The 72,089-nt window shown below is 42.2% G+C and overlaps 1 protein-coding gene and 1 long non-coding RNA gene across 3 annotated transcripts in view; both read left to right on the top strand.

Moving 5' to 3' along the window:
- Positions 1-8,394, top strand: part of OAT (ornithine aminotransferase) — a 14,788-nt gene extending 6,394 nt beyond the window's left edge. The window contains exons 5-10 of the mRNA XM_074875496.1: positions 991-1,118; positions 2,739-2,861; positions 4,426-4,554; positions 5,538-5,651; positions 6,452-6,596; positions 7,483-8,394. Coding sequence (XP_074731597.1) covers positions 991-1,118; positions 2,739-2,861; positions 4,426-4,554; positions 5,538-5,651; positions 6,452-6,596; positions 7,483-7,643 — 800 coding nt within the window. The 3' untranslated portion in view covers positions 7,644-8,394. The remainder of the gene's footprint in view (positions 1-990; positions 1,119-2,738; positions 2,862-4,425; positions 4,555-5,537; positions 5,652-6,451; positions 6,597-7,482) is intronic.
- Positions 8,395-22,902: 14,508 nt separating this feature from the next.
- Positions 22,903-44,567, top strand: LOC141946153 (uncharacterized). 2 transcript variants are annotated; one of them, XR_012629738.1, is made up of 4 exons: positions 22,903-23,417; positions 35,930-36,081; positions 40,186-40,385; positions 43,309-44,567. It is a non-coding gene; the product is annotated as an uncharacterized LOC141946153 (long non-coding RNA). The 2 variants fall into 2 exon arrangements; XR_012629739.1 differs by lacking the exon at positions 43,309-44,567 and adding an exon at positions 41,162-42,820.
- Positions 44,568-72,089: the final 27,522 nt, after the last annotated feature.

The raw sequence follows: 72,089 nt of genomic DNA, 5'->3' as shown, positions 1-72,089 counted from the left end.
TGGGGGGTGGAGTGCTAAGGTGGAGACAGCCTGCCGTCAGCAGATGAACTGCTCTGCTACATGTAATTCAGTCTTCGGGGCTTGGTTTCAGGATACTGAGGACTGCAGGAACGTAACCTTGAGGTGATAAGCATGTGACTCAGCAAAGCATGGCAGGGACTGTTCTGGTAGGAGACATTGCTGTGGTGAAGGGTGTAAAGTTATTTACATTGGCGATTAGAAAGCAGGGGTGCCTACAGCTGGCGGCGTCACTAATAATGGACTTCAGGATTTCCTGCAGACTGAAAATATGCTCTGCCCCCAGGATCGCAGTTACACAAAGAAATTGGTGGGGGAAGGAAAAGGCTTATAATTATGTGAAGGCGTTGAACCCTTCATCTTCCTTAGTCTTATTAAACCCATTATTATTGATTAGCTGAGAGTATGTTGATTTAACTGAAATATTACAATGATATGTCATAGTCTTGGTGGTAGCTGGTTCCTAGACATTTTAACTGATGTTTCTATATGAAATAGTGCAATGTCACAGTATTTTTTACAAATATAAATGGGTTCTCCTGGAACTTTTGAAATGCAGAGAAATATATTTTTTGATTTAGGCTTACTGGCCTAAACTCTGGGTGGTGTTTACTTTTTTTTTTTCTGCATTTAATGAGTGATATGTACGTAAAAGCTGTACATCTTCCCTAAAAAGATGTTATATTCCTGAATAATTTTCAATTTTTCAGACTACTAACAAAGCTTATGGAAATAATTTTGTATACTTGCCAGGTCTTAGAGTATAATTTTCTTTTGGTTTTGATTTGTGCTTTTGATATAGCAGCACAATGTATTTATGGCATCAATGTAAAATGCTAACAATTAGCAGAAGGATGCTAATATGTTAATGTTAGACAACTCTTAAAATGCATTACCAAATAGAAAGTGTGATATCCTGTAAACTGTTCTGGCTCTTAGTCGGTTTTGCAAAAATTTTTTTTTTTTTATTAGCTGGCAACTTCTGGGGCAGAACCATGTCTGCTATCTCTAGTTCTACTGACCCTTCCAGCTATGATGGATTTGGACCCTTTATGCCAGGTTTTGAAGTGATCCCATACAATGACCTACCAGCTCTTGAGGTATTTGACAATTTTTGTTCTCTTCTAAGAAATCAATTTACAGGGTCTCTTTGGTAAATAGCAAGGCAGGAAAATCAGTTGTTTATCCTTCGAAACATGTGCTTTGACATAAAGATATATGTATCTAGACACATATAAGAAATATATATGTTAGAATTACATATAGGAAATGTGTGTAAATTCTGCTTCCGTTTTGATTTTCAGTTTTGCTTTAGGATATAAAAGGAAAACCACGCAATCTGTTTCATTTCCCACATCACTAAGATGTTCAAAGGTACAAATGAAGATAAACTGTAAGGGAATTCAGATCAGTAGCACACATTTCAAAGTCAGGACTTGGATTCTGAAAGTAATATCTTTGCCTGCTTTTCTCAGAAATGCTGTGTATTCTTCAATAACCAGATGACCAGGATTCACTGCAGTCACAAACAAGTCTTTCCAGTTTCACAGCATCCTTAAAACCATGCTAGGCTGGTGTTTCACTTAAGCTACTGAAACACTAGTGATTCTGCATTTCCCTGGGTTTTATGAGATCCATCCTGTCAAGCTGATGAGGAGCGTTGACCTTGATTAGTCTAAAATTTCCCACCCTCATAATATGGGCTTAGGTATTAAAGGGTAGATGGTGCTTGATGGCAGCCATAAGGTGCTGGACTTGGGACCTGGGAGGCAAGAGGGTTCCAGGCAAACACAGATAGTCCTGAAGCGTTAGGGATGTTGGCGTTGTCACTTTTCCATCATCTGGGTGCATTGTCTCCATGAGTGACAAGTTGGTTAGCCCTCTGTGCCTTTTGGGTCTGCTGAGTACAAATGAATCCTCTGTGGAAAGTGGAGGGTTTATAGAACAGAGATGGTTGTCTCCTAGGAGTTTGGTTAGGGGAAACAAAGCTCTCAGTGTATTATAACTGCAGTGTGGAAAAGCTTACTCACGTTTGAACCTACATAAGGCTGCCCACTGTGAAAGGTCTGTAAGTATTTAGTGGCTTTCAGCCAACTTTATCGAGGCTTTGAACGCGCTCTGGAGACCTGAAACTTAGATCCACATCCATCAGACTGATAACTGAATTCGTTCTGTTTATGGGGCAATACTGAGAAAAGCTGTAGTAAATCCATACTGGAAATCATTACATCTCTTGAGTCTCCTGGACTTCTAAACCTTGTAGAACTTGATGGGGAAAGAATGTAGCCATGGACTTTGCTTTAAGGTGACAAAATTGTTCTGGAGAGGCTCCATTCTTTTTTGTTTGAGGTGTACTGGGGAAGTGTTGAGCAATTGTTTGTCTTGTATGGGGTAATGCAAAACTGAGTGTATTTCTGAGGTAATCTATGAACTGATCCGATAAAAATTGCAAACCCAGACAAACAGATTAAGGTTTGTAATTTCCCAGCAAGCACACCAGCTGATTTTTCAAGGCAAATAACGACATAGGCTTCTGTGTTGGAACTGAAGTGGCACTCAGGGATAGCTGCCTGACATGAATACTGTTATCATCATTTGAGGGAGAACACCAGGGTTTGACCTAGGTTCTGCTACATGTATTCATCTCTGTATTTTCTAAATTTGATCTGAGTAAAACCTTTTTCTTTTTGTCTTTCCTATCCATATGTCCATTTTTCCAGCGGGCCCTTCAAGATCCCAACGTAGCAGCTTTCATGGTTGAACCAATTCAGGGTGAAGCAGGTGTGGTTATTCCTGACAAAGGTTATCTCAAAGGAGTGCGGGACCTCTGCACAAAACACAATGTAAGGAATTTGCTATAACAAGGTGGCTTAAGCATTACACTGTGTTTACTGACGTATCTTGTACGGTCATCCTTGTATGCAAGGTACAGGACTTCATATACTATTTAATAATTTCCTTTTCTTTCAGTGGAATAGGGTAGAGATACTTCTTATTTCCTGGCAATACTTACTAGGAAGTACTTCTTAGCAGTGCACATTTTTCACTGTCTCTTACTGCTGTCACTACTTTAAGTTTCTAGTTAATGTTCTTGAAACTGCATTTATTTTAAATTAATTTAACTTTTAATTTCTTTTTCACGTAAGTTTCTTGGGCCAGGAGCCAATTACTGCAGTGGTTCTACCATGTCTATCAAGGGACCCTGTTGCTGGAGTGCATAAGTGCTACTGAGAGTTAGTAACAGTAATGGCTCACGGAATGAAACACTGAAGATGGTCATATGCTTGTGTATGTTCTTTTAAGATCTCTGAAGAGCAGCATTTATAGTTTTGTTCTTTTGTTGACATTTTCTCAGATTCTCTTTCGTACTGCATTCCTGACTCCTATTCTGATTATTATGTCCTGCCTGAATTCTACTATGAAATGTGTAGTTCCGAAAATAGAGTATTAGATCCATAATTTCTTTCTTTGCTAGTGAAGCCACACTGAATTGGGCTTGGATTCAGTGTCTCTGGAAGGGCGGGAAGATGTTTGTACATATTTCCATGTCCTTCAGTTGTCTTTGGGTACTGATACTTCTCACAAGCAGGCTGCCATGCCTTCATATTCCAGGACCAATTTGGTCAGCCTCTCCCACAGGCCCAGGCCATGTCCTTTGTTAGTGTAAGGAAAACAATAAAGAAAGGGCTGCTGATTTACACTTTTTGTTCCCTTGGTGTTGCCTGTCTGATTTTAAAAATCAGTGGTCTCTGTTCCAGTAGAACTGTGATTCTTAATTTGCAAGTGCTACCCGTAATTCCTTCTATACCTTCAGAGGAAGGTGTTGACATACAATGAATAAAGTTGTCTTTATTATCACTGGGATACTTCAAAAGATAAAGAGCTACTTCACAAATAGTGGTACGTGACAATAGTGCAGCTTAAGAAAACAAGATCAAAAACTTGGATTTAGGCTCTGAGAGTTATTTAGACAATTAGACATCAGACAACAAGACTTGCAGAGTTGCTAAAATGACATTTTTCAGTCACAATGCCCTAGGAGTAAAGATAGATGAATGCTAACTTTTTGGAAATCCCACTCATTGTTATATCGCAAATAGATTTTGTTTGGACAGTGTCCAACCCTGTGTGGGCTGTGCCTTACATAGAAAAGAATATGCTAAAGATGTCAGAGAGAGAGGACAGTTATGTTCACTTGTTAGTATTTTGACATTTGTTAGAGTATGCAAGTCTCCAGGAGGTTGGGAGGAGGTAAAGGAAGTACCTTCATGTACTTAGCGCAATGCAGCTGGAAGGTCTTTCACATACTGTGTGCAATTATGTTGCATTGTTTGAACTGAGTTGGGAATGGGAGTGAAAGTCATTCTCTGCTATGTGTGGATTTTTCTTCTTTTTGTCTCTATAAAGGTTCTATTTATTGCTGATGAAGTACAGACTGGTTTAGGCAGAACAGGGAAAATGCTAGCTGTTGACCATGAAAATGTGAGACCCGATCTGGTTCTGCTTGGAAAGGCCCTTTCTGGTGGCTTATATCCTGTGAGTAACAAAGAAAGTTAAGTCATGATTTTTAAGTAATTGACACTGAAAGACTACTAGTTGGAAGAGCAATAAATCTGATGTTTGTTGTACTTGGATATTGGCGTTTACAAGATTAACTATGATTTATAACCCAGACAGTCCAACCTGTGAGAGATACATAAGAAAATAATGTATTACATAATATTACCTTTATAGCTGAAATGGCTATATAGTATCCTGAACTTTTTGTGCTGATGCTTGACTTGTTTGGGTGGTGAGTTATTAGATGCCATTTTCTTAGGCTGGTGATTTTTAGGTGTTTTGGCCCTTGTCAATTGAATACATTTGGTATATCTCTGTTTTCTTCAGTTTGATATTATCCTGTCAGGGAAGTAAGTGTCCAGTGGTCAGCTTTTCATCCTGAAATGGCTGGTTAGTAGTTTGTACTCTCTCTGGAGAGTAGTTTATCACAGTCTTGCTGTGATTAATTTCTAGGTGAATTCTGTAAAGGAAAAAAAATGCTAATGTGTGTTAAAACATATATTATAAAGCTATTTCTGAACAACTGGCTTTACTTCACTTGTTCAGCATGCCCGCATGACTGATTTTATCCTCTTGGAGTGACTTAAATTCCTGCTGATTAGGCTGGAAATTGCAACGTGCCTTGAACTATCTTGGCCAGTTGAAGGTATTTCTGAGTTGTTAAACAGAGTATTGAAGTTTAAACTCTTAAAATAATATTCAGTTTGTAGAAATGCCCCTCAGCTATAGCTAGATGCTATATGTTACCTCTATAGCTAAGCGCATTTAAGGGATTAAGCTGTTATATGATTGTCAGATATGTTCTCCTCTACACAGAGCTGGGAATGTAAATGTAATTTCTCACCATAGGCTGAAAATTACCCTTTCCTGAGCCCTGAGGAAAAGCTTGCTTCAGAGATAGTTATGTTTTACTGTTCTAAATATATATGTAAATGAATTGGCTGACCGTCCCATTTTAGGTCTCAGCAGTACTATGTGATGATGAAGTTATGCTGACCATTAAGCCTGGTGAACATGGATCTACATATGGAGGAAATCCATTAGCTTGCCGTGTTGCAATGGCAGCCCTGGAGGTTTGTGTGTTGAAATAGAGATTTGGATCCCAAAGAAAAAGGGGTGTCACACTGATGTGATCTTTGCTTAAGTAAATGATAATATTTGTTATGCTACGAGTAGAAATTGAGCTTTAAGTAGGAATGGAAAATTGGTGGTGGTTAACTGTTCGCATAGATCACAAAACAAATTCTAAAGTCTTTGCTGGAAACATGTCCTAATTTCTGTGTTCTTGTGATCTTAATATCTTAAATGACAAAATAAAATTTATCTAGGGGCAGTTTCAAGGCACTTACGTAAATTTGGTAAAATAGTTTCACTAATTTCACAGAGACGTTTTTAAATTGGCTTATTTTACTATACCATATTGCAGAGGCTGCTGCTCTGTGAGCTTGATAACACATATATGCTACTGGAGCTCAGACAGAAACTAGTAAAATGCCTTGTCCAGAGTCCATATTTTAATTATTCTGTGACTGCATAATTGACTGCATGTAATGCAAGTCACTCAGAAAGCCTCATCACTATCCAGTATGTGGACCTGCACCCATTAAGAGTTTTCAGAGGTTTACCATTCACTTGTAAATAATGGCAAATGAAAAGCAGTTCATTTAGAATAAAATTTCAAAGAGATTATTGTTTCTTGTAAACATGAATGAGTAAAGGCTTAATACTAATCTGCTTGGATATGCAGCCTCTGCAGTGACACTTCGGATGCAGCAGCTTTTGTACCTCAGTAATCGTAATGTCACTAGTCATCCATGGTACATAAAACAAATGCAGTGCCCTTCAGCTGACTGCAGATCTGACTTCCCTTTAGGTAATTGAAGAAGAAGACTTGGTTAAAAATGCAGAAATAATGGGTAACTTACTAAGAAACGAGCTCATGAAGACACCATCTGATATTGTAGCTTCTGTAAGAGGAAAAGGACTATTAAATGCAATTGTAATTCGGGAAACCAAAGGTAAGGAAATGTAATCAACTGTACAACTGCAGCATGAAAAACTATTTTTCAACTTAAATTGAAAGTATCTTAACAGAGTAGGGGGATGGCTTAATAGGCATCATGTTTGGGTTCAGATCTCGTCTATGGTAGTACCTACTGAAAACTTATTCAAGTGACTGTGTGCTATTAAAAATAGAGGGTTTTTTACTAAGTAAGTCTGAACAATTTTTTTAAAAATTATTTGAATTTTTTAATGATTTGATAATGTTCAAACCTGATGGTGAATCTAGCTCCCAACAATTACCCTTTTGTCTCCTCATTGGAAGAAAACTAGCCATATCTGGAACACTAGTTTCTGTCAGATTATGGAAGGATTGGCTGAGGTTGGTTTGTTTTCAGGATAGTTAGAAGAGTACAATAAATACAGGAGGGTACAAGAAAGGAAGAAGCTGGTGACTGAGAACAAGTTTCTAGGAATTAATACTTTGAATTATATCAGAAAACTGCTTAGAAGCCAGAGCAGGTGATTATTTTTGTCATGAATGTGCTAAGTGCTGCAGGGAGGTGGTATGATTTCCTAAGACCTGCATGTGATGCACTGAAATCCCGGCCTAAATATAACCTTGTCTGAAACCCTACCCAGATGTTCTCTTACCTCCCCTTTGCATGGTTTCCTGTTTTAAATTTATTAAGCACTAATTTAGACAAGCAGTTAGCAGTGAAGGAGCAAAACTCGGTGTGCTGGAAGCAAACTTGTGAGTCCCTTCAGACCAACTGCAGTTTTGCAGCAGTCTTGCTTTTCACTGCCAGCTGGCAACCAGTTTGCAATCAGGCCCCACATAGCATGTGCTGCAATTGTGCCACTTTTTCTGCTGTAATTTAAGTGTCTTTCCTTTAATTGTAGACTATGATGCCTGGAAGGTGTGTTTGAGGCTTCGTGATAATGGACTTCTTGCCAAACCTACGCATGGTGATATCATTCGGCTGGCACCACCGCTTGTGATTAAGGAGGATGAAATCAGAGAGTGCATCGAAATAATTCATAAGACCATTCTGTCTTTCTGAACACATGGCTTTTAAGGTGTATCTGCCGACTGACCCAAGGTGGTGTGTTGAAATATGTGTGATGAAGGCCTGCTCTTGAAGCAAGCATCTCTCATTCCTTTTACCTAAGAGGACTTGACTCTTAAAACGTAGCTATATCTTTAAATTATAATGGCTCTGAAGAAAATAAAGAATGATTTTAAAGAGTTTCCAATCTTGGAATACTTGGAAATAAAGTGGTGAGGTTCTGTTCATCTAGTCGTGTACATACTGAACAATTAAGTCGGAATGTTTGAGGGGAGGTATCTGTAGAAAACTGTTTAATTGTTGAAAGTCTTGGCCAAAGTTTAAAGCATAATTTATATATATTTTAGTAAGGGTGGTCTTACACTCTCATGTCACTTTCCAAAGCATCACATTTGGCATTTTTGCCCCTTGGTGAGAAGTCTGTAGGGTGGGAGCACTTGCCATTATCGATGAATTTCTATTGCTCATTTGTAGCTAGAAGAAACTTCTAATGCTGAAGGTTTGACAAACTGGTTGTTATGCTGGTGAACTTGAGAAGCATCGAGCTGTGTTCTGTGTGTACAGTATTTAGATTGTATGACAAGAGATGCTGTTTTCAAGCCTGGTCTCAGTGTTTGGCTTTGCATACTTGTAAAATAGATCTGACCATATAGATCTGTTTTTACTGTTAGAAAGCTTTCTGTAATCTGGATGTTTATATTAAAACATGCCTTGCATTAAAATAAATGTTAATGTGCAACTAAAATGTGTATTCAGAAAGAGCAAGCCTCACAGAAACTTGCAGTTGCCTCTGTCCAGAGCCCCAGCAAGTACTGCCTTTGCTGTTTTATGTATTTCTGTCAGTCTCTGTGGAAGTTTTTGCTGTGCTTTTTTACAGGTGTGTGCTTCTGCACTTTGGTGCCTTAAGAGTATTCTGTATGGAGCTGTGGACCTGGCTGCTATTCTTGCACTAGGTTGTTTTTTCATATTTCTTTGAACTGTTTTACCTGAGACGAAACCCTGATTAATCACTGTTAATACAAAATGTTCCCTTTGCCAGGCATAGAGGTTAAATGCAGTCACATGGTCATAATTGGAAGTGGTAAATAATCCCTTGGTATTTTAAAGGCAACTTAGTTTATGGAAATGAACCGATCTGATGGTTAGGGTCACAACCAGTTACCCTACCCTGTTCTGGGTGAGACAAAATGAGTAGTCATCTGCTGTGGATGAAGTAAGACTGATTTCAATTTGGAAAGGCCTCATTGTTGCAAGGGGTGGTGTGTCACTGTGACTGTTAGTCGCAGCAATAAGAAAAAAATGCAGAAAGGTGTTGCCTAGGAAGTTTGGCATTTCTGAAAGCTGTGCTTATGTAATCTGTTTGGAAAGGAGTGAAATAACTGAAAGAAACCGCCTTTTACATACCTAAACATACCTAACAGCCTTTTACATACCTAAAGTTTGTTGTCATTCCTGTTGCAGTCATTGCTCCTTCTCTAGTTAAAATTCTAATTCTTTTCTGAGAGGTAACATTTTCTAGAGCCCTTGCTGTTCCCCTTCAGTGATTCACTGCTCTGTGCCCTCACTGATGCTGCGTGGAGCTAGACGAGTTCACGGGACTCGTGTGCTGTGCTGCAGTTTATGCCCTGGTATTGTGGTTTGGGTTTTCCTGCAGTAGCATATTTTTCTCTCTCCGCCTGTGCTCCCAGACTCCCTTTTGTGCAAACTGTTTTGAAGAACAGCTTTGAAGCTGTTTCCCCCTTTTTTATTTGAGTAACAAGCAAGAATTACACATGTAAAATTCTGTAGTCTGGTCTACTGCCTTTCATCCTCTATTGCTGAGACTATTTCTCTGGCTTCTGGTGATCACTTTGAGCTCTAATCTTGTCCAACCTACTTTCTGGTTGCAGATTTACTAGGCCAAGACTGCTCAGAACTTGAGAAATTTTTCTCTCTCTACAGCAGACCATTGCTGACTGATTTCTGGGCTTTTTAATCATCTTACGGTTGCTTCATGAATCCCAATTTCTTTGCAGGCTTTTGAAAAATCAAAGTATGTATGGCCTTTCTGAAGACAAGATAAAAACTGTCATCCTAAATTGCCCTTATTTAATGACGGGGTAATTGGGGAATTTTCTGTTTTAACCTGAAAGTTATCTGACTTGCGTTGTTCCCATAGCCACAGCTATCTGTGTGAGGAAGGTAGGTGTATAATACCTGCCTAAGCAGCTCAGAAATTCAGGAACAGGATTAAGGATGACAAAGTCCCCAGAGCTCGTAGGCATGTTCGGAGCCTAAACACATGTTCTGGGTGGCCAGGGCCCTTGCAAGGTGCAGCGGCAAGTGGTTCTCACCTTTTGCATTGGTGTGGAGGTGGCTCTGAGCGAGTCCCCTGTCCTACACGCATGTCTTTGTCACTGTCTGTCCTTCTGGGGTGGGACAAACTGCTCATGCTTGTGAAACAGCACTGTTGTGTGCAAACCAGTGAAAAACTAATGGGGTGGGAGGCAGAAAAAGGACAAGGGTATATGACTGCAGCCTGGGAGCTAAAGCAGACAAGGGCTTTTTTGAATGTTTGGTTTAATTACAGTTCAATGCCAGAACAAGTTCAGAATTACATATATTATTTTGGGAGTGAAGACAGGAACCCAGGACTTCTTTTCCCAGACACAGCCTGCCACCAGTTAACCTCCGCTTCAACAACAATAAAAAAACATCTTGGCATTTGTCAGTGAGAGAGCGGGAAGAGCTGGAATGGCCACAGGAGATGTCAGATCTCCTCCTCTTCTAGTGTGCAAAGCGGCAAAATTATAGGCTATCGGAAAGATCATCTGCCTTTGATATGTTGTGTCTGTTTTGAGAAAGAGGGGGCAAAAGAAGGGTTTGCTTTATTACGGAAAGAGGTTTTTGTCTGTCTTCTAGCAAGCATAAACTGGGATTTGGCCAGTTGTCAGTGACACTGCTTAAACCTCTCAGACTCAAATATAGCTGCTTGTATAGTTAATGTGCTTGTAAATCAGCCTCTGGTTTTGTTGTCTGGGATGTTAATTAGCCTTAGAAATTTTCTTCAGGCTTTTATTACCAAAAAAATGTAGACAACTAAAGTGCCCTTACCCGCTTAGTGCCAGAAATTCAGCGCTTTCGGGTTTGTACTTGTTCCACTTATTGCTCAACTATGTATAGCTCAGCCAAATGCTGGTCCTGAGCAAAGCTGAATTTGAAGGAGGCCAAGCTGAAAATAATTTAAATATTAGTGTAATATATACACTGAAATGTGCAAAGAAAATATCTAAGACATTTCATAAAATACTATGAGTTTGCTTTTGGCATCATAACTTTATAGGAGGTGAGAAAAGCAAGCTCAGAGAATGCCCTTTCTGTGCCTTCCCAGTATTTTTCAAGTGCTTTTCTTACTTTGTATTAGTTAGAGATGAGAGTGTGGAAGTGGCATTTCTTTGGTGATACTTTTTGCTGGTGTAATTGAAATTTATGTTTAAAATGGTACTTGAAAGAGATCTGTATTGCCTATCTACAGGGTTCAGGTTTCTTTAACAAGAGCTATACAGCAATAAAAATTTCCAAAGATATATGTTTGTACCTCCAGAATGTTGCTTTAAGTATTTGGCTGGAAAGGCTTAATCTGTCTCCATCATATCGCCAGCACATATTTTTGTGAAGAAGCTTCTGATGTTTCTTTGCATCACGTATATGAAATGCTTTTCTAAATGAATAGTGACTCTGCATTCAGTGCTGTGCAAACATGGGGAGGTAATCTAAGCACCCAAGAGCCAAACCAGCATTCCTCGGGCACCCAGGGCAGCCCTTGGCTTCACTGGAACATTTGTTTGCAGAAATAATGCCCAATTGTGCTGGGCACTTTGGCACAAGAAGTGTGCGTGGTTTTTTGGCATGAAATCATGGAATATATATACTGGCATTAAAAAAAAAATTATTTATGGATAAATGTAAACCAAGATTTAAAGGCACCATGTGAAACACCGAAAGGCAAGAGCAACACAGTGAACGGTGGGGAGATAGGAAAGCATGTAATGCAGGTTTTCCTTTTTTTTTTTTTTTTTTTCCGTTTCCTGCTGGCAATCTTGGGAACCATGCTTATGACACTGTCCTTTATCTGGGCTTCTTTTCAGCTGCAAAAACATGAATTTATGTCATCAAATGGTATTTTCTAAAGTTAAAAATTACCAAAATAGATTACTTACTTAATAGGACCCAAATGCCTATTGGTCATGACCTGGTAAAGAGCCGCACATCTTGAACCTGTTAGAAGTTTCCATGATGAAGCAATCTCTGTTGTTTGTCTCTTAACAGCAACGTTAGTGGATTAGTTAGAAAACCAGGTCTTAGTTGTATCTTTCATTTTTTAAAAATTTTAAAATTTTTTTTAGCTATGGCTGCTTTTTGTTCCTTTCTCATCTTTTCCATCTTTCTGGCAGCAGATGGAGCCAGAAGCTCAGCTTTAAGCTAAGACCTTACTGCTGGGTGTAGAGTTTTTACAGTTTGTGACTCCCGGGGACTTGCTTTTGGTCTTTACTAATACAAAAATGTGACACAAACTTCAGTCTCATCTCTGGGTGCTATCTCAGTGCGTAACTTGTGCTGTGCACTCTTGTGGCTAATCTTGTGTGAAGGGGATTGTAAAAAGAATTCCTCTATCTCTTGCATAGCAAACGTACACTAATTCATAGCTGTCAGCATATGACTGATAGGGATGGACAGCTGAGAAGACAAAAAAAAAAAGACAAAACACCCAAAAAAACCCAGGCTTTCCTTCTCACAGCACTGAAGTAGAGCAAATCAGAAGGTGAAGGTTTGAGACAAAATTTTAAATATTTCTTTAAACTGGGGAACTACTTTCTCTGGGCCTCCCCGTGATGCTTCAATCCAGAGTGAGAGGCTTAACCAGTTGGAGTTGCTGTATTTGTGCAGTAAAAAGATGTGTTTTGCTGAATGTTCACTCAGCCCTCGGCAGGAAAAGAAGACAAGAAAGAAAATGGTACCGGCACTATTAAACAATTAAAAATCCCTATTACTACCCTGGTAAAAAGCTCACAAAACTACTGTGTTGACTATCCCTTGGAAGGGGTCTTGGCATCTGCACCGAACGCTTGAGAGTGGTAACTTTCCATATTGCTTCATCTGTAAAACATGGGGGGGCTGGAGGGAGTTATCTGAGCCCCATGCCGTCAGATTGCTCAGGGGGTTAAGGAAGAGCTGCTGACTTTGCTTTTTCTTTCCAGTGTAAGTTATTGTGCTTTTATTTTATCTGTGAGGCAGCCTGTTTTCACCCTGCGGCCCAGCGCGGTGAATGCTAATGTGGCACAGATAAGAGGTGACCGTAACGAATCCTGTTTGGTTGTTGTTTCCCTCCTTGATGCTCTCTGTCCTTCTGCTCAGGCTTGTTTGGAGAAATCTGAGCAGAGACTGTGCTGTCTGGAAAATCCCCGGGCTCTTTATTGGCACTAGCCCAAATAAATAAGGGTATAAAGCAACTCCTACTCATTCCTGTATAAAATCCTATTAATCTGCGATGATTTAGGCTGTGTAGAAAGTCCCCCAAGAGTATTGACCCTTTGCATAACGTGTAAACCAAACAAAGGCCTGGACCTTGGATGAACTCCCAGCACTTCCCTGGGGTCTGACACATGGGAGACCTAATCCTCAAGCTAATACAGTCATTTGGAATAGCTGTGAAATGAGAAAGAGGAAAAGCTGGCCCAAATATTCACCTTAACTTGAAATAACAGAAGGAACGATAGGTAAGAGGGGGTGACTTACCCTCTAAACACTCAGTTCCCTGTCTGCCATAGTTATTTCCAGCAGGCACTGAGGCTGCCTTGCCCTAGTTGAGTTGTGCCAGAGCCTAGTTTTATGTAAGAAATAAAACTGTGGCTCAATGGACTGTCCAGGTAGGACTGGCAGTGGCGTATCATTCCCTTCAGCTCTCCTTGTTTCCTGGCAGTAGGTCATTATATGTTAAGGTATTTGGCAATTAGGGCAGTGCTGGAGGAGCTATCAGCCTCACAAGGATGCTGTGGGAGCTTCCTCAACATTTGGAAATTGTCCTGAGACTGCTGAGTGAGAAGATGCCCAGGAGTGCTTGCCTTTCCACTGCTACTGACTGCTCCTGTAGGTCTCTGTGTGACAAGAGCGTCTATTTTCCAGTATTCCTCTATAGTTTTTCATCTTTTACCCTTAACAACAATCAGATGTCGTTAAATAGGAATTACTTTCTGTTTTAGAAGCATTTTTGAATACTGTGTGAATAGCACAGCTTGTCCAAAAAGGACCTTTATTCATTTCCACCCCGATGGAGGCAGGAGAACTGAGGAAATCACAAAGCACATGAAAGCTTTGGCTATTATCCTGTGCTCCAGCAAACCACACCTTCTTCCACCAGTTCTGTGGCAGATCCTGCCTTCTCTGATGATAAATGCTCATCCTTTTGAATAACTGTGGTTATGTGGGTGACTCCCACAGGGACCAGCCAGCTCTGTCATCACAGGTGGGAGCAGGAGAAACTACAGATGCAGGAAACCCCCCCCCCCACTTTTGGATACTGTATTTCAGTAGTTTAACACACAAGCCTTGGTCAGGACTAAACATCTAGCAGAAAATTACTAGTTGTATTGCATTTCAGCTGCATAACTGCATACAGACTGTCGTGGTGGGTGGGTGAAGCCTTGATGGTTGTGAGAAGCATCCTTTAATTGAGGTTATGTTGTTCACACGGACAGGAAGCCACTGGAGGAGTACCCAGCTCTGTTCACATTTTCTCCAGAAATGCCCCCCTCAAAGACTGAATTTTGGCTGCTCACTCTGGCCTAAGGAATGGGACAGTGTTAACCATTCAGTGGTCAGTTCCTCTCGGGGTATCCATTGTGGTTAATGCTTCATTAGCTACTCTGGTGAGGAAGGGGGTGATGGACAGTCCCAGGTCACGGCGGGGGAGCTGGTGCCCGATTAACTGCAGTGACCTGCGGATGGTCGCCCAGCTCTGTGCAGGATAGGTGCCACAGCCCTGCTGCCGAGCACAGCACCTTTCCCCTCCACAGGACAAATATAATGTACGTGCTTTCCTTCTGCCACAGCGTTTGAGTGACTACAAGCTCTTGAGACATCAGTGAGCATCTCTGAAGGTGCCCTGTGCCTGGCGTGGCAGGGTGGTGGTTTCTCCTCTGGCATCTAAGCAATACCATCATGTGAGTAGTCCCCACGTAAATGATGCTGATACGCACGCAGGGTTGCAAACTCGCATTGTACAAAGCAGAATATTATAAAGGGAAAAGAAAAAAGGACAGGGAAAAAAAAATGATGCTGTTGTATGAAAAGCATTACACCGTTTTGTGTCCCTGCACCAGGCTGGCTCTGTCCCTGGGGAAGGCTGTGCGTGCCCATGGACCAGAGCCATGCAATCAGGACATTTTGTATTGTCTAGACTGCAATAAATGTCAGGCAGTAGGAGTACAAACACAGAGCCATGGCCTTGCTGATATGCTCCTTGATCTCTCTCTCTCTCATCTGCAGTAACGGTTCCTTCACATCAAGGTTAAAGGCAGTGTGAGAAAAGGACGGGTATTTGCATGCGGTACGGGCTCTGAGCAGAAGAGCTTGGGTTTGAGCTCCCAGCTCTGAAGTTAACCTTCAAGAGCACAAGAATGAAAACAAGATTAAAGCCAAATCGGGCAGGCGTTCCTGTGCAGCCACTGCATTTGTAGCAGACGATACCTGCATCATTAAAGACATTAGGTGGGTGCAGAGTGGCCTCTTCAAGTGGAGCTGCTTCTTGCTAGCAAAGTTGCTAATGAAAGAATGTAGTTTTGAAAGGCCCTGCTCTTTGTGGCACTGTGGAGATGAACTGGGATCACGTAACGGGGCTTTTTAAGCTCTGATACCACTAATGTCCACAGGTGTGAGCCGCAGGGATGCACAGCTCGTCATTAGGCAACCTGAATGAACTTCATCCCTGGGAGGGAGGGCCCCTTGCGCACCCGTGGCATCCTGCCACGCTGTGCTTTCAGCTTTGTGGGGGTTTTTATTTTGTGGGTGAGGAATCCAGTCATCAGATTTTTCCAGAAGAGTCTGAAGGTGTTCCTGATGGTCCTCCAAACGGATGCTTGCTGCAGCCCGGACCCCTCACGGCAAGGGGGAGGCACTGTGGCAGGGGACTGGGGAGCGCAGGGTGCTTGGAGATGGATGGGAATGGCTTTTTCCAAGCTGAAAGTCAACAGTTTGTAATTCACGTGATGTGAGTTTGAGCAGGAATGTTTTGGTTTAATCTAGTCCTCTGCCTACACTATTCTTCCGCAGGCTAGTGGGTGGTCACATGCTAAACCATGAGAAGGTGGGTCTCCCTTCTCTTGGCAGAACTAAAATGTGGGATCTTCGGGGAGTGTGCTTTTGCAATTTGAGGGAAACCTGGATCGTGATCAATATTTATCTAAACGAAAAAATAATGAGGATGTGAAAATCTGAAATAACTCGGCGGGAGGACGCACAACTAGCTGAGGTTGCATAAGAGTGATCAAGAAGCTTTGCAAGAACAGAAACAAAGTGCTGGCAGTGGCAGCAGGTCACAGAGCTCCTTTCAGCCACGCTTGCTAGGCTGGTGCTCTCTCCCCAAATCTGGGAAGCCTCAAAAAATTCTCCTCCTCTGCCCGGGAGGGTCTGGGCCATCATCTTTCACCTCAATTCCTTGCTCTGATTAGCCAGGCCTTGAAGAACACTCTTAAAGATTTAGCACATGCCCCCTCGCTCCTCACTTAGGGCTACTCAATCCAGACGTTGAACTGTTCCCGCCAGTGTTGTGTCTTCAAGCCTGTCCAGTGCTTCTGTTGCTCTCTGTGGTGCTCTCTCCCCTTGCTGTGCTCCCAAAACTGGCTGCAGACTTCAAATGATTTTCCAGGGCTTACACAGAGCAGCAGCACACCTTCAAGAAGGCTATTCTTATTTAGACATCTAAGCAGGATATTTGCTTTCTTTTTTTTAACATTTTTTTTTTACAACAGCATGACTCGCATCTTGCTGGTAACCCATGATAACCGCCCATGGCTGGTTTTTCATTGTCTGTCAATGCAATCAATTATTCCTGCCCAACTGTCACGCTTGGCACTTGTCCCTGCTGCCGCCTCTTTCTCCAGTTTCTCAAGATCTTGCTGAATTGTATCCCTGACAGTCTTCTACCTGGCTCTGCCAAGCTTAGCCTGCTCTGCAGGGCCATGACAGCACTGACCCAAACCAGGTCCAGGACAGACCCTTGCTAAATGCGTCATCCCATTTTGCCAGAGAGCTGTTGGTAGCTGCCAAGAGATTTATTTGCACCCAATCCTACCGCAGTTTCATGCAGATCTCATTTTCAGAGCTTAGTTTTGAGAGCAGCAGCAAGAACCTTCCCAATGGGAGGATACACAACAACTGCTGCTTTTCCCTTGGTCACAAATATTGTTAATCTGCTAGGAAGGCACTAAAATTGATTTACATGATGTTTTCCTGACAAATCTATCATGCCTGCTAATCATAACCTCATGTGAGTGGGTGAGTTTTGTCAGAGTATCCCATGCAGTGGCGAGGGGTGAAGTGTCACAGTGGATTTGAATAGGCAATATTAAAATAATGGCAAAGCAGCCAGAAACTCGACAATTAAGTTCAGTCCATCTTGCGGATGGGAAGCTTTGAAATTAAGGAGGGAGATTAGTCACTGAGAAAGAATGAAGACTATTAATAGAATATGATCCCTGATCATTACCAAGCTCCAAGCGGACAATTAACATTAAAAACACATCACACCATCGTGGGTAACCACTGGCCCATGGGCTTGTATCCCCAGCCTCCATCTTACAGTTATCTCTGCAAGATGGTAATTCAAACAGCTGTTGGCAAAAGCGTATCTCAGAAAATTAAAGCATGCTTTAATATTAAGCAGTAACAGAGGAGGTTGCAGATGGAGTGGGCTGCTAGATCCCTGCTAAATCTCTGCTAAATCCCTGCTAGATCCCTGCAGCTGCTGGGGCTCTTCAGCCTGCCCAGATTGCATTACAATATGGGTTGTTTTTTCTGGCTGAGCTTACCAAGATCACTGTGCTACTGCCTCTGCAACATTTCCTCCTCCTCCTCAGGTCCCTAATCTCTGTGTTGTCTGCAAGCTTGATTAGGGGCAAGCTTCCTGTTTTCTTGCTGCTCAGCAATAAAAGTTTAAAGCAGCACAAGGCTGAGTTAAAGCTGATTGGAAGGGACCTGCTGCTCACAGGTTTCTGCAATTTGCTCAATTACCTGATCATTCCCAAACCTAATTTCTGTGCTGGATCACACATTGTGTTGTGCTGTTCCTACCGAGACACGTGGCTACTGTCACTCTGCCTTTATGTGAATGAAATTCTGGTTTATCAGCTGCATTTGGGCTGCTTCAACCCAGAGCTGGGGTTGACTGCTGTGGGAGCAGCAGGTTCATGTGCCTTGGTGTCTCCTGCCCGTGGCTGCCTGTGCAGGCAGAGCACCACTCTAAGGAAAGGTGGGGGGAAACTTCACAGGGGCTATGATGCCTTGCTCCTTCTCCACTCCTCTCTGCATCTCCTGGCAGAGGATGAGTGAATAACGGGGAGCACCACTCTGCCCGTGGGCAACCCCGCACTCCTGGGGTAGCACAGAAGGCTTCAGAGAAAGGCTCAAAAGAAAATCGAATCTTCAAAAGCAACCTAAAACACAGTCTTGGCTAGATTTACCTAGAAGACACTTTCCTACATGTTCTTTGAGGCTGAGTATGTGATGTCCAATTTTTTTTGTATGATAACTCTCTGTTAGCCATCCTGGATCTCTGAATGAGTCTCCTGTCCTCAGAGACCAGGGATCTGGGCCTGTCCCTCCTCCAAAATGCCCACATCCTTAGATCATACTCAGCAGCTGACTATAGCTGCTATTTGCAGCCCTTTCCCCTGCCCACGCCTCTCCCCACTTCACACCTTCTTAGCAGGGAGTTATTTTAGCTTCAACTGCTTTGTCTCCTCTCACTACTGGCCTTTAATCTCTGGTTGGGGTTTGTAGCCCTGTTCACTGAAAGCCTTTGCTGCCTGTCTGACTGCTCCAGCCTCCCCAAGCCTCCTCTGGACAGACATCACTCGAGGTCTTTTTGGATGTATTATTAGAAAGATGCCTAACGCATGAAATCAGTGTTATTCTGAGTAGTTTGAGGTCAACCCCATCCCCTGAATGCGGCATGTTCCTGCTGCTCCGAGCCAAGAGGTCCCCACCACCACCTCCAGCAGGACGAAGGCTGCTCATTAGTTTCTACTCCAGTAAACACGTACTTCTACCACCAACCCCTCTTCCCAGGAGGATTTCTGGCTTGCAGGAGGATATTGCATTCACATACACTTTTCCTGATCCATCTTTGATCATCCACATCTTTCACAGAGGGGACACCTGGCCCCAAACCCATGGGGGTCTCCGGCACCCTTTGAATTAAACAAAGGCTGTCCCACAAACAGTGGTGTGACACCCTGAGGAGTGGAAGCCAGATGTTAGAAGTGAAACACGGGTTGCCCCAGGGCTTATCACGCGTTTCCATTTCCTTCAGAGACCTGACATTTGTAGTTTTTGTGGTCAGATGAGGCGTAGGCTTGTTCTTGTATTCATGAAACAAACAGAAAATGTGGCACACGCTTTTGAAAAAAAAAGAAGCTGGTAAGAAGTAGAAGCAGTGCACACAGGTGGTGGCTACTGAAGGATGAATATTTCCCGTGCTGGTAAGTGATCTTGCTAACTATTTATATCAGACAACTTTCTTAAGGCAAGCTGAATTTGGAGACTTTCAGATAAGGAAAACCTCTGATGAGATCCTATACTCTTGGAGGTCAACTCTAGCCTTAATTCTTGAGTACTTTGGCTTTTGTCACAGCTTTAATGAGACTTTATGTTGGGGGAGTATACATGTGGAGCATGCTGACATCTTCCCAGTAGTCCCAGAAGACCCGAAGGTGGAAGCTGTGTTTCCAATTTGTGCCGGCGTAGCTGCACCCGTGTCCCCAGATGGCACCCACACCCTGGCCAAAGTTTTTGTTTCAAGTAAAAAATGAGATTTAGTCACATGAAGGGGTAATACCATCATATGCACCTCTGACACAAGAGAAATACGGCTTCTTTTTCCCATTGCCCACCCCACTGTGAAAGTGCCCTTTCATGTAGAACTAAAAAGATCCAAACCTTGTGTTTCTTGCAATGCCCATACTGCAGGGATAAGCTTCCTTTCTTTGCTATATAATCTCATTTTTTCCTCAAAGCCTGCATTCCTGACCTGTTTGCTGGTGCTGACCTATTTACTGGTCTGCTGAAAGAAGGGACTGCCCATGCAGAGAAGCTGATTTATGTGCCACCTTGTGACCATGCCTTCACAGCTCTGGCAGCTCACATCCAGGTTTGGACATGATTAGGATTTTTCTAGCACAAATTTATAAAAAAATGTGTTTTGAGTATGTCTGACACAGTTCCATGGCTGAAAAAAAGAAATACTGAGGGCTAACAAGCAGTTGGCAGGAACTGTTTTAAAATCTGCGTTCCTTAGAGAGCCCATCATCAGCACAGAGGATGTAATGGGCATGATTAAATAGTTAAGTCATATGTAAAAGCAATGGAAACAGTGATCTTGCATGTTATGTCCGATTACATCATTCCTCCCAATGAGATTCAGTGCGATTCCCAATATTTTCTTTCAGGAAATATAGAACATTAATGCGATGTACATTTTGCTGAGTAGCAAACAGCAAATTCTGTGAGAAGATTTGAAAATTTGGAGTGGATGTTTTGCTGTTCACTTGTATTGATTCTTTCTCCAGGACAACTGGACTTTCCCAGGATGTTTTTCCTTCCCGCAACTCTTCCTGTGCCTTATTCATGATATTCTTTAAGCCTCACTTAAATGAAAATTTCATTCATTATAACTTCATCACCTTTAATTTCTAAAAGGTCTGTCTAATTATACCCATAAATACCTCGGGAGAGGAATTGTAATCAAACATCATTCATTTAGTGTCCGCATAGATTGAAAACCGCTCTCTGAAACAATGACTCATCTCATTCTACATGCCAAAACACATGCCTTGCATTTTTAATACCTGAAGTATTTTTTTTTTTTACTTATGAAAGCTTGGCTTATAAAACTTCATCAGATAACATTCATGTTTAACAACTGTGTTTAGATCGCATAAATCAGCACACACACACTGCCTTGATTTGGGAACGAGCTGTCCTCAGGGCTTCCAGCAACCCTTCTTTATCTCACCATTTCCATTTCTGCATCAGAATAAAAGCCATCCTCACTGATGGCCCACTCCATCATCCATTTTTACTGACCTCCTTATTTACTTTTTTACCTGCAGCACATCTCAGACATCCTTGAGGACATCTGGGAAGTTTTGGGTGTGTTTCCCATGTCTGGGTGACATCCAGGGGACTGCTTTTAAAGATGACTCGACAGCAGGTTTTGGTCTGGACAGAGCAGGGACCGTGCAGTTCTGCCTGGGAAATCCCAAAACACCAAGTGAATGTGCCCGGTGTTGCATTTCCTACCTTCAGACCCAGCAATTCAGGGTTTTCTCGGCAGGCGAGGGGAACACGTTTCTGTATGTTTTCTGTTCCACTTGGCACACTTTCTTTCCAAATTTATGGAAGGCGAAGGAATATTCCAGGCTTGTTTGTTAGCTTAGGAACTTAATCTGTTTGATGCCGCCTGATGACATTTCATTAAGCAATAAACTGCTGTACCTCCTTTTGCTGAGCCAAATAGAGGAAAGAAGAAGCAGTACGTTAGACTGGCTCTTATCGTATTGCCTGATACTCTGCCTGACTCACAGTCCTGCTCTTTTAAATCAAATTTGTTCCAAATATCATTAAAACTATTGGCCTTATACAAAGTTTAACCCAGCACAAGGCTAAAGGGTTTGAAACAAACCTTTTTCTTAAGCAGAGGAAAAGTGTGGCCTTTAATGTAGGCTGATAAAATCCAATGGACTGTTATTTCTGAGCTAGGGATGGGTGTAAATCACAGCAGTGGGGCAGGACAGCAAAGAGGGTTTTATGCTTTCTTGGGGCTGTATAGAAAGGTCTGCTTTTTGCCCAGATTCGTCTGGCCCCAGATGATTTGTATCACCTCCAATGATTTGCAAGACCTATTTATTTTTACTACTTGTAAACCAGTTTTCCCTGTGCAAATCCTCCCACAAAATGACCTTTTCCCAGATATATACAGATTACTCAGCCCTGCATCCTCTCAGGCCGCGGATGCGCTGTGACTACACCCTCTGTTATGGTTTCCCCGGTGTCCCAGCTCTCCTGTGTGTTGGTTTCCTTCCTTGGGGGAGCCCTTCTGGTACAAATTAATTATCTCGAGCAGTGGTGTTATAAACACGTGTGTTAAAAAATGACCAAATGAGCAGCAAAACCCACGGCTACCTGACACTGAATACTGCTCTTCCTAGATATCCCGGCGTATTTTTCCACACATATCTCTTCCCCCGAGTGCTTGGCAATTTCCCATTCCCCACTGAGGATGTTTTGCTGTCCAGCTGGTTCCCCCACCCCCAGGTTGCAGGGGACCACTGAGGTGGGGTGTCACCGAGGTGGTCCACGCAGCTACGGGACCACCGCCACCCTCAGCCTTCAACTAGCCCAAGCCTTTGCGGTAACAGCAACAGTGAGTGGCCTCATTGCTGGCTTGTGCTGCTGCACTTGTGTATTGTATAAAAAGGGACAATTTGGTGTGACACAGCTGAGCTAAACCCCCCACTGCTGCGTCTGCCTGGTGCGCTTGTCTCACCGGCAGCTCCAGCACATAAATGGATTGTGGTTGGCGCAGCAAGAGCAGGACTCAATTAAAACTGGCTATTTGAACTTCAGTCTTTAAAATGTGTCACCTGTTGTAGTATTCCTCCTCATCCCTCCGCACTGAACACCTGGAGGATTGGTGATGATGAGCATCATGCCTGTTTCAACAAATCGTAGAGGAAGCCTGGGGAACCACCGACGACTAGTTCAGAGAGCTGGCACAAGCCATCCTCTTTCTTACAAATAACTGGCACCCTGGTGTTGTCAGGGTATGGTACATCCTATTTTCCCTGCTACACCTGTATATCCTGCAACAATGCTTTTGTAAAAGGACCTGTTACAGCTATTGACCCCATGGTCTGCCCAACACTCTCTCACAGACTGCTCTAACCCGGGAGTTTCTCTGAAGAAATCCCCCCCTCTGCAATTGCCTTGGCCAAAGCCTTGCTCCATCCTCCTTCCCAGGGAGACCAGCTGGACTGTCCCAGCAGCCCCAGCCCCAGCCACCCAGCCGCGCCCCTCCCTACCATTAAATTAGCATACATAACTCAATAAATGGCACACATTAATAACATTCCTGATGAATGCCTGGGCTTGCAGGTTTTGACTCAACAGAGCTTCACCGCTGTGCAAGTGCTTTCTCACGAGGTGCCTGGAAGCAGTTGGTATTTACAGACCTACGGGGTAAATAAGAAGAGATTGATGTGTTCATGTCAACCCTGCCCCCACTGAAGACAGGCAGCAAATTATATTGAAGCAACAGTGAAGCAATCTGAAGATAATGTCTCTAGTGATAAATTAATTGCAATTTAAAGTTAGTTGGTTTTCCTTTACAAATCCCAAAGAAAGCAAGAGGCACTATATAAAGCAGATGGTATCTTGTCAGTCAAGGAAACAGAATGAACAAAGCTCACAGGGATTCAAACCTGTGTGAAGGAAAACCGCTGCTACGGAGTGGAGGTGAGTGATGGATACCGAGACAATCATTAAAAACTGCTGATCTTTTTATTGCCTGTATATCTGTATTTTTGTCTCCAGGGACCTCTGCTTCTCCCCAGTGCTTTTGTGGAAACCATGCAGAGTTTTGTTTCTTTGGCGATGGGCAAGAGTTTTCAGGGGATAAATGCACTTTTACACTCGCTCTAAATTTATCACCCAGTCTGCATATTATCTGAGTGCTTAGACACTACAGGCTTAGAGTCAGTCTGTTTTGTTTTTTCTAAAATACATCCAAAGTCTCCAAACAACACACCCCACGTGTCAGTGCTTGTGTGCAGCAGTACACAACCTGCTCCCTGGCTCTGGGAGTTCTCACCCTGTTCATCATCTCTCGGCTGAGAAAGAGAAAAGGCTTGTCGCAGCAGGCTCATCATGTGGCTCTGCAAATTGCGCTGCAAGGAGTCAGCTTTCCTTCAAAGCTCAAAGCCATGAATCATGGTGAGGCCATGATCCAGCAGAAGCTCAGATGATACACATAATTAAGGCACTCTTAATATCAGGGAGCAGCTTCTCACTGTCGTATAACATTACAGCAGTGCTTAATGTTGCAGTGATAAAGCATACCCGATTGCTTCTGCCCTCACTTGAAATAGCTGACTTGTGGGGCATCTCTCTAAGAGTTACCTTTCATTTCCCATTAGGTGTTTTCAATTTGTTAAACCAGAACTTTAATTTATTACATTCAGGGACTTTTGGATGGCCCAATTTTGCTTTCTGCAGAAACTTAAAAAGAGGGAGAAAAATGGTATTTTTTTTCCAAGGTCTCTGTTTTTTTTCTGCTATATCAAATGAATGCCCTTGTAAAAATTGATTTTAAGGTACTTTCAGACAATACCCAAGCATTTTAAGAGTAGTGTATAACTCAGGTTAGCTGCAGCTTTCAGGCTGTGTATGGATTTCTTGGCCTGGGAGAGTCCACTATGAAATAACAGCAGATGTTGATGGGGTTATCATTGCTAGACTTGCACCGCAGAGCTGCCTTCTTTCTGCTAGGAAAAGGGTCAAATGGACAAGGAAAAACATCTCAAGAAAGTTTTGCAGTGGAGATTTGAATACCCTCTGTAACAGAAGTTTTGCTGTTACTTTCCATTTTGCAGCTGCAGGGCATGAGGAGCACGGAGAGTAGGATTGCCAGTGTTGGGAAGGTTTCAGGGCTTTATCTTCACCCTGAAGATGTCTGTCCCTTGAACCATCACTGCGATGCATCAGCCCATCAGGGCAGTCCCACCATAACAGAAATGACACCAGGGTGGCCTCACAAACACTTTTTAAGATGTGGGGACACAGGGTAAAAGCCATGCAGTCACAGCAAGAATCAATTCATCCTTTCCCTTCCCCGTTAAAATCCTCATTTGCTGATGATGACCTCAACAGCTGGCAGGAAGATGGAGATAACTGGGCCAAGTTTTCATCCTGAGACCACCGCTGGAAAAGCCAGACCCTTGCACATCCAGCGAAGGGGTCAGTTGCTGCTGCTCACTCTCCTGTGCCTACTGAGGAGCTCAGACACTCTTGGTGGGGTGCAAAGACACGGATTTCAGGAAAAACTCCTTTTGATCCATCATATAATCCAAGGCATACCCTTTTTAAAAATAAGGCTAGCTGAAAGGAGTCTGAAAACCAAGTGTATGAATCCTGTGTTTTACTCCTTCCTGCTCTTTTTTCCCGTCTTGTCTCCATCTCTCTGTTTGGGGCTTGCTGCTCTATTTCCCCCCTCCTAAGCCTTTATTACCTTTATTCATTTTAATTAAGTTCTCTCTCAGATTCAGAAGCTTAATAAGGTTTAAAGAAAGGAAGTTAGGTTGCCCAGCAGGCTGGCTTTCCCCAGCTTAGCATTTCATGGTCGCAGTTATCCTTCGCATCTCCTGGTCTGAGTCCCTGGAGCTCCTTCTGCTCTCAGGGTGTGGAAGTGGACAGGAGCTGGGTGACCGCAGCAGGCCAGCAAGGGGTGACCACCCCATGTTTTCTGAAGGGTCAACTGCCCTGCTCCCATCCCCACTGGATGCCACCACCCTGACAAAGCTGGTTGCCTGGGACCTGTCCCATGTTCACTTGCTCATGAGTCCCTCCAGATGAACAACATTGCTGGCTCTGAGTCCTCACGGTGACACTGTGGGCAACAGGGATTGTGCTGGGGGTGGATGATGCTGTGGTCACCTTCCCTTCCCGGGCTGTGTTCTCCCATGACAGCCTCCCTACTCGCTGCACTGGGGATGGTTTCTGTCTCAGACACCAAAGAGTTAATCCCTCTCTGAACTGGTACAGGTAGCAGATTCCTGCAGCAGGAAGGTAGACCTTCAGGCTACTCTTTAATAGAGGTGAACACTTTTTAACTCTTGGATGGTGGTGATTCACCATGCAGCTCTTCAGCGCTGTCATTAAACTTCCTTTGTTAAGTGCTCTGCAAATGCAGCTCCTTGTTTATCCTGCAATCACACACCGTTACTACCCAAACAGCCCTAGGTCATGTACATCATCTCTGCATCTTATTACACAGTTAGCATCTTGTTAGACATAAATACGCTGTTCCAGAGCTCGTTACTGTTCAACTAACATTTACAAAGTAAAATACTTGGCAATCTAGTGTTGCTGGCAGTACTTTTCCACACTCCTATAATTAGAGAGGTCCTAAGTGAACTATGTGTAGGAGTCTGGCTAGGTCTGGAAATAATAGGTTTATTCGCTAGATACCCTTTTGCTGTACTGCTCTAAATGGGCACTGAGTATTTTTGTTGTTTACAGTGATTATTTACTCTTATTGCATGCCTAGATTTCATCCATACCGGCCTATCTCCTGCTCAGTGTTTCCCCTCTGCATTACCTTTATTAGTAACTTGACTTCAACAGAAGTTTCTGGAGAAGCTGTAGAAGTTTGAAGGTAATCTCGAAGTTGTTTAATAGGGCATCTCAGTGCAAATATTTGGTATTTGGGCAGTGCTGTGCTCTGAATCTTCCAGCAGAAAGGTGATGGTGCTTCTTTTTTCTGCCACCCTTGTGGCCTGTGATCTTCAGCTGATGGAAACCACCTAAAGATCCATTTTGGAACTAAGTTAGTGGATACTTGGATGACAGACCCTGTCCGAGACAGACTGGAGAGTTGGGAAAGGGCAAGAGAGCCTGGCTCAAGGTGACTGGAACCACTGATGCATGCAGGGATCATTAATGTACATGAAACACCCAGAGGACCAATACCACTTTCTGTGATCTTGGCAGTTATCCACAAGTCATATTTTTCCATGCTTAAGAATCATCTTTGAAATGCCAGTTATGTCCTGGACACCGTAGCTACTCTTGCTTTTCATGTATTTTTCTTCCTATGTATTTATCTTGGCCTCCGCAAGGAAAAATCCCTTCCCCAATGCAGCCTGATTTCCCCTGCGCTCCTGTTTTAGCCTGCGTGAGCACATAACACAGCAGCACTTGTAAAATCCTCACCACGGCTCTACGATACACTCACGTGGCATGGACCACGCTGTGTAGACTCACTGTGGGGGTCACATCCCTATATTAATAATCCTTTTCTACTTAAATTGAGGAGCAAAGCTGATTAGGGGATGGTGATTTTTGCCATGTGATAATCTGGAGTATTTTCCTGACAACAACAAAAAGAAAATTTCTGCTTGAGCACAGGGGGAATAAAAGCCACAAGGGGCTTCGCAGAGAAATAACGCCTTTTCAGTTCTTTTTTGCACCTCAAACGACTGCCTATGCTGCCAGCCCAAATGTGCACAGTCTCTCACATGCCAAAGCACAGGGCACATTTTAATATGCTGGTGGTATGGACCATCATATGAAATTGCTATCGCCGGGGAAGAAGGAGAAAATAGGAGGTTGCATCAGGGATATAAATGCTTGGTCCTTGACAGGCAGGCTGAGGCAGGGGGATCTTCGCAAATGCCCAAGGATTCAGCTTCAGACTAGATCTAGAGGCTGGATATTAATGGCAGTTAGATGAATATAACCAAGTTGGAGTGCAAGGTGGAAAATTACAAACAACCAGCAAAGCAGCCTGAAAAAAAAAAATCAAGATATTAGAATAAAGTATTTTGAGTTAAGCAACTTTCCTCCCCCTGCCCCATACAAGGAAGAAATGGGGAAAAAAGACCAAATCTTCAACCCTAGTCCTTGCATATTCCACACCAGCTTGCCAGAGCATCATGCGGTGCTGGTGGATTGCTGTGCTGGTGACAAGCTGCCGTGGTGTAATCTACAGGAGCTGCCTCACCGGTGGCTCATCAGGCAGGAGCAGCTCAGGAGACTGTGTTTTAATGAGCAGAGGGCCAGTGGGGAAAAAAAATGAATTTTGTCTCCTGATTTTCTGCCCTTATTTCCCCTCTCAGAGACGGCTCCCATCGCTGATTGCTCCGCTCCTGCAGTGAGGCTTTGCCCTCTGCGAATAAAAAGGACAAACCCAGCCTAGAGGATTTGTGGTGCATCTGATAAAAAGCTTCATGTGCTCATTTTTTGTTACTGACCGCAACAAGCAGTTGGATTATTGCACATTACAGCCTCCCAGTAGCTGGAACTCAACAAGTTTTATAGCAGGCATTTTACTCTCGATGGTTGGGTTTATGATGTAGAATTGGATTTGAACATCAGTCCTGGTTTTATGAGCATGCGTTGGGTTAAATGCAGTGAAGTTACACTGCGCACCTGACAGTGAGGCAGGAACACGCATTTATAAGCGGTGATGTTATCAGAAATAGCAAAGTTGGGCAGAGAAACACATTCGACCTTGCAAGTACTGAGTTTTAGTACTGGAAACCATAAACATTACTGCTTCGATTAGGAAACACAACTGCACCGAATGACCAGTCCATCTAGTCCTAGGGGCCTGGGTTTTATCGCTTGCTGGTGATAAAAGACTGTAAATATTATTTTTCTTTTAAACACTTATAGGACTTTTTTTACATAGTACTTTAAAAAGCTTAATGCCCTTACCTCCAGCCTATCCCTAAGAGGATGGGGAGTGCTACTACCATTTTACAAATAGGTTAGGAAGGCACAGAGGAGCTGAACTGACTTGCTTCATGTCAGACATAAAGTCTGCTCCAGAGTAAGGAGACTTGGCTTTGATTTGCAAACCCCAGCCCTCTGCACTAACCAGGGCACAGTATTTCCTTGTTCTTCTAGCTTCTGAAAGGGCCACTGAGGGTTTGGATAAGAGCCCTTTTTAATAAATGGGAAAAAAAGAGAAAAAAGAATGAACACTTTGGCCTATCAAGTGTTATTTGCTGAAACTGAACGCTGGATTGTGAATCTTCCAGATCAGAGGTTGGCTCTGTTGCGTGTTTGTATGTTGTCTAACACAGTGGATAATTAGTCCCAGTTGGGATACTTTGGATATACAAATTATGCAAATATATTTACTACAAATAATAAAAACAGTTAAAAAATGGGCAAACCCTCCTGCTGTCTAAAATGGTTTTTCATTTGAGCCTGAGCATTTTCAGTTGAAATTCAAACAATTCATTCAATACAGCAGCCTTCGCTTTCAGGTTTCCTAATCACCTTCTCTGGGGAAGTAAAGAAAACATTTTCTCAATAATTTTCGGTTTAATTTTTCTAGATAAAAGAGGGCTTATTCCCAGCCTTGATCTATCAATTGTTTCTTGATCTCTTCAAAACCTGCTCTCATTCTGCTCAGGGCTGGCGCATAATCAGGTTGTGAACAGAAACGCTGCTCATGGGCAACAAGGCCAGTTGAAAATCAGCAGTCAAGAAAAGACGGGGTTAAAAAATACTCAATTTGGTCTTTGCTCACAGTGCCCTTACAGATGATGGGAACAGTTTTAGACCAGTGACACATAATTTTTGAAATCCCATAGGAAAAACAGTTATGAAAATAGTTGGATTAGAAAAGTGTTGACCAGTCAGATGTTGGAAGATAAGAGATTGGGAGTCACAGTCTGAGATGTACAATGTGAATCGCCACAGCTGTCCTGGCTCAGCAGCTCAGTGTCACATAGCTTCTCAACTCCTTTCCAGTCTTCTAATTGTTTAATATTTGGCTTCAAAGTAATGGCAATAGCAGCTCTTACTTGTGAGGTCCCTATACCTCTCAAAGTCTTGAAAGGAAAATCAATGATAAATTAATTCTCTGAGATTTGACCCTATCAGAAGTAGAGTTTCATTGCTGTATAACACATTTTCCACAGTAAAATAGAGAGGAGAACTGCAATTTGCTATTTCAGTTGTTAATTCTCCTCAAATGTTCTTGTTTTACAGAGGCACATACGGATGAGGCCCCCAAACCCCTAAGAGCAGGTACATCTGTGCTGTAGGGTCAGGTTGCTTGGTGGCCTTGCAGACCTTGGCACTGTGGTTAGTGATAAACATGTTTCATAGCTGAAGGGAAGATGTTACCAGAAAATCACGATTTTTCTGAAAAAACCCACACTTATTTCCACAGGTGTTATCATCTTGATTTACCAATCTACTTCAAAAGACTGGCCCAAGCACATTTTTTTCCTGTCAAGTCCATGAATGAGACAACAGGTTCATGGTTAAGATGACAACACAGCCTTCAACTGCTGATGCATAACAATTCATAATACCCTTTCTTTGTGCACGATCTTCCCAGACTTGCCTATGGAGGCATTCAGAGTCATTCAGCTGCTTATTTTAATGAGAAAACCCTTCAAAACACTGATGCGTTTGACTTCAATTCTAAAGAGTCAAGACGACACTTAATGCTTTATGGGTGGGTTGATAGGATGATAATGAGCACCGCTGAATTAATGAGCACCCTTCCTATCCAGACCTCTACTTTTGGAAATTACTTTTGGCCTCACTGGTTCTACCAAACCAATAGGAATAAACAGGAAAATTAACACAGCATAAAACTAATTTCCTTAAGACTTCTGGGAAACATGCAGCCAGCTAAAAAGCAGGTGAGCTGACAAAGCTCTTCTATACTTGGGGTTGTATTTCTCTAGCCTGACTGAAACAGAAATTTCAAGAATAATAATTGGGAGGCTGGCAAATAATATTTTATCAGGAATAATGTTTTTGTTATTATGGGTCATTGTGTTTTACAGTGTGGTTTACTCAAAGAAATTGTGTAATTACTGACACTCCACTGTCCTGGATAATATTGGTGAGGCTTCACAGAACTCTAACTGAATGCATGATGTTCATTTCCATGAAATCTTTACTGAATGGGTATTTTATTAGGAACTGTTGAAGAATTTCCACACTAAAGCAGTACCAAAAATCTAATAGAAAATATTCCCATCAGAACCTAGGCCATTTAGAAAGGATGCTGTAAACTGCTTGCTGGGTGAAAAAGAACTATAAAGTAATAATAGAGTAAGAAACAACAACAAAGGACAGGTTGCTTTTGAAAAACTACTGAAGAATTTGTCACGGAAATTTCTTCATGTTCAAATTCAGTCAGTTTCCAGATCATTCAAGAACAACGTGACATATTTCACACTGCAATTTTCTCACAAGTTTATTTATAATTTCCCATCTACATTTTCTACATTTTCTCTAGGGCCTCATATTTCCAGTTTGTCAGGATAGCTGATAGCAGCCACTTTCAAACCTTTAACATCAGAATGACACAGATGCAAATAAGACACAGAAATCTCACGACCCTTCACATCAGGGGGCAAAAATGCTGCATAGCTGTTCTTTAAAAAGAGGAGAGCTACTACTGACCTGCACAGTCCTTGTATCACTTACTCATTGTGAGATGGAGCTCTCCTAACCCACCCCAACAAGAGGGAAGGGTACGTGTACATGGGATGGCGAAGCCAAGGTCTCCTCCCTCAGCTGAAAGTGGCTGGGAGTAGCACACGTACCCTGTGTGTGCATGTGCCCCATCCCTAGGGCAGCACCTAGGATGTGTCCTGGTGTACCCACAAAAGACAGCAAGGTCTTCACCTGCTACCCACTCTCCTTGGGAGCTTCCCAGCAAAACCTCCTGGACTTCAAGGCCAGGTTGGACGGGGCTTTGAGCAACCTGATCTAGTGGAAGATGTCCCTGCTCATGGCAGGGGGGTTGGGACTAGATGATCTTCAAGGTCCCTTCCAACCCAAAACATTCTGTGATTCTATGATTTTATGGTTCTATGACTTTCCCAACTTGTCCCTGATGCCCTACCAAATATCGCTGCCAAAACCAAGGGGGTTTGTCTTTTCTCTGCGGGCAGCAAGACTACATTTGCCAACATTGCTGAGAAGCCTTGAGCCTCTTCCAGTTGGAGAAACGTGAAGCCATTAGATCCTCCCACCAAAAGCTTTATTTGGAGCCAGGAAGCTCTCTGCTATCGGCAACCTCAGTTTCTACTTCCTTTGAACTATGATTGGCACAGAGCAAATTTAACTGCTGTGGAGATCAGACTTACTCCTAGTCCCTCCTACACAGAGCTTATAAGGAGGCTCTTGTTGTCACCTAAACAGAAGCACAGGTTACACTAAAGTCACTTTTGAAGCCAGATTTTCTTTCTCCATACATGGTGCAAAGATATTATTTTCAGTCTAAAAGACTTCTATTACCCTTCAGGCAAAAAAGTAGTAAGAAAAACATCAAAAGTCAAATCTTTTAGGGACAGCAAGCGTTAGGATTTGTGCCTTCTCCCTGACAGCCTCCACTGAAACGAATGCAAAGCGGCTGCCAGGTGCGGTGGTGAATGAGGGGATGCCTTCGAGATTTAAGAGTGCAACGTACCAAGATAAAGACATAACAGTTCCATAGTACATGCACCACAAATCTCTCCAAGTGTAATTACACAGCAATCTGTAGGAATCCATAAATATCCCACTGCCACATGTTATTTATTAGTGAAATCTACAAAATTGCAGAATAATTAAAGGATAAGTTACATGATATTTGTGCCCAGTGACTCAATAAAATCACTTTAACAGCTGTTTTGACATAACATCCACTTTATTTACAAAGAAATTGTTTGGCTGAAACAGCTGTGAAACTGCTTTTAATGTTGCCTGGCTTTACAACTATTCATAACCGGGACACTAATAGAAATCCTGTTTACCAAAATTTTCTTGTGTGTTGAATAAGCTACAGAGGGTAACATTTTAGGAGTATATTCACAGGACTCTGCAGTGAAAGCACTTGCTGCTTGAAATTCTGTAGTTCTCCCTCACACTTCTCTATAGAAAGAAGTTTGTAAAAGTCTTTTAGGCCAAGAATATTCCCCATTATATAAACAGAAGCCCCTTATCTAACACTTAAAGTGCAAACCCATGCATGAGGAATGTATTTCATGTTGGATTTAGCTACCTCTGTATTAGATTGGAAATTGTGCTGCGAGCAGTTGCCTTCCACCAGAACAAAACTGGCAACAGAACTGGGCTGCTGGATGCTGGCTGGCAGGAGTTGTCCCACAAGTTTCTGCTTGCTGCATCTTGCTGACATTTTCTTATTTTAACTGGAGTTTTTCAGTTTTTCCAGAAGTGATTACACCTTTCAGTACATTTATGAGACTTCTGTTTTTTTCCTGGTGGTCTCTTGAATTTGCTCTGCACATCTCAAGGAAAGAATCATCCCGTCTCTAGCTGGGTGGGGTGGATTGCTGTCTAGGTGCTCTTGTTTTTCTGCATCAACTCTTAGAGTAGGTATGCAGCATTAAATCGACTAAAGACAGATGAGCTGAATCCCATGCTCTGTGGGAGATGGAGTACACATGCACACACGCATACGCTCAAGGTTTTTTCTAATGTTTAGGTTATCACCACTCTGTATGCCTAGCTAGCAGGAATGCAATCTATTAAAAACTATAGGCTGGCTGAACTGATACAAAGTACTAAGCAGTGGCTTGAGAGCTGTCTGGAAGAAAAGGATCTGGGGGTTCTAACTGACAAACAGATGAACATGAGCCAGCAGTATGCCCAGGTGGCCAAGAAAGCCAACGGCATCCTGGCTTGTATTAGAAATAGTGTGAGCAGCAGAAGTAGGGAGGTGATAGTCCCCCTGTACTCTGTACTGATGAGGCCACACCTGGAGTGTTGTGTCCAGTTTTGGGCACCTCAATATGAGAGGGATATTGAGGTGCTGGAGCGAGTGCAGAGGAGGGCAACGAGGCTGGTGAAGGGCCTGGAGAATAAATCCTGTGAGGAGAGATTGAGGGAGCTGGGACTGTTTAGCTTGAGGAGGAGAAGGCTGAGGGGAGACCTCATCACTCTCTACAGCTCTCTGAAAGGACATTGTAGAGAGGTTGGTGCTGGTCTCTTCTCACAGGTGATTAGTGACAGAACAAGAGGGAATGGCTTTAAACTGCAACAGGGGAGGTTCAGACTGGACATTAGGAAAAAAATTTTCCCAGAAAGAGTGGTCAGACAGTGGAATAGACTGCCCAGGGAGGGGGTGGAGTCACCATCCCTGGATGTGTTTAAGGGTCGTTTGGATGAGATGTTGGGGGATGTGGTGTAGGGGAGAACTTTGTAGAGTAGGGCTGGTGGTTGGACTTGATGATCCCAAGGGTCTTTTCCAACCTGAATGATTCTGTGATTCTGTGATTCTGAGAGCTCCTTGGGAGCATTACAGCTCAGGGGAGACCAAATATTCCCGCTCTGTTCTCTCGCCAACAACCCCCATCCCCCTACATCATCCTAGAGCATCACCTTCCACAAACCCAGGGCAAGAGAAGCCATGTGCACTCGAGCTTTAGCTGCTAATGCAACAGCAGCTGTAAACATCTCTACGGTCTCAGGATATAGTGCAAAGTGAGATCCCCATATCACCTTCAGTAATAGGTGATATTTTTTTGTCTGTCTTCTCGATGCTGGAGACATAGCCTGGCTTTGCTGTTTCTTTTCCAGCCCCCTGCCCGCTCCAGCGATGCCCTCTCACTCCCACTTTGCATGCTTTCCCGACTGATCCTTGCTGGGGTCTGGACTCTTGAGTTTTTGGGGACATGAAGCAAAACCGAGTTGGATGGGGAGTTTTGGGGCTGGTGTGGTTCTAAGAATGCACAGAGCTAAGGCATAGCATCACTAATAATATGACTGCTGTGAGCTGTGAAAAGGCCATCCCTTAATAAGAAACACCGGGAAAGGAAGGTAGAAGTAGTCAAGAGAAACGCTCATATGATCAGAAGTTTAAAAACGGAATAAGGTGACACTGATTTTTCCTTCTTGTATGAATGCATCATATAATTCAGGGCCAGGTCCTCTCCTGGGATAACCTGGCACATCGCCACTGATTTCTGCAGTCTCTAATTGCACGATGACAGACCAGGTTTTCCACTGCATGCCCTTTCTCTTTTGGCAGGACGGATGGTGCTTGCCCATAAGCCGGGTTGTTCAGTATTCACGTTCAGCCCTACTCCGCTGCCTTACTCACTGAACAACAATAAGCTCCGTGTTTAATAGGGCAGTGCTCCAGAGAGCACTTCATCACACATGTGGAATGAGGGAAGAAAAGAAACCCTGTGACTGGGTAATTAAAGACTGTATTTAATGAGAATGCAGAGTCACTCAGTGCTGTGGAGTGTTGTTAACTTTGATTCTTTTGGCCTCAAGATTATGCATTTCATTCAGCAGCTTTAATTCATTTTTCTGCACAGGGTTTCCTAATAAAAGTGAAGCAGAGCCAGAAAGTTCCATTTCTGAAAACTATTCACTAGATGTCTGTTCTGCAAAGGTTTGCATTCAGGAAGACTGGTGGATGCTGAATTTCTCAATCCCTTGCAGTAAGGCATCATCCAGGCTCACCATCATGTTTCCTCTTGAGAGAGATCTGGCAAGAAGAGCTCAGGGAAAGCAAGGCTTCAGGTCTGGCATGGCATTTTTAAGGGACAGCCTCCAAAGTGATTTGCTGGATGTTGCACGGAGTATAAGTGAATCAATTTAAATTTAGATTGCAAAGGGAGCCATTTAAAAAAAGTAGGGTGAAAAATCCAGCTGTGTAGAAAGCGTTGTGATACTCAGACTGCTCAGGATTTTGTGTCTGTGTATTTATCAGAAGGCACATTTGCCCAATCTGCAATGATCAATAAACCATTACCTTTTGAAATCGAGCAGAGCACATGTCGCAGCCTCTGTGGTGGTGCAGGAACATGATTTCTGTCTAAGAAAAATCAAATTCTGTTTCCTGGTTAAAACAGTTAGCGATGGTCAACCTGGGCTTGAGGTGTTTGTGAGGCACAGGAGCTGTAAGAGTTTCATTCGTACAAATCATCCCCACTTCTGGTAGGTATGATTTATACAAACTGATGCTTTAAGGGAGATTGTTATGCAGTGTTTCAGAACAATAAAGCAGAACACTCTGAAGGCAATCTAAACAATATGCCTGTGCTGTGCATCTCAGTTAAGGGCTTCAAGTACCTTGAGAAGTGTTTTCAAGCTTATACATTATTCATCTGCAATAACTGTCTTCTAAAATATAACTGTTAGAGGTAACAACAATCAATGCTTATTCACCATTGCCATCACTACCCTTAACAAGGACTAGCCTGTAGTTTCAGTGCACAAGAATATTCCTGAAATCTTTTCTCTCTTCTCAGGCTCTTACAAAAATGCAGTGAATTGTGACAAAATCGGTCTGGTTGTGTGTATCCTTTCCCTGGAACTTCCGCAGCATCACGGCTAGTTTCAGTGCTGAAATCTGCTGAAAACTTCCCTCCTTGTGAGCTGAAATACCTACAGTAAGAGAATTGTAAGTCAAAATTATAATGATATTTAAAAACTCCATTTGTGGTGTAGCAAAGACATTTATCTGCTTTTCTTTCAGCTAGGTATGTTGTACAAGCTGGTTTCTGAGGATAAACGTAATTATGTATGGAAATAATGGAAAATGTATTTAGGCCATGTACTATTTCTGTTGCTTAGTTTAATGATTTTTAAACATATGTCACATTGTGAAAAGCTGCATTGCCTTTTTGAATTGTATTTTATCAGCCAGACCCACTGCTTCTGGCACAGATACGAGCGTTACACAAAAAATGGCATGAAAGATCAGGAGGAATCACAGCTGGGCACTTCTAGACATCCATTAACCAAATATCGCACTGGCAAGAAGTAAGATTTTTCTTTCCTTACTGGAATAAAGAAAATTTAGTACACCAGTTGGAGGGATCATAAACCTGAATGAGGTAAACTGGGGTGGCCGGACTCAATATATTAGGGTGCTCATTCATTTGACTTTAACTTTGAATTGGATGAGACACTTTGGTTTGGAGACCTAGTTCCTTTATGTGAGAATAAGTGAGATGCTGCTCGGATACAATATTTTCCCCTTATGCTCTCAAATCCTTCACAAAGACTCTAGATATAAGCATTGTCCCTCAGTTACATAAGCAAGTGTCCATCAGTTCATGAAGCACAGAGATATATTACCTGTGCCATTGCCACCATTAAGACGGATTGCAAGAGAAAGGCATAAAATAAGATTTTGACAGCAAGGGAGACAACGAGATGAAAAAGAAAGTCTGATTTTCTCCAGAACATGTAGATTATTTTCTAAATCTTAAATTGTGGCTACTTCTGGGGAATGCAAATGAGATAGCACAAAGGAAGAAAAATAAGTTAGATGCATAAGTTTGAAAAGACACGTTTTGGTGTGCAGATGATTGCTGTTGAACTGAGTACATCAGCTGAGTACAAGTGCCTGTCGTACAGATGCCTGGCTCCCTAAATGCTGCGTACCTCCACCCCTTTCCATGTACACCTCCAGTTAGAGCTGCGTCTCCGCAGCTGGGGCTGCTGCCATTTGCACCTGTAGCACCTTCAAAGGCATCACAGTACAGCTGTTTGATTATGGACATTGCAGTATTTTTTTAAATTCTTTTGTCAGTAATACTGGCATAAATTAGAGCAATTTTCACTGAGCCACAGAGTAAAGAGGCTGATGCAAGGGACTGCAGATGTGCAACTGGAGAGCTGGATGGGAGCAAGGATGCTAAGTGAATCTCAGCAGGGATACATCCCTGCAACCCCTTAGTGTTCAGTGGGTGTACGTTGAGTGGGAGAAATTCTGATATATGCTCAACATGGACCTATTATTATTATTTTTTATTATTATTATTAATTTATTATTATTATTATTATTAATCCTTCAGCTTGCTGAGCATGAGTGCATAAATCTGTAATGGTATTTTGCTCATATGGAATGATATACAACAATTGGCTAAAAAAGATTTTTCTGAAACACCATCCTTCAGAGGATATACTTGTACCTCCTACCTTTCATTCATCCTTATCCAAACTGATTAGGTATGCAGTTGCTTAGCTGAAGGATGCAGACATACTGTTAGGCACGAATAGTGAAATAGCAGAGGGGATTCCAGAATAAGCCAGAAAAAGCCGTCTCCTGTCAGTGGGATGTGGGTTACATGCCGTTTGCAAAGCTAGCCCGTGGCCGACACAGTCGATCACACCTGACCTACACGATCAATCCCAGCCACGACACCGCTGCGGCCAGGCTGTCACCACAACACATGCAGCACTAATTGGCTTCAGGAGAGTTTTGAGTTGAGCTTTACATTTAAAATCCACCTAAATGCTGATATTTGCTGAGATCGTGGGCAACAAAGTTATGAATGCTTCTGAGTGTCTCTCTTAAGGGAGAGATTAAATAAGGTTTTCATTTTGGTAAATATGAATTTCCTAGCATTCTAACCAAATGAAAGCCTGTTTTATTTTCAAAACATTTACTTCAGTGGACAACTTATTCCCATTGACAACTGAATTTCAGCCATTACAGGAACTCCGCATCCCACAAATGCAGGTGCAGGTAACAGCACTGCTGTGTGCTCCCGCAAGCACAGCGTGAAACCAGAAATAAAGCTGCAGATGCCTGTCCCAGGGACTGCTCACCTGTCTGTGTCCTAACCATGAAAAATTTTGGTGACTCAGTGAATCTCAGCTCACCTTCAGAGTGGTAAAGAAGCAGTGCAATATGATCCAAAGTGGAGCAGGGTGGGCTGAACAGCATATGAATGGATTTGGGGGCTGTAATGAGGAACAGAAGAAGAGTTTCTGTTCCTCCAGACAGGGATATGATAAAGTCTTCCCCAAGGCTGTACAGAAAGGAATGTCTCAGAGTCCTGCTGGGACCACACATGGTCACAGCTCATCATCTCAACAAGGCAGATAACTCACTTGCTGCTTTGAGGAGCACATTTTAAGGGACATTAAGGGCTAAAGCTGCTGAGCACTGAGGCAGACTGAAGCCCTTCAAGGCTCCTAAGATCTAATATTGAAGCTGCAATTCTAAAATTATAAAAGCTTAATTTTCCATCAGGGATACTGTGCAAGAGCAGGGAAACCCACACTGTACGCTCTACCACTGCTCGAACCTTAACGTACTGCATTATAAAAACGACTTCTCCAGAAAGCCCTAAATCACTCTAAATGTGACAAATGGTGTTGGCCCCACTCCTTTGGGTTGGTGTTTGTTAAGTACTGATGATAGTCTATATTACTTTTTTTGGTCCCCTTTACTACCTGTCTGAAGGTCTTTGTGGCAGAGATTCCCAGAGAGTAGAGAGTAGGCAATAGCTCTGAGTACACAGTGCCAGACTTTAGAAAGCTCAGTCTTATTTGGGTCCTTAATGGGAGAAGCATTCGTTTGCGAATATGCTTTTGAATTTCTTGCTCAGGTTTTTATGTGAGTAAACATGATACAGGTTAAATACAAGCAGGTGCACTCTTGACCCAAATGAGTCAATAACAATATACCCACCTACTTCGATGAGATCAGCCTGTGCAGGATCATTTTTAGTAGGAAGATAATATAGGCTATGGTCTGGTTCTGTAATTTGGCAAAATGGAAATGCTTTCAGTTTTAGTAAAAATCCTTGATGTCAATACCACGAGGGGAAAAGGAAGCCATGGTTGCTCACATTTTGGTGGAAAGCTCATATCTTGCATCATCAAGCGACATATTTCCTATCCCATCCTTTCGGATTCATGGTTTTGAAATGCTTTTAGGGTGGTGGCTGATGCGATGATATAGGTTCAGCTCATTTCCTACATGTCGTCAGAATAAATGTCCAAGAAAATGGAATTTAATAGATCAAGGAAAGATTAATGTAGCAGCAAATGGGCAGAGGCAGAGGAATGTCTTAGCAAGCTGCTGTTCTCTGATCTTGACTCTCTCATCAATACTTTTCAATCTACTGTGCTGAGAGGGATATCACTTTTAATGCCCTGAGGTCACTGAAGCCACATATCAAATCTGTAATCCCTGAGCTGGCAGCACGGCAAATGATTTCTCTATTGGTCTTTATAACTGTAATTGCCGCTGAACAGAATCTTTATATATTTCTCACTCTAAATTATGTGACTGATGACTCGGATGGTCTCTGTACAAAGATGAAACCAATGGTTTCTGATGGTGTGAGGCTGATGAACAGTGCTATCTGTTGGCTTTTATGTCTTTCAAAAACAATTTCTTGCCAGATGGTCTTCTGAGATTGCACAATCTTCTCCTCCATAGTTGAGGTAACATTGACATTGCAGCATAAACCTTAATTTCCAAGGTATTGTAACCCCTGGCCACATAACATAAAAAAAAAAAAAAAAAAAAAAATAAATCAGTTTCCCTCTTGTTGTAGTAATAGAACAGAAAAGGTTGCAATGTTCAACAGTTGTGCAGGTTTGTAAAACTACTGATTCATGGAGTATACATGGCTTAGGTTATATTTAACAAGATACTGAGATTTTTATTAATTTAGGTCCTCAGTTCACACATGGTCTGGCTTAATCCTGACCACCAAAGAACTGTGATGTCTAACGGCTGCTCATTCATTTCTTTCAGGTCATGAAGACTCAGAGGGGAGAAGCAGGCACATCCCATCACCCAACAGCCATCAGAAAGGGGCTTAGCCGTCACCCCCACATGAGCAAGGGCCTTCCAGGCTGGTGTGGCACTTTGGGATGATATGACTGGGGAGAAATATGAACATCTAAGGTCTGTTCTCTGCCTGCTCTGGGGCTAACCTGACATTCCTGGCCCAGGTTAGTATGCTTTATTAGATGTATTCTGTGTGAGTTCTTGTATGAATCAGTGTTTTAGCTGCTATCATTAGAGACATCAATTATACAGCTGTAGAGCTCTAAACTGAAGGTGGGAGTGAGAGTATTTAGCAACACAACTCAAGAGTGTTGCATATTTTTTGAATGAGTTTTCTTCCCCTTCTGAGGTGTCTGAACACTGGTGTCCCCGTACTGCCCCCTTCCTTCTTGGGAAAGATGTGATTCAGTGCTCTCCTCCTGACAAGACTTAGGTCAAGTCATGATGAGCAAAGTTTGAGATGAATCAGGCAGTGCTTATTGGGTGTATTACGTGTTCTGCTCCATCTGTGCTCCCTTCCAATAATGAGCAGGAGTTCCTTGGTCATTTTGTAACTCTCCATCTTGCTGCATTGCAAGCAGGACCATCAACACATCACCTGTGAAATAGGTTTGTTAGTGTTCATGGAAATACCCAGAAAATGGAGTTTTCCCCCACTGACCTCCTATTTTGGCTTGGCAGCGCTACACTGGACTCCCATGCTGCTAGTGTCAAGAGTACAGCCACTTTTTAACTGCTGGTAGCAGGGGAACAGAAATGTCCATTTTGATCAAGAATGAGTGGGAAATGACTTTTTCTGGGTGCACTCTGCAGTGCTGAGCTCAGCAGCAGCAAGACAGCTTTCCTTTACGGGTAAAAAATGCCAACCTTTGAACTGCTTGTCAGGTAACAGAACTTTAATGATATTGAAAGACTTTTTTTCTCTTTTCTTTCTTTCCAGCATTGTCTGCAAGTATTTTTCAAATAGATGTGAAAGCAAGGGGCTGGATTCTCAACTGGTTGAGCTGTCACAGTTGACTCAATAAAGATATGTTGATTTATAGCAGCTGAGAATCTGGTTCTATACAAAATTTATTAAAAACATAAAACCTCAAAAAATCACTGAGTCTGATCCTACTAATCCTTAATTGTTTCAGTGAACCAAGACAGTGGGGTTTTTTTGCCAATAGCTTTATGCATCTCTCCTGTCTATAATGTGTTCCACAGTTTTGTGAACAGCTCTGTCTTTAAATTATCTTTCACCAAGGACCAGTCTATTGTATCCCCTGGTAATGAGAACAAACCAAGTTAATACATTTCCTACGAGACAACACTCCAAATGTTTTAGAGAAAAGTGATTTGGGGTGGAAGGCATGTTTTTTTCCAAAGGAGGCAATCACCAGTACAGAGCAGCACTGAGCTAACAGAAAATATGGTTGCTTTTAGAGCAAATACCATATGTCATAAAGCCGTGGGGAAACACTCAGCTATGTCATAAATGTGTCCGTGGATGAACTTGGAGAATTTATCCAGAACCCTCCTAACATAAGGAGAAAAGCCATTTCAGGGAAATTTTGCATCTTGAACTCATGTGGAAATTACGCAAGGAAGTATTAATTCTTGGAAAAACGTTCAAAGCAGTTGAAAGGTGAGAAAGGAAAACAGCATATGGAGATGAAGTAACTTCATGAATTTAAACATATAACAGGAACAGAGGTAGCTCCACAGTCAACAGCACAACTGACCGAGCCACCGGCCAGGAAGCCAGATGCTGTGGCAATAGAAAATATCTTCCACCACTTGGCATTTGACTCCTGTAATTGCCAAGGACAATGGAAAAAATTCGCATGTGGGAAGTAGCACCACAGGATCCAGAAAGCAATTGCATACGAAGAGAGTTGGGTTTAAAAAAAGGCACGACTGCTCTTTTTTGAAAAGGAGCGTGCCAAAGGAAAAAGGCAGAGGAGCTTTTGTGCGGGGGAAATTGCATTCCAATGCTTGTTCATGTAATTCCTAGCCAGGGTGTTCATGTAATTCCTAGCCACCTAGTTTGGGTGCTTAGGTAGGAACCCCAGTGCAAGGTTTGTCGTGCATGGGGTTGCAGTGATGTATAAGGAGTTGCCATGACTAGGGGCACATTTGTATGGTGACACCCAGGAGGCATGACGTGGGGAATAAAGACCGTTTGAAGGCAATTTTTTTTTTTTTTGAGGAATGAAAACACACCATTTCCTAGAAGTGTACCACTTTTCTGTTCTGTGCACATGCGGACACCCAGGGCTTGCTTTTGCGGGGGTGGGGCTGGGGATATCAGACAGGAAAGGTCTGCCATTAAAAGCTCAGCAGAGTTTAAACAGCAAATTGGGCTACACCTGTGTAAACTAACCCTTTATCTTAGTCTGCGGAGAGATTCACATGTGTACTCTAGCTGCCATGAGAAGGTCAAGAATGAATCACTTGTTATCTAAGATAAGATTATAATTAGCTCTTTTAAAAAAGTATATACTCCCAAAGAAAGGGTGGTCTGAGGTTTGGCAGAGCCTGTTTTCTGAAAATGCCTTTTTATGCACTCACATATGCTCCTGTCTGCTTGCACTTTTTAAATAAAAGAGAAAGCCAAAACAAAACTTTAATGTTTTTTTCTGTGAGAAAGGAAGACTCGTTTGAAGCAAAAGATGGGGATTTGCAGTGATTCTGTTACCTCTGTGGGTAACAGCCTGGGAGGTTCACAGTGGACAGCCAAGCCTGGTGGGGGACACATGCTGTGTCTGTCTGTCTGGCAGCAGCATCTGAGCTCTGTGTGTGGATGGAGCCCTATGGGCAGCCACCCCAACCAGCATCACTCGTGGTGGCTGGGTCCAGGAGGACCAAGAGACAACTCCTCTATAAAAAATCCCACTAGCTCGTTGCATCTGAATTTAAAGATTTCCCTGGTTAAATCACAGCTTTGCAGTAGGATGTGTACTCCTGTGATTCAGAGGACAATTTGGTTGTCATAAATTATAAAACCATAGCACTGTTGTTATTGTTTGTATAATCACACCCAGGTCACACATTTTTAATTACTAGCCTGCATTAATGTTAAAATGGCTAAATCTATTCTTTCAGTTCCCAAATGGAAAAAAATCCTGGCAAGGAGACTTCATACTGGCAAGCCCCTGGCTTCTACTGGGAAGACCATAGCAGGACAATATGTGCAAAGCACCTGCCGTGGTCTGGGATTGAATCCAGCGTGGATTGCCTACTGCGTCCAGCTTTACGACACACCAGCACCATGGGGCTGGCTATCTAAAGACTATAAAAAGATCATACACTTCTCTCCCATGAACAAATATGAACCAAAGGCAGAAAAGAGAAGATGTGTCCAATGTAATCAAACAGCCTATGAATCCTCCCAGCCTGGGGCCTTGTCCCGGGATGACTTTCAGCCAGGTTTTGGTGATCAAAGCACACTGTTTTTTTGTGGCTAGAAGACAAATGGATCCTTGGAGTCTCCTCCTCCAGCTGGAGAGTGGGAGAGGAGGATGGGAACCTCTGGGACGGGAAACGGTCTGGGACCACAGTCCCTGTTGCAGCAGGGGTCCTCTGAGGCCAGCAAAGGTTGTTTCATTAATGGAGATCCTGGGCTTATTCAGCTGTAAAACTCAACAGCATTTGCTGGAAACCCAGAATTATGAAGGCACCCCCAGGTAGGAAAAAGGAAGAAATGAGGGACACAGATCTCTTACTGATATTTTTCCACAGTTGATCTATGTCCACAAAAATGACCGGAAACCAGCTGGGGATGTAAATTGGAGATGTTTGGCGTCTTGTTTGCACTGGATATTTCCTGCCTTTTGCTGTGCTTTCCGACCCTGAAAAACTGTTTTGGCACAGACAAAACAAATGCTAAAAAATTAGCATTAAGTACATGGCCTTTTAATCTCCCTTCTTTCTTTTTTTTTTTTTTTTTTTTTTTTCCCCATATAAGGGGATCTGTATAAATGCATTTAGGAAAATAAAATTCTCTTCATTCATTTTATGAAATATTTACCTGGATTAACTGAGTTGCTGCTAGAAATGACACTTGCATTCTGTGCTTCTCAGTAGGCCCTGTTGTTAGCCCCTGTAATCCCATTGAAACCATTAACCAGTAAGCCTCATGGCCTTTCATGGTAGTTTCCAGCACAATGATTTCATTAGCTGCACTGATCAGCCTTTCACAGAATTTAGTATTGGGTTGGTGCTGCAAAGGCCGAGGTGGTCAGCAGGGCTACAAGTCCGGGGCTCCATGGTTCCTCTCGTGGATCTATCCTGAGTCCCTGCCTTGGAGATGCCTCCAGCAAGGAGCAGCTCACGGGCTCCAGAACTCAGTTCATCTGCCTTGCAATTCCCTGCCAGAAAGAGAGCTACAAAGGTTATATCAAGCAAGAAGAGCAGCAGTACTGACACATCTCTGAAGTGTTTCTCTCCCACCTTCTAGTAGTAAACATATATTAATCTGAGATTCAAAGCACTCTGATGATTTTTCTTGAAGCTTCCTTATTTTTTTTCAAGAATAAGGTAATATTCTGTAAATTGGTAGTCATTGGAGACTTTTATGATTGTTTTGAAGTACTTAAGCCCGCACTACCTGACATAGTTGCTTAGTTATCTTCCATGTGACTAAGCTAGTGCTAAGACAAGCTGAAAGACTTATCCAGTGCAATTAAAACTCAAAATTTACAGTGACAGGCCCATTAAAAATTCTATTCGCTCCTCACAATTTCAGACAAGCAGCAGCTTGACATGTGTGTAGCCTGTTTTCTGAGCAGGTTTTCAAAGGAGAGAAAGATGACCTCTATAAATGTCAATGCAAATAGGATGTGCATTTCCAGTGATGCCCTCCTGGAAACCCACTAGTCCAGCAGCAGCAAAATGCATGGTGTGAGTAAGTAGTTCTCTTGCTGGGTGTAGGAGGGCATAAAGCTGGATGTAAAGGACCAGGAGGACCCCAGGTTTGCCACCAGACTCTTTCCAGTGTAGAACTGCAGCAGGAGAATTGCAGAGGCCCAGAGGAGTGAAAAAGAAGGTGGTTGTGTCCTCAGTAGAGTTACACACAGGTTTACTGAGCAGTAGGCTGGAAAAAAACAACTAATGCCTCTAGAAGGAAGAGTATAAAAAACAAACCACGCTGGAGCTGAATAATAGAGCGAGTGGACCCAAAGGTTAGAATCACCAGCACCCTGACAAATGTCACTGCTCCATTCCTGTGCAGCTGTTTCCTTGCTCGCACGCAAGCTGTCGCCCAGCGGACACGCGAGCGACGATCCAGCTGCAAACTCTGACTGGGTTTGCATTTCCCTTTTCTATAACAGACTGAAAAGCACAGAGCGTTTCTGCTCCCTAATGTAGTACCTGTCAATGACTTCACTTGGTACATCAAGGAAGAAAAATGGTGTTTATAGTCCCTCTGGACAGGAAAGTGAGGGTTTAAATCATTTTGTTTCTTTTAACTCCTCTGATTTCTCCATTGCGGATGAAAGAAAACAACTCATCAAATATTAATAAGATAAAGATTTCAAATTGTGCTTGCATACCATGTGCTCCTGAAATTACGTGACACTTTCCTCTCAACTGCCAGTCTCCTGATGCTTCCAGAAGAGCCATAGCCTATACAGACCATGTGAGAATTATTCTGACAGGTGTAGTCTCACCGAAACCTGAACATCTTTCTTATTAGGATGCCAGGAAGCATGTTAATAGCAGATAGCACTACCTGTGTTGTATAAGCATGTACTGCAACAGAGAACTTAGCTATTTCCAAACAAATATTTTGTCCCTACATCTGTGATAACACCTAGCGCTTGGAAATGTTAAACAGTACTGGGAATTGGACAATCTCTGGAGACATGGAAAATAAGACTTTTGAAGCACGTCTCAGCAATTCAAGGGTATAGCAAAATGGAGGTGGGCATAAGCTCATTTCAGAAAGTATAAGGTGCTGCTGAGGAGGAAAAGCACAGAAGGAGAAAGGAGTGAGAGCTGCTGGACACGAGCTGTCTCATTTGCGCCACTGTGTGAGGGCTGTGAAAAACCAGCCACAGGTCACAGCAGAACATCCTCTGCTAAGTGCTGGGGCTGCCTATGTGAAAATACATCACAGAATCACAGAATTGTCTAGGTTGGAAAAGACCTTGAAGATCATCCAGTCCAATCATTAACCTAACATTAACAGTTCCCAACTACACCATATCCCTCAGCGCTATGTCGACCCTACTCTTCAACCCCTCCAGGGATGGGGACTCCACCACCTCCCTGGGCAGTCCATTCCAACACCCAACAACCCATTCTGCAAAGAAATGCTTCCTAATATGTAGTCTAAACCTTCCTTGGTGCAATTCGAGGCCATTCCCTCTTGTCCTATCGCTTATTACTTGGTTAAAGAGACTCATCCCCTGTTCTCTGCAACCTCCTTTCAGGGAGTTGTAGAGGGCCATGAGGTCTCCCCTCAGCCTCCTCTTCTCCAGACTAAACCCCCCCAGTTCCCTCAGCCACTCCTTGTACGACATGTTCTCCAGACCCTTCACCAGCTACGTTACCCTTCTTTGGACACGCTCGAGTAATTCAATCAGCATGACCCGATAGAAAATATCGGCCCAATTTCCTATACAAGAAGAAAACCTTTAAGTTCATGACTATGAGATTCTAGTAACAATGTATGTATGCAATATGTAATGAGTTCATGCGTTTAGGACTACTTTTAAGATTTATGGTGTGTACTGAATTCATTTCATCACTACAAAGATTACGTTAATGTGGTTTTCTGCTACATTTAGCTCAGAAGCTGTGGTTGCGACTGATCGAGTATGCAGACTGTTAACCAGGAAAGATGTAAGAAAACACAGACATCCAGAAAAAAAATTGCATTGAAAGAGGCAGAACACTTTGTTAGGTATCAGAGGAATCAGTAATTTTACAGAAACATGATCACCCTTTAAGAAGAATTTGGAAACTCTAATAAAAAGGAAAGAGTGGAAAAGAAGAGGAAATAAAAGAAGGAAAAAGCAGTGTGTGCCCCTGTGCTGTGCAGGAAGCCCATCTTCTGTGCTTGTAAATGGCCTCAGATAAATCACCTGCATTTCCTGCACAGACTCTGGCCAGCTGTGGAAGGGACATAAATAAGTTGTTCTCCACCAGCGTCCTTTAGAACAAATTAGTCATTTCCACTTACAAGAACAAGAACAAAATGGGAAAACAAATGAAAACAAGGTTGTGGGGCCAGAGTTGGTTGCCTTTGCGACTGTGAGGCCTCTTCTGAACCATGCAGAAAGGACATGCAATTCCATGAGGAGGAGGGGACAGCCCTCGTGGGGTCCATGTTACATCCCAGTGCTGCCTGCAAGGAGCTCCTTCATGCTGCTGAACCTCCTCAGCTCCTGCAGAACAGATGGGCAGAAACAGCCATTTCTGACTGAGGTTCCCTCTCTGCATGTTATTTTATGTATTGGAGCACACAATTGAAAAGGAGCTGTGTATCAGAGGACTTGGTGTGGCTAATTACCCCATGGGCACACAACCCTCCACACAACTCAAAACCTTAATTGCTGCTGAGTTTTCCTCAGCTCATCATGGTGCTGAGCTCTTCCAAAGTAAGGAAAATTGGTGGTTCATTGCCGCAGAGTTCTCTGTTTTCTGACACCATCATTTGGAAATAAATTGTTCTGACAACTTAGGAAGTCAGCCCTCCACCCTCCTGAGTATCTATTTGCTAAAGTGAAAGAAGCATAATATTTTATTCTTGGGATGGTGCACTTGGCCCCAGTGCTTGGCCACTGTAAAGAGCACTTGGAATTTATGAGAAAATGCAAACAACAGCCTCATAGTAGCGTGTGTCACTTATAGCAATGGGAACTTCTGATGCTGAACTTAAGGTGTGGAATACATGCCAGACTACCGTTTAATATATAGAAACACATCCCCATGCTATGGAACTTGAAGCTGTAGACAGTGCAAAAATATGTGATCCTCTATCAAGCTTGAAAATCTTTTCAGCATCTACCCATTTTTAACATGTTTACCATAAACAAGCTGGCAAAGTCTTCTGCTCCAACTTCAAAGCAGATGGGGCGAATAGTTTGGGGGCAAAATGGAGATAGAAATGCTGGTTGTCAAATATATAAATAAAGCAGCCTGGAGTATTCGATGAGTGGCAGCATGTGGAAGGAGTGATCAGCCCCAAGCACACTGGCCACAGGGTGACCTTGAAAACTGAGCAGAATTTCAGTTTTTGGATCATTCACGCAAACTTTCCCTGTTGGGAGAGATGTCTGAGAAAAATACAGTATGGTCATAAGAGAAAGCTTATTTTATTTTGCCATCTGATTTACAAGCGATTTAGTTGGCTTCAAAAGAATCAGCGAAAGTGATTAGAAGAAAAACAGCACTTTGAGTTCAGAAACATGTATCTAGCTTTCCAGGGTGATGGTGGAATAGAGACTATCCTGACCATCTGCAAAGAAACACCGGAACTAGACTTAGTGAGAGTCATAAAGTAGAACTAATTAGAAGCAGAGACACTGCTGATTTTTGATATATGCTTGCACACATGACGCTGACTGCTTTGTCTTTGATTTTGATTCCAGTCATGTTTGGAGGAGCTTTCACATTGTGTTTGACAGAGAGCATGAGCCATAACCTAAAACAGAACCATAAAATATAACCAAACCACTGAATCACATATGCCCTTGTCAGATTATTTCCTCTTTATGGAGATGTTCTGCCAAAGCAGAGAAGAGTCTTAGTTCAAGCTACCTGTTGAAGAGGTCTTTTTTTAGCAAAAGCAGGAGATAACGATGATGATAAACACTAAACACTTCCATTGTTAATGTTAGTGAAAGTGATGCAGTTAATGGGTCATGGAGAAAGTTGTTGGTCCAGGGGCTTTATACAGATACAGGAATGGAAACTATTGCAGAAGGATCATGCTAATAAATTTCAGTTTAGGAAGCAAATAACATAGCAATTAGATAATCTAATTAATGAGGATCTTTACATAATTAAATTAATGTCCTGATTGTGGTAAAATGTCACATTGACATTTCATTGACATTCATATTTACTACTAAAAGAAGTGTTAACTAGTGATGCATTACATTTTCAGGATACTCGTATACTGTATAGGAATTTGCTTTTTCATCATCACCTACCACTCTCCCTGGGTAGGGCGCAGGATTACACATTTGAATACCCACATCCTTTTCCTGAGAGTAATTTTGATTTGATCTTTGACATTAGACAGGTCATTAAACTCTCTGTGTACAGATGAGCTCTTCCAGCATATTACAGTACCCAACTATCTCTTGTGCAGCAGTGCAATTTTTATATAGTCTTTCAGAAGAAGTTGGAGAAAAGGATAGTATATGGTTAGAGTTGTATTTTGTTGCTGTAAAGTTACTTTAATGCCCTGTTCCATCTTTGGTTTTTTGAATATGAGGAATTTCACTGGTGATGAGTATGGAGGAGAACTATTTTCACCATTTTGGTAATTTCTAAGTAAGGTGCTTCTATTGTACGGTGAGATTAAACCCTAGTGTGAATGAAAACTAAACAAGCATTTCTAAATCCACCTGAAGAGAACAGGAAAAAGACTCTGAAGTTACAGTAAATGTAATCCCTGCTTTGATATTCATATATTTCATCACTGGGATCTTTCAGGATTAGATCCAATACCCAGAGCAATTATAACAGGCTTTGAAAAAAGACTGGCTTTTTCAGAGCCAATATGACACATCTTTATCACACAACCCTGTCTCTGCACCCATTTTCCTCTGTACAAGTTGCATGTTATTGATTTAGAAACCGGTGTTTTTCCTGGGCACCTCTTTCAACATTCAAATAAGTAACAGGGCTTCTTGTAGGCATCTGTGGGTCTATCTTCTCTTCTTTCTGGGACAAAAAAGCTTAACTACCTTCTTTCTCGTCTAATTCTATAGCACAATGTGTGACAATATGAGGTCCCAGCTATAGTGCCAATGGCTAAAGGTACAGTTGCATCTCTCTGGCCTGCCTCCTGATACCAGGAAGAAAGGCAGGAGATCATGCAAAGAGTCTCACCGAGTCAAAATGTGATTTCAGGTTCATAGGTAAAAGGTCCCAGTTCTGAAAATTCACGATAAGCACATATGCCTGAACCAGGAACCTGGTCTTAGATTTAACATGGGACTTGCTTTATGCTGAATCAAATCTATTATCAATTTTACTTATTTATTTTCTTAATAGCCAACTTCTGCATCAGAGTTTTGAGGGACAGACACTTAAGTACTTTAAAAAGGAAAATAATTTATCATATCCATTTTAATGCACAGAGTGACAATTTTTAAGGTCACCTGCTAGGTCAGGAACAGACTTTTGGAGAAGATCCAGCTACCCTATGTTTGGAACTGGTGTGTGTGCAGGTGTTGGACCAGACTGATGGCCACACAGATGGTGTGGTTTACAAATCTGGTGTGCAAAGCGTGTGACAAATGCAGAAACTTTTATTTTCCTGTTTTTTCTCCTACCTTGGGCTACACTTAAAAGAGATTCTGATCTAGTTAAAACCATTCCCTTCTTTCAGTACCTAGGCATCCCTTGAGAAAAATAATATCTAAAGTATCCTGTGATTTTATCTCTGGGCCAATGCGAAAGGATGGCTTCTGAGTAACATGGGATTTGCTAACCGGAGGACAAAAATGTTGATATGAAATCTGTAAAGAAGTAACCATATAACAATTCAGGAACTTGTAGTAAACTGAATTTAGCAGAAACCTTACAGAGCATGGATAATACATTTTAGTGAAATTCCCAGAAGCCTTTGCACTTCTGTGACAAAAATTTGGTTGTCCCATTGCTCCTGGCTAGCTGGTGACGTGCATTAGGGTAACATGACTGTTAATAAGCAATGGACTGAGGGAAGATGCAGGGGGACTGATTCTGCCCACCTCTGACCAGCAGTGTAGTGTTGCCTGATGTGCATTTCCCAGTGTCTTCTCCACTTTATGCCCTTAGTGATAACTTTTCCATCACTTCTCTTAACAAACCACTAGGAAACACCTAAAGCACTCACAGTCAGGAAATTCCCCTTGATATTCAGCCTTAACATTTCTCTCTGAAATCTCATCTCATTATTTTTATTTATAAACTCTTGAAACACCTTGAATAATTCTTCTCCATCCTTTCTATTTTTAGACACAGGCAGACAGATATTCACATTCCTCTCAGCATTCAACCAGCCAGGCTACTCAGAAGTTTCCTTTAAACTTCCTTCAAAAGCCTCTGCTTCTGCAAGTCCTGTCTCCTTCCGTCTTTAGCAGGGTTTCAGGGGAGGAGGAAAGTCTGGGGGAGAAGCTGTGCAGTAAAAAGAGAGTATAGACGGTGTGTCTATTTGGGGAAAGGGGGAGAAGTAGAGGAAGACAACCAGCAAGAACTACTCTGTGCCATTTCTCTGATAAAATCTGGCGTTGGAAAAGAGTTTCTTGGTTCTGTAGGGCTCTTGGGACACCCCAGGATGGGTAGAATAGTTGCTGCAGGAGCTTCATGCCCTCAACTTCTACTTCCTGGTGGGGACATTTTTTGACCCCACTAAGCCACAGCGTCTGCACCCACTTCCCAGCACATCCTTTATCCAGTGTGAGACAGCATTTCCTTACTGGCAGCTGGTTTTATCTGCTTCTTTCAAATGGACCTTCCAAGAGCTCATTTAAGAAGATGCAGTGGAAAAGTGAAGGTTTCAGCCAAATGGTGGTTGGCTTTTGTGACTGAACAAAGGAGTCGGCCAGGTTTTTGTTGTTTGAATGTCCTTGTCTGAGTTCACAACTTGTAAACCCATTTCCCTTTTCCAGACTAATTCTTCCTGCAGGGGATCACACTCAAAAGCTTTTGTGCTGCTGGGGGAGTGGGAAGGCTTTAGATACCACAGAGGTACCTAAGTGCCTAATTGCCACCAATTTCAGTAGGACTTGCCCTAAATATACCTTGGAGGATACATATCAAAGACAGATACTTTTAAACGGGATTGCTCTGTCTGAGTTGATAATCTCCTTAGCTCCTGCCAGTATTTTTGCAAAAGATTTAATTCTTCCATTTTTCTTGCCACTTCAGCAGCTGAGACACAGAGCGGAGGAGGACTGTAAGGTTGGCAAAAGTCGACTGCAATAACTTCTGAATCCTAGAAAGGAAAGAGTCTGTGCAAGAGGCATTTGCTACGGCAGTTACATTATCCACTGATGTAGAAAGGCCCTGCATATCTAACACATGCTCAGTGTGCTCAGCTTCCTCCAGAGAATTTACTCTTGGCCTTTGCTCTCAGCCCATATTGTTTCAGCCTTCAACAACACACTGGCTAGATTTTCAAAATGCCTTGAATTAGTTTCTCCTGTCATAGTGGTATGAAAATAGCAATGAATTCAACTGATCTTCTTGCAGCATTTAGCAAGCAGTGTCACTACAGCTTGTTTCTTGAATTTCCCACATCGGATGCCAGGCAGTTTTTGAGCCCATATGTTAGGACCATAAGGTAGAAGCTCATGACCTAGAGTTGTTCTCTTCTAGGTACAGCAAAAAAAAAAGAGTAGGTGAGAGAGAGGAGCAGAACAGTTATAGTGTTGGTTAACACATATACATAAGTAGGACATGCCAATGTTAGCCAAACTGCTCCGATAGATCTGCAGGTCCTTCAAGGTACCACGAGGAGATGTTTGCATGACAGCTCCTTTCCATACTGCAATGGGAGATGTGGCACCAAGTGGCATGTTATTTAAAAAAAACCACTCTCAGTGGTGAATCAGTTATGGCAAGTACCTGACATTCAGGGCATGTGTCTATAATTACCCCAGAGTGATGACCCTCTTTGCTAACATAACTTCCACCACTGTTAATGCATACTTCAAATAGCCCAGAAGGCATCACCACGCTGAGAAACTGGTGTTTGCTGCTTTGTTAGGAGCTACTCCTACTTCAAATTCAAAGCTAAAACATCTATTTGGAAGCAAATGAAATAGTGGGGGTATTTTAAAATATCTGGCTGACATCCACCTTCTGGTAAGAATGCTAAAAAATTGAAAATGCAGTTACCTAATCTGACTTGGGATAGCATGTAATTAATTAGCCCAATAAAGTCAGACAGTCTACATCCATTTCTACTATAGAGTAAATCACATCTACACAAAAATTATTTCACATCCTACTTGCCCTCCAGTAACGTTAGAGCTGGCTGAATTTTCAAAATAATCTTCCAACATGTATTTTGGTAAACATGTGACAAAAATAACAATGTTCCACTTAAAAACAGTTTCCTTCTTCTTTCTATTTCAGTGAATGCTGCAAATTGCTGAAGTGTCTCCTTGTTCCTAATTTGCAGTGTCTGGGGTGGGGAAAGCATGGCCACTGAGTTAATTTTTTATTTATGAATTTATTTTTACAGACCATGTAAAAGAGGCTGGAGCTCCCCCATCTCTTGCATGTTTCTGTGTTTTACAATCCTGCTCTGGACTGTTCTTAACCCATAAGAAGGGATGCCCTTGCCTGCTGGTCCTCACTAATGCTTGGTAGGATTTGTCGCAGCATTTTGTGGCTGTTCTGCTTCCGAAAGGAGGGTTTTCTGTTCACCCATCATGGAGGAGGTTCTGCCTTTGCTGGTCTTTACACCAAGCTGCGTGAACTCAGGCAGTCCAGAGACTTTCATGACTTTGCCTATTTTATTACAGCTGCCAGAGTCATAAAAAAGCTAAAATAAAATGCAGCAAAAAACAGTGGAGGGTATGACTGGGAGGGTCTTCTCCCGCCAGGCCACCTCTTGCAGCTCTGATTGCTCTCTGTGCCTGGTGACTGGCAAAGGCCATGGCAGCTACGGAGTGATGCAGCAGGACATGAAGCTGCCAAAGGAGATGGGCTGCCAAAATGGAGCAAAAAAGGGGGAAAACACATTTTTTGGAGCCACTTGTTTATGTGAACTCCCTCCCAGTGATCCATATTTGAACCCTGTCAGGTTATTTGTTTGCTCCTTGCAACACGATTTGCTGGCACCTACCTCCTTGTGAAATGGCTGCCAGTGCCAGTGGCTGGTGGGTGCGAGGGGGATGCACCCCTAATTGCTGAACGTCATGCCAAGGCCATTTATATCAGCACAAATGATCAGCACTCACCCTACCAGAGTGTCTAGATACCTCACCCTTCAGGAGCTGAAACACAAGGTGAGTCTGGTTGACTTGACTGGGAGAAGGACGCATCATAATTAAGTGATAAACTCCATTTGTGGAAAGCAACATGAGTATAGGAACCAGCATATACGGCATAGTCTGGGTAAAAAGAAATTTTAAAAAAGTAGTTTTCAATCAGAGGAAGAAGAGTTCCTTCCCATCTTGTATTTTTCCAGCAATTATGTGCAATTTCTTAGATGCCGGCCAAGGAAGGGTGGCAGAATCAGCTCCTCAAATAAGTATGTTCACCTTGTCCACCACTAAAATTCAGAAAAACATGTGGAGTTTAAATAAATGTGTTTGCTGAACTAGCCTAACATTATTTTCACTGCCAGTTCCCAAGGAAGGTGCAGTTTTACCTGTTTTTTGTTGCTGTAATTCAGTCAGAGTTCTTCTGGATTTGATGAAAACTATTTTTACAAGTTGGTCTTTACTGAGCTGGTCCAAGAAAAAAATGAAATAATGAAAAAGTTGCCACCATTTACCAAATCCAAAATATTTTCCCAGCTCTAGCTCCGAACATTTTTTGTCAGTCATGCCTAGAATAAAAAGTTCTCTTTTTTATGGACATGAATTTGAAACAATTTTCCTAAGGAGTTCTTGGAACCCTCCCACATACCCTTTATTATTATGATTTTTTTTACTTTTTTTGATTTGGTGTAATTGTCATTTGAATATATTGAATACTTTCAGGAGAAGAACAAAAATAAATAGGCTGGACTTGGCTGACTAAGCGCGATCAAATCCAGAGTGCTGCTTTTGAGATAACTTGGACTTTTATGAGTGGGAGTGGATTACGCAAATGGGATAAAATATCATCAGTGCCTGTCTAAAATACCTGCTGAAGGGTTTTTGTCTTCAGATAGTCAGTTTAGGGAAACAACAGGCCAAAGGATCATATTTTACAACTGACTATGATTTGGCCTAGTCCTGCTTATGGGAGCCAGCCTGCAAATACCTTTCATGAACAGGCTGTTTTGCAGATGATTGTGCTCCAGCGGGACTCCTTGTGCTAATGACTTTCCAAGATGACTAAAGTATCATCACCTAGCCCTATGAAATATAAATCAAAAAATCAGCCCTTCCAGTGGCTGGGGAACAACAAGAGAGACTAAAACACAAAATGATTTGTAAGGCACTGAAAACACATAAAGCTTTCAGTTAAGAAAATGTAGGGGTTTTGTAAGAGGCAGAGAATGTAACAGCCCCTTTTCTCATGGGGAGAAAAAACCCCCACATTTTAGAGAGTTTTCTGCTGGTCTTTTCAAATTGTTGGAATTTCTCTGGGAGATGGGAATTCCTGGCAAGGACAAGGCCTTTGATTCTTCACCTCTCTGGAAACTGAGCTGATGGTTTTTTTTTCCATGGTGCAGCCTGTTCCTGCTTTGTTGACCTGGATATTCCTCCTTGTTTAGAGAAGTTTTGTCTTAGGCTGGAAAAAGAAAAACACAGGCTTTCACTCATCTTTTGTCAGGCTAAAATGAAAGACAAAAAACAAGAAGGCCTTTGGGTTTCCAGAGAATTCCAAGCATTTCTAATATGTTAAAATTATTAAAAATTCCAAGTCTGGCAACCAGAGTCAAGCAAGTTCAGTCAATGTTTATTTCCTTTGGTCTTTGAAAAGCCTTCTCCTCCCTTGTATTTTTTTATGATGGTGAAAGAATAATTCAGAAAACTACAATAGAAAAGGACCCTTTTTCTCTCTCTATCCCAGTATTTTGACTTTGAAATGCCTCAGCGCCTTTGAAGGGAGCGGTGCAGCATGCGACAGTCTGCAGAGAAAGCACTCACATAGCAAAGAACTCATCACCCCTGTTATGAAAGATAATGCAGTAATGGGAATAGCAGGAGGAGATATGGTTTTATGGTGTCCTCCTTGTCCTAAGGGTGTTTCAAGTTTCACTTGTACCTCTACTACCAAGCCATGGGAAGGCAGTTACACCTCCCCAGCTTGGAGTGTTTTCGTGGTAGGAGCGCGGCCAGAGGAAGAGAGGAAACAAACAGCAGGATGGGATAAACCAGCCTCCAAGTATTTCACTTGCTTGCTTTCCCTCTCCATCCCTGGCTGCAAACACGCTGCTGCATGTAACAGGTTGCCCTCGCCCCATCCTGGACCCCCTCAGCAACCCTGTCATTGTAAGGGCCATTGCTCAGCCAAGCCCCTACCTCACTTGGGGGTCTGAAATTTAGATTATTTGCCCCTTCCATTAGTTTCAACTAATGCCACCGACCTCCCTCCTCCACAGCGTTGTGCAGTGCTGGTGACTGGTCCTGCTGGCATATGTGTGGTCCTTGCAAGGTGGCTGACCAGCATCCCAGCACAGGGCCTTTTCAGCATGATAAATTCATGAAAAACACTGAATTCAGCATTACAGTGAAGTGTGGAAGGGGAAAAGGAGGACTTTGACAACTGGTCAGGAAATGAGTATTGATTAAAGAAATCCCTCTTATTAATCACACACAGTGGGTATGTACTCTGAGGTAGTTTGGGGTAATATTTAGCAATACTCCATCTTTTTTTTGCCAGCGACAGCGTGCTCTCAGCATCTATTTTAAAGAGCAGCCAAGGAATTTTAGAGGTGGGTGAGCAAATGTCAGCTCTCCCCCCTGAGCCCATGCTGGAGGGACAACATGCTGCTGTTCAGCATGGCAACACCTGAAATCCTGTCAAAAATCTGTCAGAAGATATGGACATAATACAGAAAACATGATTTTATCCTTAATTCTTATGGAGCGTGTGGATTCAAGAAAACCGAGAAGAAATATGACCCAGGACAGTTAGGTGCTTGCAGTCAGAATCTGTCTAGTGATTGCATCACTTCCAATACTGAGCATTAAAATATCAAATGGACTGGATGTTTCAATCAAACTCTGAATTGATTCAGTTCCTGGTCAGGGTCTAGTAAAGCCTTGATCATTACAGAAGCAGCTGAAACTGCAGCAAAGCAATTGACTGACATCCCTTGGGAGCACTGACGTATGCCACGGTCAGAAGAAGCCTCAGCAGAAGGACCAAAAATGTCAAAATGTCAAAAGTGGATCTAGTGAGGAGCTGAAATGGTAGTTGGGATGGAGGGGCAGGTGGGTTAAAGCAACCAGGAATGAGGCAGGCCTTTGACAATCTGCTGAACTGGCAGAGAGGAGCTGCTGCATCCCAGATTGGAGGCACGGACTGGGAGGAAGCTTGAAGGGAGGTGCTGGGAGGTGGGGATGTGGTGGGGCCCGGTGCAGAGCATCCTTTCCTGCCCACAGGTGGTCTCAGGAGCACTCTCGGTGCTGGGCACAGCAAGGTGCTGCTGAAACAGAGACCTGGAAATCAGCTCAGTCTCAGAAATGGGATTTGAACATGAGTTTGCAGATACACATGTGGAGGACAGAAAAGCAGTACTGTAAGTTTGTGAGGATGTTAAAAAAATAAGGAAAATGCCAGCTACTGTGACAAATGGACAAGAGTGATGTTGATATTGAAAGGTGAAGTTCTGCAAGAGAAGTGTTAATTACATGCATGGCAATGTATATATTAACCTTTGGCTACATTGAAAAATGTTTCAGCAACAGGCATACATTCCTGCACAGACTATAAAAAGTCTGCACTGTGCTCCTATTACTCTGGCTTTGGATTTCACATGGTAAAAGTGCGAATGCCTGACAGTTGCCTCCTGTTTGATGGGACAATCTGCCATTGCTTTAAAACACAACTGTCACAAAATGATGGCACAACAGACTGTGTCTTGCACCACAAGGAGGGTGACAAAGCAGAACGTGCCACTGGCCATATTGCAATATGATGCATTAGTCACGTGCTACTGTTAATAGTGCATTTGCCACATTAATTTATCACTGCTGCATCTCGAGTACGTATCACAACAAATTAGTCAAATCCTGACCTGTTTACACAAGGCAGGAGCCCACGGTTGATACAAGATAGTTTCCCTGAGTGGAAATTTTGAGGATTAACACTTGATTAATTTATGCCTGGGATTAACAACGTTACAAGATTGATATTGGTTTCAGATCCAACAACCTCTTTTTTATAAGGAGAGCATAATAGATCACTGGGGCAGTGAGGTCCATTCAGACAAAGGGATGCTCCAGATGTGGGTAAAGATCTTTTAAAAGGTTAACGTCATACCACTCATTAATTCCCACCAAACAGGAATGATATACTTTATACTGCCTGCATTACCATTTCACTCAGTATTGCCTGCCTGGATTTTTGTTTCAGTTCTGACAAAGTGCGTGGCATTGCAGCTGAACTTCCCAACAGCACAGGGATAAAAAAAAAAAACCCATCAGTCATGTTTTTGACACTTCCAGAAAGAAGGTGTTTAACATACAGAAGATCCATCACACATCACTCGTCAGGTGAGCCACCCTATGCTTGTAGTAACCTGATTATGTGGCATGCCTTCAGTGAAATTAAGCTGTTATTAAAGGCTTCAAAATATCCAGCTCTCTACCACACTTCTTGTAAAGCATCCTGCCAATTTCTGCTCGTCTTTTTAAAAGCACACTGGTCCTATGACAGGGTACAAATGGATTTAACTTCTGCTGCGGTTGTTTGGTTCAAAACTAGCAAACTCACCATTAATTATTGATCTGGCTTGTCAAGCTATAGCATCAATTATTGCAGCCTTGGCACACGGGGTTTGGAATTAAAAGCATCTATAACCTTTGTGTGGAAAGGGCTTACTCTTTTTGGCTTGAGAATACCATTTTTCTTCCATGACATGTTCATGACTTCTATATATGGTCTCCACTCACACGTGGCTGTTTCCCAGCCCAGGTAAGCCTCTCAGTTAATTAAATAAGAGCAGTAAATGGTACCCAGATGGACCCCCTAATAAGCATAAGGTTGTTTGTTTCTGGAGCTGATGCTCTGTTCCCCGGGGAGAGTGGAAACTGCTGTATCACTAATTTTTCTCTTCAGTATGAATATCTTTCAGTTTTAGGCTTGTAAGAGTATCTTTGCTTTTCATCCATTCCAGCTGTGACATATATTTGATAGGTAGAAATGGAAGTTATGGCCATCAGAGATGGCAGATGAATCAGCTGGCATTTCCCTGGTGTAATAGGATTCCAATTTACTCCTGGAGGATGGGAAAATGACTCTGACAGGGCGTCCTAAAATCCTGGGCTGAGGAAATATGTTTTTGTAATTGCACTTGTTGATGAGGAAAGGATAAGCAAAGGATAGAGCAGTATTTCTTTTCTGACTGATTCAAGAAATATTAGCTTGCCAATTTTAGAAATCTATGAAAAATCACCTTGTAGTTATTAGGGCTGGGAGTTACAATGAATTACAGAATCCTTAGAGCAATATTTCTGAGGGCTTTTATATAGACACATTTCTTAGCACTGAAAAACATGGAAATAATACTTCACATGGGATTTGTGGGTTTGCAAATGAAAGCAACACTTGCTCTTAGCAACATGCGTGTATAAAAGAGTCGAGTCTTCACTCTAACCTCAGTGGATGTTGCAATCCACAAATTAATCCTCACATTCTACCTGTTTGTGTGCCGCTGCTCCAAAATGTGCATCTCAGAGGGACCTTCTCGTCCAGAAGTGTTGTTGGGTCTCAGGCTTGGACAGGCAGCTGCCAGGCTATTTTGTCCCCATTTCATCTTGTGTTTGATGGTTGGATTGGGAATTTCTCTGCCTTCCATGTTTTTTACAGCAGCTATTTCAAAACAACCTCCATCCTGTGGTGGCACCATACACTAAAGTGAATGTGTTTATGAAGTATTAAGATTAAGAAGAAATTGTAAGGTATGAGACTGGAGAGAAACTTTTGAGTGTAACCCACAGTATTGATTTTTTTCCCTTCAGGGTTTTCCAGCTACAGTAAATCAGTGAAGTCCTACTGTTTAGAGCCTCACATGTAGCTGCTATCCCTTGACAGAAAAGGAATCAAGCAGCCCAAGGACATTGCACTTGTACACTCAACAGGGAGGTGCAGCTGACAAAGTCTTTATATCAAATGCATCCAGGTGAATGAGGCTAAAATAAAAATCTCATTTATTTCAGAGGGAAAAACCATGGACATGTGCATAAAAGATTTTGAGGAAAATGTTTTCATTTCATTTATCTGCTTTATTAGACAGGAAAAATTGGTCTCTGGACCTTACCAGAACATGTACCTTAAACCAGCCCATGCAGCTAAGGATTAAGCCAGTGAGCTCATCACACCCTTTCCTTTTATACCTGGTCTAGAAGCTAAATTAATAAACAGTTTTCTGTCTTAGCTGGCCGGTCAGGTGCAGGAAGTTGCTTCTTAAGACCTGGCCAGCAAACTGTGACCACTCAAGGGATGCCTTTGGTGAGGGCAGAGCCTCAGCAGACCAGTGCCCTGGCATCAATCCACAGCTTCAGTTCACTATCAGCCAAGAGGAATTGCTCAGATAAATAGTGAGGTCACGGGAGCTGGGTTAACTGTGGTCCAGAGTGATGGAAATTCATGACTAATGACTTCACCATGACCTATGAATAAGCATCTGACCTTCCTAGTGGGACAACTGAGTCAATGGTTAGCAGACCAGCCCTTGATATCTTACAAACACATAGTTGCTGAAATAGAGACCTCCCAGAAGCCGGCAGGCTATGCCTAGGATTCTGTGCTTTGAAAACTAGAAGCAGCTTTAAAACTCCTGATGCAATCCTCTGCCAAAAGCTACTCCTAGAGGCCATTAGGGCTGGAGATTTGTGGTGGTAAGGTAGTGCATGGGGAAGTGTTTGTGTGCTTGTGTGGTACCTTCCTCCCGCCTCTTCACAGGAGCCAACACTCCCTTGGTCAGTTGAATTTCTGTGGAAAAAATTACACCCCAATGGTTCTCCCTTTGCTATAGACAGCAGACGGGAAGTGGAAGAGGTCAATTGCCACAACTGCCCTTCTTTTCATGGGAAACAGAGAAGTTGCTACTTCCTATTTTAATTCAGAATTTAGGGGAAATAAAATTAGCGTCAGTCATTGCACTTTCTGGAACACTTCAAAAACCCATATACTTAGCTGGCCTAACCTTAAACAAGCTAGCTTCTGGGTTTGGCACATCTCTTGAAGTGAAATAGAAGGGATAGAAGGATTCAGTGGTTTGCCATTTCCCCCCCAAACAGACAGAATCACTCCATGTAGGCTGAACAACATGGAAGAGTTTGGAGAGCTTGGAGACAGGCAACACAGGAGATCCCATGCATTTTTCTTGCACTTTCAGGCCCCACAGATGTTTGGGTATGGAGAGTCTTCTGCAAGGATATGCAGGAAAACAGAATGCAAGTGACCATTTCCACAACTGATTTTATCAATCCATTCACCTTCACCATCTCAACCCAGTCCCACGTGACTCTAAACTGATTGTGAATTTACAGGTCACTTGCTCAAGTGGGGTGTCAATCAGCCATGTAAGCACTGGGGAGCCCTGTCCCGGGCACTATCAAAGCACCCTTGCTCCCCTCAGAAGAAGGGCTATGCTTGGAAAAGCGGGCACGACAAAAGTGGATTAGTGAAAACACTTATGCCCTTTAACAAGCTGGATTAAAAATAATAAGTCTCATCAGGAGGCTCAGTTTAATTGCTAGGATTATGCCAGCAATGGAGACGTAAGTGGAGGAAAGCTAACAGGAGATGTGTCCAGAAGAAACGTGTTCTCTTGACTTCCCTCACAAACTGGAGCAGAAAACTGGCTGATGATTCAGTTTTGCCTTTGATTCAACCTAATGACTAAATCCTGCAAAGATAATTGGTGTTATGGCCATTTGTGCTGGCAGCTGTACTTCAGTATTTTTTAAAATCATTATCTGTTAAGACATTTGCAAATATACAGTGAGCCCGGCAATGCCTCATTAAAGCACTGAAGAAGACAGTCATAAATTTTATTGCCTCAGCATTACACGTTGAAGTCATAATGGTACAGATCTGTTCTGAATGTATAAATTCCCTTATTGCTTCAGCAAAATCTTATGTTTTTCTGGACAAGCTCTTGAGAAGGGCATAAAAACGAAAAATGCCATCAACATTCAAACAGAGAAGTCTGACCAGCTCCATTTTTTTTCATTTAAGGAAAATGCTTGCTCTAACCATGCAGAGAATATATTTTAAAATGTAACCATACCAAAACATCAGACAAATACTATTCCTGCAGCAACTTTAGGCAATAGACTTATCTACGATGCTTCACTTCCAGCCCACTATTTCTCCTGATGCACATTAACTTTTATTTCAGGGTCTCTATCCAAACTTATTGAGGTCAGTGGAAAGATTATCATTGGTTTCCTTCATTTTTCCACCAAACCCTTGATCAGGACTTCTCAATTTTTATTAGGAGAGAATAAATTTGCTAGTGGTTTAGAAAAATTATGTTGCCATTGGCTTACAAAAAAAAAGTGTTATTAAATGGAGCTGAAACACAGAAATTCATGTGATATTGTTCCATATTCTAGGGACAGACATCTAGTCTGTCTTCAAGAATTTGCTCTTTGCTGCTGTAGATTTGTACATATAAAAAAGAAACAGTAAGAGTTTAAGTCTGTGAACTTTCCAGAAGTTTAATAGTGTTTGAGAGATAAACAAATCCCATTGAGCGAGTCACCTGTGCCTTATTCCACATGAACCTGGAACTGGGCTCTAGATAGATGAATGTAGATAAGATAAATATTATTTAGTCTGACGAAATCCCCACGGACCAGGATCAGTTTCTCACTGTTACTCCTGCTGTTCCTCTCTGCAGGTCCTTGGATATGGTGAGGGATTTTTCAGGATTCATATTCTCCTTGATGTACATGCAAGTCACCTCTTTGTGTGCCTGTGTATTTGCATGCATATCCAGGGGAAAATAAATCCCCCTTGTATATCGTCTCAGAGGGAGTTAATCTGTTTAGGATTGAGCCATCTATTTATGAGACTGGAGATGGTTGCATTAAATGACATGGATGCTGGAACATCCATGCTGGAGTTCCACTGCCACGCTGTCATGGTGAAGGAGATATAGAGCAGGGACAATAAGATGACACTATCAATATAAAGTCAGATTTACCATCATCATCCCCAGTGATTTAATTCAAGGGTATGATATCATTCACTTTGAGTTAATGCAGAAATACAGTCTGTATTTCAAGGTCTGAACATTTTCATATAGATAAAAATACCACTCGCTCACAAATTGTTCGAAAACTTTACATGCTTTTTGGAGCTGGACTGCCAAGCAGCATCCTGCAAGGCTCTCCTAACCCTGCAGGAGAAGGGCATTCCTGCTGCAAGCCATTAGCTGGAGCTGGGATAACATCAACCGGGATGGAGGGAGCAGGAAAGGGATGCACCAATATCCCTCAGCCTCCAAAAAGGTTTCACCTTTGCCATGAATAACGGAGCCAAACGCAAGCTGCAGGCTGGTACCTGACCATCGGATACCCGGCATGGCCATGCAGCTGACTCTCCACACAGCCTCTTCCATCCTTCTGCATGCCTTTGCTACCCCTGTTGAAAACTGTTTTAAAAAGAGAGAAATAAAGCAAACACATGTAGGGTTTGTCATTTTAAAGGCAGGACAAAATCTAAAAAAGGAAAACCAAACAAGGAATCATAGGAAAATCTTACCAATATATGAGAGGCCCCTGAGTGTTTTGATCACTGAAGCTGTCCAGAGGTGTTGCCAGATTTTTTCCCAGCATGCTGGAAAAACTCTACCCTGGGATAGATCTGCTTTGTCAAGTGTTAGGAGAATCGGTTTGGCCTTGCTGAAGATGAGGGTGGAGTCGGGACTGAAGTCTGGCTCTTGGTTGAACCCTGGCTTTGATCTCAACTATGGAGAGACTAGCACCTCTCATCATAATTTAGGATCTGCCACAAATATTTAAGCTTCAGACTTTTTTTTTTCCCCCCTTCCTTTTTCCACACTTTAGGTTTTTTCCTTCTCCTGTTGGACTCTTTTATAATTTTGGGAGCTTGACCTCTGAGCAATGTTGGCAGCTGTGTATGCCAGTGTTGACATCCCAGCCATGTACAGCTGCACAGCCCACAAACCTCCGTAATCAGAAGGTCAAATCACCTCAGAAAAAAAAGTAAAATTCAGAACTAATAATTGGCCTATCCCCAACACTTTCAGTTTGAAAATCTTAATGCGTTTAAGAACAAAACTGGTGCCTTTCTAAGGGTTGCCCAGTCCTTTGCTAGATCCCACACCTGGCACTGCTATTTCTCACCCCAAGTGGGCAGACTGGGAGGGACAAATCTTGGCTTAGTTCCAAAGTACTGGTCAGCTTCATAAGATACATCAAGCCAAGGGAGCTGGCTCAGGGTAATTCCTCTTCGGACCAAGAAGTCATTCAAACCAGGAGTCAGATCTTGCCCTGTCTAGGATATTATACAGCTGTGTACTTGGTGAGGGGACAGCCCAGCCCTTGGTGAGCCTCAGAGGTACAGTCAAGTATGTTCTCATTGAAACACCAAGCCCTCGAGGGCAGTAAGTACAATATACAGCATCTACAGGAAATAATTTTAGGATTAAAACCAGGAAAGAACTTTCTACCCTGTTTCAGATTAGACTTGGAAATTAATATATTGTCCCTAGGTGTATAGTTAAGGGATGTTGATGCAGGAGAGACTGTTGTTTATCGAATCACTAGCACCACTGGTGCAGCACCTTTATTTCTTTTAAACTATTCCACCAAGAATATGGGGTTACAGGACACCAGAGAAATCTACAGCAGAGTATTGAAATAACTGGATAATTTCACCAGCACCCTGTGCTGATATTACAAGTTTCATTACATTCCTACTACAGCAGCACATTTCATTGCTTCCTTTTTTCATCTGGTGATGCTTTTCAACTCCAGGTCTCCCCCCGAGACTTCTGTAAAACTTCCTGTGCATTCTTTTCCAGCCTCAACATACTTTGAGTATAAGAAGCTGCCACAAGTAAAACCATGTGAGTAATGTACTTAACACAGCATACATGTATGATGATGGGTGGATGTACAAAGCTGGGATCCATGGTACTGCTGTGAGTTGACATTCTCTGAACTTTATAGTGGTGGGAACCGGGTAGCTCCAAATGTTTTGTAAATTGATCCTCCAGCCCAGAAAAGCCAAAGGCAAATTTAATTTAAGGTTAAGTGAAGAGGTCAAAATGTTCTGGTTGTAATGTGAAGGACTGAAAAAAATTCTGGGTTTTTCAGGGTTTGTACTGGGGCTGATGCAATGTAAGACGAGCCTCAGCTCCTTGGATCCATACCAAGGAAGACTCTTGTTTATGTTGGTGTAAACGATAGCAGCATCTGGCCGAAGACAAGAGGCTCATCCACTCAAGTTCTTTAACAATATCAGGCATAGTGCTTATCACTTTTCATTAACATAGGAAATGAGGCCAAAAAGACAGAGCACAGTTTGTTCCATTTCCACTCTAATTAGATGCACTTTGTTATTTTCTGGATCATTCACCCTTGGTTCAATGTAAGTTTATTTTAAGGCAGGCTAATCAGCCTTTTAACCAGAGAATCCTTGGCCTCCCACTGCTCACTTGCAGTGGTGCCTAATCAGGTAGAAGGAGCATTTCTGCTTTGTGTAAAGGCAAAGCTGGTGTTGACCTTAAGAAAGGGCCTGCCAATAAGTCACTGCTATGGGCTGCCACAGAGCACTCAGTGACGTGGCACAAATGCATCGTGCCATGATAAATGCTACGTTATATGTCCAAGAAAGAGGCAAAGGACCTGGAGATATGTAAATATAAGAGTGAACCAGATCCACATCCTCATTACATTTTCCACATCTAATTCTTTTAAAGTAAGGACTAAAGGAGACTCCTGTTGTGACTAAATGTAGTCTGAAAACACATCTTGTGATGAACAATTCAATGTCTCCTTAATTTTTAAGCAGAGCAGAATACAAGTAGTACCCATGGAAGAGGGAAGGCTAAGCATACGTGAATGTTAGTTCCTATGGATGTAATGCTATGAGGAAACCCACTCTCGGCTTAAATTCATTAACCTCTCAGTACTGTCCTGGTACTATAGTGCTGCCATAAACACAGACCAAGGAACTGCCCCCGGTAAATCTTGCATCAAGGTCTCAGCACCTGTTAATATCACTGCTCCATTCGCTTCCCTTCTGTGCATGTACAGTATAGATGGAAAGCAGTCAAGGAAAAAAATATGAAATGGGAACATGAACAGTGAACTCAATAACTTGTCCAAAGCTGAAATATTAAAGAAATCTCTTAAGAAATTCTCTTAAAGAGGACTAGATAATAGACTCTATTTTACCATAGGTTATCATAGTACATTTTGCACCACGAACACAGAAGCTCTCTAGCTAGCTAAAGCCTTTGCTCTTGATCTTTATTTCCCAGTCTTTATGAAGTGGTGATGGAGATGAGACAAAGATGATGGTTATTGGGATTCTGCACTGGAGCTTGAGGAGAGAGGGAAATTCTTTGCATATTTAACTCTGCTAACTTCACCAGGGATGTTGCTGGTCTTGCAGGGCTATTGTCTTGGTACAATATGTTTTTATACTTTTATGAATGGGCTATTTATGTAGCTTCTATGGAAGATCTTCATCTGGTAGAAAACAATAGAGAGTGATGAGGATCTGTTCCACAGGGTTACAGATCTGACATTCGAGGGCCCCATGAGCCCATCGAAGATAAAGTCCATTGTATTTAGATTTGAATAGAAGGAATGTTCAGATTTGAAATAAAAAAGCCTTTGTCTGATACCCTGAAGAAGCTCACCCACTGCTTTTCTTGTGGGTGAGGGGAAGACAGGTAGCTTCACTTTCTCCTTCCTGGGAGCTATGCACAATCAAATAACTAATTTGAGAAAAGCAAGCTATTAGCTTCTTCAGACATCTTCTTGCAGGGTTGTGCATGAGCTTGGTTCACATTGCTCGTAGTGGGACTCTATCTTTACTGCAGTGGGACATCAGTTCTCACTCAGATCCCCACTTTTATATCGACAAGTTTCTATGTAGTGCAATGACAATTTTCTTCTGAGAGAAAACATTAATAGCATGAACGTGCTTATATGCTCACCAGGAGATCTGGCATGGATTAAACTATGCGTAGTATTCATAATTACTCTCAAACAAATTTTGCACTTGGAAAGCTGTCAGTCTTTTTCCCCTGTTATTTCCCTTTTGTCTGTATGGCACTTTTTTACCATCTTTGTGCCTTCTTGGGTGGTAAACAATGGTTATTAATGTTGAATTTGTGACATTGGCATTGGTCAGGTTCCTAGAAGACAATTATGAACACCTTCTTTGATCTCCTGCACAACACAGTCTAAAGAAACCAAGTCAATAAATCTGTCTTCAGCTCATAAAACACACTTGATTTATAGCCTATCTCTCAGGGAGTTATTGTCTTGATGCATTGAAACACAGACCTCAAAAAATGGAGACTCCACCACATTTTCCTTTCTCATAGACTTCAAATAAATAACTGGTGAGCCATCATCCCCTAAGCCTAATTTCCTATACTTACAGCACTGGCATACACAAGTGGGAAAATAATGTCAATATGATACAAAAAGGATTAGTTTTACATTAAAATATGACCATCTGATGTAGCGTGATAAACTGACCCTTTCATACTTAACTAGCCTCTCTGCCTGAAATCCAGCAGTTAGAAGAGCGTCCTTATACCACCTTCTTGACTTGATGAACTTTCTGGTTTCCATTGGGCTTGACTGAAAGACCTCACAGTAGGACAAAATCTGGCAGTCTTATGCCATCATCTGTGGTAACAGCATGTGACAAGGCAACTTTGCATCACTTTCTGCAGTGGGACATGGGCTAATGAAGAGAATAGGAATAAAGGAATTAAAGGTTACTGGAAGGCAACATTTTCTATTGCTGGGAAGAGCCATTTGTAACCAGCTTCTCCTCCTGACTATAGGCTTTTGACTTGGGGCAGGACTGAGCACTCTCTTTCCCCTGGCAGGGGGAAGATGCAGCAGCGAAGCCTGTCCCTTACCTTTCTGCCCCTCAAAGGAGGTAAAACCAGTGGTGCACCAATTACCAAGGGTGAAAAAATGCCTTGTGAACGTGGCTGTTCTCTAACCAAACATGCTGGGCTCCATCTACACCAAGCACGCTCCCAAAGCTGTGTCCTCCAGCCACAGTGTCATCTCCTTGTGTTGGTCCCACATCATTCTCCTGATCCCAAGCAGGAAACAGTGCTTTGCCCTGTTTGTTTGGGCTTGCAGACAGAAAGGGGTCATGCCTGTGCTAAACCCTTCGCCTGGCTGGCAGGTAACAAGGCTGCCCAGCGGCACCTGCTGCTTGGACATGAGGGTCTCTGCACCGTCTGCTCACTGACCTGCTGGAAAGAACATGGAAGTTTCCCCAAGATTATTTATTCATGAATGCTGAGAGCAAGAACATGTGAAACTGTGATTCCTGCGCTATGAAATAGCACCACATCTCCATGTGATGCAGCAGGAATCCTCTTGCTTCTGATAGATTCATGTCTCTCCTCTCAGCTCTGAGTATGACATCGTTTTCTGAGTGTTTTTTTTCATAACTATACATGTTGAACTGTCTGTTAAAATTAATGAGAATAATTAGACTGGTGGATCTGGGGGAACAAAATAGGACATACTGTTGGTTTAGCGCCATGCTACTCCCTGGGGACACTGTTCTGGTGGCTGAGAGACTGGAAGACATCATCTTTAACAATGAAAAAGGAGCTGATGAGTCATTACAGCTATGAAAGGGATTAAAATATTTTTATACAGAAGAGTAGTTATTAATAAAGTGCAGGAAATGATAGGGAGTTATTGCATTTTGAGCAAAAAGACCAACACGACTTCCTCCCACATAGTACTTGCTTTGATGAAACTCTCCCTCCCTCTTAAATCTTATTTTTATTCACTCTCAACTTTCTTTCAAAACTTGTTTACAAAAGTGGCCATGATGTTATCCTTTCTCTGGGTGGATACTCATTTGCAATAAATGGTTTCTACTTCTCAGTCTTTGAAACTAGCCAAGGTTTGGAAAACTTCTCCACTCTTTGTTTCCTGGAAATGCCCATTTCTTGGGAACATGACCCAAAACTTCAGTAGCCAGTGCAAGCGTCCCAGCCCTTCTGAATCGTCCTGAGGCTCCTTTCTTCCCAAGTATCTTATTAATACAGAAAGTTTAACCCGTGCCATGTATGTATGCAAATAAAACTGACAGTAATTTTGGTCATACCAGATAGGAAGTGTGCATAGTTGCAGAATATGGCCTCAATGTTTTTCTGACTGCAAAATTATCATTGGGGAAAGAACAGTGATAAATACGTATTCAAAATCCTCCACCAGCCAAACCCTGTTCTCACATCTATGTAACCCCCGGCCTTCGGAGATGTCACCTGGCAGCAAGGGCATGGCATTTTCTCCATACTCTAGTCTCACCTTTGACATTTTTTTGGATTAAATTATTTCAGAAGGCATTTTAGATGCTGTCTTTTTTTTTTTTTTTTGGCAAATATCATGATGCACCTTATTTTTCTCTTGATAAGTTTATGAATTTACTTTAACTCCTTGAAATATTTTGACTGCTTTCCAAAGAAATTCAAAACCATCCACCCGAGTTAAGCAAAGTACCACTGAAGCGCAGAGTCTCGTTAGCTTGAGTGGTTTTTGACAGGAAAGTGTTTTCCCCAGAAACTTCGCATCAGTACTCTTTTTAACTCACTGGTGCTCCAAATCAAAATGTTAAAACTGTCCCCACTTAATCTGTAAGGTTTTGCACAGCTCTGGCTTTCTAGCTGCGTGAATAACTTTGTTCTGATTTACTCTGCTTCCTTCCTTTCATCGCCAGTAATAGGATCCTGCCACTGGAAACAAGCCCAAACCTCAAGTTTAATTTTAGTTTGTGATGCTTTACTTTTGTGATGGCCACTTTACAAATCAGAATTCCCCTCAGCTACCAGCTCATATTTATTGTTATAAATCCTATGAAGCACAAGAACTCAAGAAAAAAATGTCCTTCATCTTGAAAACATAATGCTGAATGTCTGGAATGTGCCAAATGGAAAAAACAATTATTTTATGATGTATTCGGTCCACATGTAGTGCAGTACAGGGAAGACACTCTCCAGAAAGTTATGAGCCACGAAATGGAGGTTTCAGAGGAAATAAAACAAAATCAAATTCTTATTTTTCTCTTTTTTTAAACTCATGCTTGTATTATCATAACACTTCAAGCCCTTTATAAGAAAAACACAAATTCACGCTCCATACGGTTGCATTCTCTGATTTGAAAGATGAGGCTCTGGGGCTTTGAGTTTAATATCCCTATTTAATACCTCTTTAGTCTATCCCTGCTTCCCTGTTTTAACATTTGTGACCCAGGCTCATATTTCCTTGTTGGATTTCTTCTGAACAGTGAGATGGATCTTTGTTTAATTTTGGCTTTCTTCCCCACTGCTGAGATTGTTTTATTTCTTGATCAGCTGTTACAGCAATGATTTTCTGCAATGTTTCTCTTTTTTCTTTTGGAAACTGTATGTCTGCTCTTGGCATCTGTTCTATATCCTTTATGAACATTGAAGAAGGGAATTTATTTAATTTTTTTCTTGCAGAGGCTGAATCTATTGTCTAGAAGTTATTGTCTTTGTCTTAAAAAGCCCATGGTCTCCTTCACTGACACTTTAATCTTCTTATATTGGAAACACTTCCTATTGCTCATCATCTGGTAAAATCATATTTTATTCTATACCATTACTTTCCATGTAATTTCACTGGAGTCTTTAATTGCATTCACTAACTATTCCAGCCCTTCTCTGTTGCTGGAACAACCACCTCTTTATTGCTCCTTGTTACTTTTTGCACCTCATTGGTTTTGTACACCCATGTTTTCTTTTTTATGCTACTAGTGTATATTTAATGACATCCACAGCCTCTGAGCCTACTAGAAATTGGCTTTGAAGCTGTGGCTTTTCTACCCTGTACCATTTCTATCTCTTTATTCAACAGAATTTCATCTGCTTCAATGCAAACACCTTGTTTTTATCATTTATTCTTCCCCACAGTATGGAGCAAAGCACTTCTACTGAAGAGTTTTAGTCTCCATTGAAATATTTTGTTCTTGATAGCTCTGAATCAAGTAGAGAATTCCTCTCTCTGTCTGTAGTTTTTGCTTTAGATTTTGCATTAAAAAAACCCTTACGCACCTCAGCAAAGTGCTTCACTAATGCATTTATTGCTCCAACTTGTTTGTATCTGTAAAGTTAACATTCTTCATCTTGAAGTATTATTACACGCTGTTGGCCAGTAAAGTGAAAATGGACAAACACAGAGTCTGGTTTATAATAGATCTTTAAACAGACATTTTTATGCTTCACTGAAGATTTACCGACAGAGACTCTGCTCTCTGGAGAGCGCCAAGAACTTGTAAAGCTCAACAATTATAATACATGCGCACAGGGAATGCTAACACAAAGCAGACCGAGTGCTTATTAAACCTTCAAGGGTTGTTGGATGCCCAGCTTCCCCGCAGCTGAACGTAGTGACCGTGCAAAGCTCAGAGCAAGAAAGGGACGCCGAGTTTCTGATGTGCAATCTGATGAGCAATTCAACCCCCAGCAAAACATCAGCCAGTCACCTGGAGACTCAAGCATCAGGAGGAACATCAGCATATCTTGTGTCTCTTCTGCCCTTCTGCAGAGTCTCAGAGAAAGCAGAGTATCTCCCGCTTCCATCATCCTCTCAAAACAA

This window comes from Strix uralensis, chromosome 7 (genome assembly GCF_047716275.1).
Source record: "Strix uralensis isolate ZFMK-TIS-50842 chromosome 7, bStrUra1, whole genome shotgun sequence".
NCBI lineage: Eukaryota > Metazoa > Chordata > Aves > Strigiformes > Strigidae > Strix > Strix uralensis.
The sequence above is the reverse complement of the archived record's forward strand: the minus strand, read 5'-3'. Positions and strand labels throughout refer to the sequence as shown.